The following is a 72,089-nucleotide window of genomic DNA, read 5'->3' on the forward strand; positions in this document are numbered from 1 at the left end:
AGGCATATCTCTGTGACCTATTTCTCCAACCATGATCCCAACTAACCTCACTTATCTCTTAGTTAGTAGTTCTTTCAAATAATTAATCCAACTAATGAATTAATCCTCTGATTATGTTATAGTTCTGATAATTTAAATATGAGCTTTTGGGGATACCTAATAACCAAACCATAACATTTCACCCCTGATCCTCAAAAGCTCTTGTTTTTCTCACAACTCAAAATGCATTTAGTTCATCCTCAGGAGTCTCCAGAGTCTTAACTGTTCTAGTTTTGTCCAAAAGTCCAAGTCCAAAGTCTCATTTGAGACTCAAGGAAAACTCCTGATTGTGAGCTCATGTAAACATCAAAAGCATGATACATATTTTCAACCTATAATAGCAGATGATAAACATTCCCATTCTAAAGGAGAAAAATTGGGAATACAAAAAAAAGGGATGGAACCAAAATAAGACCAAAATTCAGCTGGCAAACATATCATGTAGCTACGTTTCTGGCATCTGGGGCAATGGCAGTAAGATAAGATATGAGCTCCAAAGGGCTTGGGCAGCTCTGCCCCGATGGCCTTGCTGGTTGCAGCCATATGGTTTCTCTCTTAGGCTGTCTCTGTCCACATCCAGCAATTTTCCTTAGAGGATGTTCCATGCTACGTATGCATCTCTTAACCCTGGGCATCTACACTGCAGCTTTGGCTTCCTTCTCACAACTTCATGTATTGCTCTTTCAGAAATAACCCATAGGAATTCTGAGCCTATTACATTCTGTCTGGTACCCTAGTCTTTCTCTTGAAATATTAGTAGAAGCCCCTAGAACTCCCTAACTCTAGCATCCTGCATGCCTGAAGAACCAGTATGACATGGATGATGCCAAGGTCTGCCACCATCTTAAGCTGTAGTCAGGCCATCGTGACCATGGTTTCAGTGACTGCTGAGTACCTGAAAAGCTGACCAGGGTGTCCTCAAGGCATCTTTCCTATTGTCTCTGTGCAAAATACTTAGCTTCTCTTTAGTGACTGTAATCTCTTCAGCAACCACATCTTTCTTGGCCCAAGTTTTACATGTGCTTTTCTAGCCAAACTGCTACTTTTTCAGATCCTTCTCTTCTGCTTTCTTTTCTGATTCCCACAATAAATCTGGCTAAAAGTTTCCAGCAAAACCATTGCCACCACCTGAATTGTATGCTAAGTTGAAATTTACATCATTTGATTTATGAGTCCATCACCTTTAAATTAAGCCTCTCACAAAGTCTCAGGATATGGGCAAAATGTAGACAAGTTCTTTGCCTGGATGTGACATGAATCTATTCTTGTTCAATTCCCAAAAGAGTCTACAATTGCCTCTAAAGCTTTCTGAGCACTGTCCAATTTCTATTGATATTTTGGTCTTCTGAGCTCAAACCAGATCCACTCATTAAGCTCTGTTTACAGCATTGTAAGCCTTTTCTACTTTGCAGCTCAAAATTTTTACTAAACGCCTCCTGAAAACCAGTTCCAAAGGCTTCTGAACCACATGGTCAGAGTAGTGACAGCAAAGACCCACTTCTCAGTACTAATTTTGTGTCACTCTGACCAAAACACTGACAAGAACAACTTAGAAGAAGAAGAGTTTATTTGGGGGTGACAGGTTCAGAGTTTCAGTCCATGGTCAGCCAACCCCATTGCTCTGGGACTGAGGTAACGCATAATATCATGGGGGAAGGGTGTGGTGGAGGATAGATGCTCAGTTCATGGAAACTAGAAATTGGAGAACAGAGTGCCAAATCCCAAAGTCTTCCTCCACATCCCCTCTGACTACAGTTACCCCAGGTCTGTAGTTCTTTCAAATTACTAATCCACTAAATGAATTAATACAATGATTAAGTTATAGCTCTCATAATCTGATAGTGAACTTTACAGGGACACCTATATCCAAATCATAACCAGTGACTCTTAGGTTTTATTGTTTTCCTCTCAATAATGTTGTCTTTTTTGTTTTGTTTTGATTGATTGATTGATTGATTGATGTCAGAAAGCAACTTACTTGGTGACCAGCTTGATATTTTCAGGATTTGTTTTTAAATTTAATTAGAGTTTGTTTAGGAATTCTTTTATTCTCCAGGGTGGTTAGGCCCCTCCCCTAGTCATGGATTTTCTGTGATCTCTATTGAATACGCAGAGGATGCATAAAGGTCTCTACACTCTGGCTGGTTGTAATTAGAATCTGGCTCTAATGTTGCTGAATTGGTAGTTCCTTGTAGTTACCTTAAGCTTATGAAGTGCCATGAACAACTTTATTTCACCAAATACCCAAATATAGTCCTGTTTGGATTTTTGGAGGTTTGTGTATGTGTATTCCCTTTTCTCCCTTACCCAGTCCTGCTATTTCAAACACTTTAACTATCCCAAGCTCTGATTAGTGAGATTTCTGTGCTTTGCTTGGTTTCCTCCTCTTGCCTCTTCCTTTAACAGAAAGTTTTAGTAATCGTAGAGCTCATATTTTTGTTTTCCTTCCTTCAGAAATCAATACCCATGCTGAGTATTGTCTAGTGTCTGAAAATATTATATGTTTTGTCCAACTTTCTAGCTGTAAATGAGTGATGGCTAGTTCAGTATCAGTTGCTTTATATAAGAACAAAAATTAGGGGTTCATTTTCCCAAAATACAATTATTATAATAAAATTTTCTTAACTTGAAGAGATTTTATTTTGGGTAATATAATTTCTCTATCAATTTTTATGTGTAGCACATGTGCATTTTTCATTTTAAACAAACTTATTCTTTGGAATAAGTTATTTCCATGTAATTTTTGGAATTGATGACATGGTCCATTGATAAAATTAATGCATATTAAATTTAACTGGTCATAGCCTCTGCAATCTACCCTACTAATTTTCTCTGACAATGTTTACCAATGACATAATTATGGCTAAAGACAATGTTGTCATTCAGAACTCATCTTATTTAATTTTGAAATTGCTTTTTTTTACCATCCTTTCTGAATCATGACTCTCCCCTGATAGTCCTCCTATATAAAATTCTCCTTTGCTAATTTCTTTTCTTCAAATGACAATTTGAGTGTGTTCTCTAGGGCTCTAATATTGAGTCTTTTTCTCTTAACATGCTTTCTCTGAGCAAGTTCATTACTTTCTGGGTTTCCACAAGCACCTATGATGATGACTTCCAAACATGACAAACAAATCATTTCGTTCAGCTCAAGCCTCTCTTTTCTGGGCTTGAGACTTATATTTCTCTACTTCTATCAGTGCAATGTCTCAGACATTTTGCATGTCCAAAACTTACATTATCCTCCACAAGCATACCTTACCTTCTACATTGCTCATTTAAAAAATTATCAAGCTGTTCATGTGAAAAAGTCAGGAGTAACCCTAGACTTATATATTTATTTCAAATTGAATGTCTAATAGTAAGTAAGTCCTGTACATTATCTTCCTACATCTTGGGTTCAGGTTTGGTTGATGTTCTTCTTATCTTTTCATGGCAATGGTACTGTAATGCATACATGTCTATGGTGATATGCTTCACATTGCTGCCATTGTAAATATTTAAGGAAATCTGTTAACACATGATACCTTTTCAAATTGATCAATTTTCCTCTTTATCTCTAGGTAAGGAAAATCCATATTCCAAAGTTTAACAAAGCTGTCTGTATCCATCTCCCATCTATGTTAGTTGTGAACCTCTTCCTATATTGCAGAGAACCAAGGTAATCATCATAAATGGCAAATTGCTGAAATTTTCTTAACAACCTCTAGTTTTCTCCATCCTACTCATCTCCCATTCCCAATGACTATGCACAGAACCATGTCAAGTGAATAAATAAGTTTTAAAAAATGAATTTTCAGAATAGGCAGTGAAAGCTAAAACTTTTATATTTCATTATTTGTGAATATAATCATTCTAAGATTCTTATATTTTGTTTGGATTTTAATAGTGGTTCTAATTTCTTAGTCCTAATTTGGCCAATGAAAATGTTTTGGCAATTCAAACAAGCTGAGAAAGAATATGTCACTTGCCATGAACATTATGCTATAGTATTTAATTGGTCTTAGAATAAAGAACCCAATGGAATGAGACTTCTTTCTCATATATTGCTTCTTTTGCTCTTTATATTATATAAAGGCTCACACATGTCTATGTATATATGTATCATACAGATATAAATTAAATGTTTAGACCATATTTGGATAGATATAGAAATTATATATAGTTACAAATTATCACTTACAAATTTTTTTAGATATAAATTATCATTTACAATGATATTTCCTCATGACTAGTTTATTTACAGTTCTCAGAATCACTTTGGATACCTTAATTTATATTATTTTAGAATTAGAGAAAAGTAGAACTTGCACTGATTGAACAAGTACTTGGTTAGCAACCAAACTGGTCTTATATAACTTAATTCTAAACAGTTTGGCAAAGAATGTGATTAAAGGTTATAGAAGAACATGCGAAACAGATTTCCATTCTTTATTTCATCTTTCTTTTATATGTAGGCACACTTTTCCCTTGCTTAGAAATGCTTTTAGAATAAATATCTGGCACTATTCAATATGAAGTTCAAAACCTTCATTTCAGAAGCTGTAACATTAAGAAATTTCCTTTAGTAAAACAGTTATTTTTTAATTAGAAGTTTCCCTCCTACTGATCCACAGATTAAATGTACAGAAAATTCTAAAAGGAGAAAACATACCAAAATGTGTAGGAGACAGATAATACTAAGGAATATTAGTATTCATCATCAGAGGCAAATAAAAGGAAACTAATTACAAATAGACAGTTCAACTGCTTAATCAGTTCTTCCTGGGAGCATATTGGCTATTCTAAGATCAAATGTGAAAAGAAATCTACTCTCATGGGTCTGTTGAGCCATCTGGAGAATCACTGATATGCTCCCACCACACTGGTAAATTATAATTAAAACTGGTTCTATAAATATAATGAGAGACAGAAAATAAGGGGGAGAGAGAAAGAGAAACAGGAAAACACTCACCTCCCTTTAGTTATATAAGAAAGATCTTTGAGCATTTGGTTCTGGTCTGCAGTTGTGTGAAGGAAAGAAAAAGAAATTAAGAGATTCTGACATGGAGATCATTCCACCACATTAGCTTAACTGTACATTTAATGTGAAATGATGATTGTAGCTAAGCTATGACACTCATTAATATGGGCTGCAGGAAGGAACTGGTAAAATTGTTAGGGACTTTTAGGACACAGCCAGTGAACTTGGAAGGAAGGCGGGGAAAGAGAACAGAGTGTCATTCTCCTTCCCATTAAACCGTGTTGATTTTTTCAAAAGCACACATGCAATAACAGCACAGCACTTTCTGAAATGAATAAAAAGACACGATAGACTAGCTCAGTCCTTGATGAGCCATGAAATTCTTTATTAAAAATGAATTAAAGTCACGGTGGTAAATCAGATTCTCTATAGCAGTATTTTGTTTCACAGATAGGACTTCACATTCCCAATTACTAGATTCCTGCAGGTGGGATAGTGTTTTCAAAATACTCACTTCAAGAAAAAGAAAATGTGAAATTCAAAAGGGAGGTTATAACCTTGAAAAGAATCACTGTGATAAGCTTATGTATCCAACCAGCCACACGTGATCCTCCCCTGGCTTCATCTTTCAAAACAGACTTCCTGTTCAGATGTCTTGTTGGGATAGAACCTCTAGTATAGAGAATAAGTCATGCTACCTTATTAATCATGCGTCCAGTAAATTTTCATGATAAACACAGCAGTTGCAAATTCTTTGCTTTTAGAAGAAGATGAGGAAAGAAGAAAGATAAGAAGAAGACTACAAAACTAGTAGAATTTGGTATAATCCTCAAGCTATATAGATATTCATAACTGGTTTTTGGAGAGAACAAAGTCTATTATAATTTAGTACCAGGAATAATATTCATAAATTGACTCTATGTACTAAGCATCTGGGACTAAGTGCTTTGTTTATACTAGTTCCTTCATTTAGGTTAATATTGATGTATATGCTTTACATATGAGAGAACAGATATAGAAAAGAAATGTGGCCAATAAATTTTGTAAGTGGAATTCAAGTTCAGCTGTGCCCACCCTTGTATTCTTGTCTTTATATTGCATTGCCTCTCCTCTCAATCTTGCAGATTCTCTGTAATGAACAATAGTAGTATATTAAATAATCCTAAATGGGATTTTAAAGTCATAGATAAAATATTGAGTTCTAATAGCAAAATGAATACTTTATATTATATTAATATAGTATTTTATACTTCCTGAAACATTTTTCCCAAACTAACAATTTCTATAAAAATATAATTTCACAGTTTCTCAAAACATTTTTATAAACCTTAGATCATTTGATCTTTACAATATTTCAGTGTGTTGACGGCAGAACCATTATTTTCTCTGTTGCACAGATGAAATAACAGGAATTCAGAGACATCAAATAATAAATTTTACCTGTGCTTCCAAGACTTGGAAAGTAAGATCTGGGTGTAGGCCTTAAGATTCCCAGTTCCATATGAATTCTAGGGTTCTGAATTGTATAAAATAGGATATTGGTATAAATTCACTTAAAAATTTGAGTTTTACTATGAATTCCCTAGACTAGTATCTCTAAGGTATTCAGAGCCTACAAGGCCCATTTCTATGTCTAGGTAATGCTTTCCTTAAAGCTTAGCAAATCCAGTTTTCATTAAAGCCCAGATTTTAGCCTACGTGAGAAGTGTGTTAGTCAGCTTTTTGTCACTGTGACAAAAATACCTGACAAGGACAAACTTAGAGGAGAAAAAATTGTCTTAGCTCATGATTTCAGAGGATTTAGTCCATGGTCATCCAGCTCCAAGTCAAAAACATCAAAACATTGTGACAGAAGAACTTGGATAGCTACTCAACTCATAGCAGCTAGGCAAGCGAGAGACAGAGATTGAGATAGAGACAGAGACAGAGATAGAGATAGAGATAGATGAATAGAGAGAGAGGGAGAAAGAAAGAGAGAGACAGTAAGAGGCCAGGGAATGATATATTCCTTAAGGCCATACCCCAATAACCCATTTCCTCCTGCCATGCACACCTGCCTACAATTACTACCTCTCAATACTCCATTCAAACTATTATTCCTTTACATGAATTAATCTACTAATGAAGTCAGAGCTTTCAAGAGCTAATCATTTTACCTCTGAGCACTGATGCACTGTTTATCTCATGAGCTTTGGGGGACATTACAGGTCCAAATCTTAGGAATAAGTTGTAGTGATAGAAATATTACCAATAATTATTACTGATTGTGAGAACAAATTGGTATAGTCCTAGAAAGTGTCAGTAGAGAGATATGAATGCTTTATCTCCAACAAACCTATGGTCATTCATGGGCAAAATAACAATTACTTCAATATTTCTGAATGCCTTTTTCTATAGTTTGGTGCATCCTTAAAGGATGTTTCTCCAACGCGAGTGAATGATAGCACAAGAGAGTAGAGTAGACTCTACTTTAGTTATAGGTATGCACAATATCTTTATTTTATTTTTATGTGGTGCTGAGGATGGAACCCAGTGCCCCACACATGCTAGGCAAACGCTCTACATCTGAGCCACAACCCCAGCCCATAGACTCTACTTTAGAAGGTAAAATCAGCTGCTGAGTATATTGCAGGTACTCCATAGTAAAGAGATGTTGACTACAGTATGAATAGATGATACAATGTCTGATTCACTGACATCAATTCCTATACCATTGTTAGGATTTTTCTATTTCCTAATGAAAAATTTACTATATTTTAAGCTTATCACGAGTCAGTACATTTATAAAACTGTGTGCATGCATATGTGCAGAGTATGCCAGTGCATAAAAGAAAGATATAAATTGTTCATATTATTGTGAGAATATTAATTATATGTAAAATTTTGGGAGGCAAAAGTTGAAAATGAACTACCAAAACATATGACAACCTAATAACTTGAGAAAAGATTACCTGAAAATTTTTTTATTAAATAAATTAAAAGGGGAGACTGGATAATAAACAAGCATGAAATTTTATAAAGTGGTATCACAACAGTTTTCTCTTCTTCTAACCCAGCACTGCTAATTAATAAGACCTAGTCTCCCAGTAACATCAACTAACAAATATGAAGCGTGTTGATGATGGGATAGAACAGGTCACTCAGACAATTCTGTTGTATTTCTCCTTCTGGACTCTTCTTGCTGAGAATGACTTGTCTGTACGTCATGGTACTCAAAATTATAGATGCCTGCTGGGAAATTTTGCCTCATTAAGTTCTGGCCTGTGATAAGCTGCCATAATTTTATAAAAAATAAAGAAGTTAGTTATTTGGCATTTTGAAATACTTAAGTACTTCATGTGCATAAATTCCACTTGCATTTTTATTGAAATTGACACAAAGTGCATGCAGATTTAAAACTAATACGGAACTGAGTTTTCCAACTTTGAAGAAGTAACTGAACCTGTTTGATTCTCAGTGTCTAGTAAAATGGGATCGGTCCACAACTCAAATAGTTGTCAAGAACATTCAATGAAAGAGTTCTTGGTATGATAGCTGGCAAATAATGCTTGGGCAATAAAATGCTTAATAAAGCGTTTGTTCTTTCCCTCATCTTGGGTACCCACAATTACACTTAAGTAATGATTCACATGTATGATATATCAAGGTCACTGGACTGTCATGTGTAACTAATTAAAACAAACAAAAAAAGGAACATAAAAAAAAAAGTAATCTTTCCTAAGCTGATGGTCTCAGTTGTTATGTTTCTGCAGTTTGTTTTCCTTTAAACATTTGAACTGGGGCTGGGAATTCCACTAGGACCACAGCTCCAGTATGGCACTCTAGTGGAACAAGAGCCTACTAGGGAACATATATTCATTGGAGCTAGACATGGGATTACACACAGTCACTGTGAAGTTCACCATCAGACATTTCTTTCATATGTTCCTAAACGTTGCCTTTATTATTCTTACTCTTCTTACATACTCCATCTGACAATAAACATACTCTCAATCCAACACTTTTATCTGACATTAGATCTTGTTTGTGTGTTTGTGTGTGTGTATGATAAATAGGTTATTCTGAATATTTTAGTCTTAATCATTTGTTTCTGCATAAACACTTGGGATATGATGAGTACTTGTGAAAAACCAAATCAGCCCTTTCATCTGTGGGAAAGAACAATTTACTTCTTTCTAACCAAATCATTTATTAGAAGGAAATATATGTCAGGGTCACCTTTTTGAAATTTTGTTCAAAATATTTGTTATGACTCAAATATTATCAAATGGAATGTGTTCCTTGTTTCTTCCTTGGAACCCATGTCTACTATCCAATTTTCAGATAACAAATTGTGGAAACCACATCTATCATTTAGTTATCAAATAACAAATTATGGTGTAATTGTTTCTGTTGGATTTCTCTTTAACCCCAGAATTCAGCTTTTGTGCTTGATCATCCAACTTTTTATTCCTTCTGTCACTTGAAGTGGCTTGATCAATGGATGTCCAACTTAAAGCATGAAAACAAATACATGGATTCTAGTTCATCCTTTGATTTGGGGGGATATAAAGGAGTTCGAGTTGCTCTAAGTCTCATTTTTCCCTCCGGTATAATATGGGTAGTTATTCTCATATAACTTCCTTTATCTAAACTTCTTGCCTGAAAACTTCCATAAAATCCTGAACACAAGGGTCATTCTCACTGGGACTAAACGATTGTAGAGACTTTCGTAGGCGGGGATTTATGGTAATGGGCCTTTAGATATTGCCTGTGATGCTGTACACTTGACAGCCTTGGGGACATAATGGATTAGGTGGCTTCTCCAATCTGCTCCCATCATTCAAGAAGAGCACCACAGCCAACCTGAGGACCATTATGATAGCAGTAAGGATCTGTGGTTTCGACTGTTGGCTCTGAATCACTTCAAAAGATATACTAGAGATTGAGTTGTTTAGACTCAATTGAGATTTGATTTTCCCAACTACGGAAGAATAAATGAAATTCTCATTTCTAGAATTTTTATTATAAAAAATAACTACCTCAAGATTATTCTGGGCCCTAAACTAATTAAGGAAGCAACTTCTTACAAGCAATGTGTAAAAAAAAAGAACAACAACAACAAAAAAAAAAACACTGAACGTATGTATCAGAACCACACTTTGAATCTCTGTATCTCAAAATGACCTCTTTCTCAGGACTTTGATTTGAATCTTTCTCTTTTGTGAGGAAAAACAAAATCCTCATTTTCATTCTGCTTTGTAAGGACTTTCTTTCCCCTTTTCTATGCTTATCAGCATATCACTTTTAAAAATCAGCTTAGCAGATTGACTGTGACCTTTTCAATTGAAACCAAACATCTTCCTTTTTATCAAGAGCAGGTTGTGGTTTGGGCATGAAATTACTCACAGTGATTTATTAATCTTAGCATCTTACCACAGATTCACCCAGACCCACCTCACTGATGATTTTCCTGATAATAAAGAAAAAAGCCATCTCAGAATAGAAATAACAACTTCACATCTGAGCTGAATTTGCCTGTAGAATTTTGATTGGTTCATTCCAAATGACTCACTTTACAGTAAGTCCCAAGTTTGTGGTCAGAAATTTTAGGGTGTGAGTCAGACAGAAGAGAACCTTTATAAAACAGGAGCTAACTGCCTGGCATTCCACTCAGCAGTGCCATGAAAACCCAGGCAGGAATAAACTGGCTTCTGAATAGTCTTTCTGGGAATATCTGTATGTTGCAGAAGGCTCGTTCTTCCTGCGGAATCTTCTGTGCTTTCCTGTGAGAGGGCTGTGGAAGCAGGACTTGCTCTGTTCTTATACTTTAATCACTGTGTGACAACGCAGGATGATATTACTGTATCATCCAGCCAGCTGACAAGAAGAGATTAAACATTATTTCAACAGCACTACATTAAACCTCCAAATGAGCCCCAAGAACTGTGGTGACCTCCAATGAACCCTTGCTGTATGACTCAGAAGCAGGATGCAGCCAGGTTGTGGCCAAAATGGATTTTGAGAGGAGGCACATTCTGACTTTTCTGCTTCACTGAATTCACTCTGCTGCGGATCCAGAGCTCCCTGGCACAGAGAGAAAAAACTGGCAGAGTCTCAGGCAGCATATTACTAAAAGGATTCAAAGCAAATTTATTTTAAAAAGAAATAAATTGCTGTCCACAGTGATTTAAAATCTTCATGGTCACCAGGGGTACCTTTGGAACACCAAGTTTTTTGTTGAGCACCTACTGGGTACCTTTCTAACAGAATGGAACCCCACAATGAAAGGGCAACCTTGAAGTCTCTTTGGTCCCTTGTTCCTTCCACAAGGCAGATCATTTTTTTAGTTGGAGTTCAAGTCTGCCAATTTGCATTAGCATATCATCTGCCTAGTTACCAAGAAAATGTGCCTGAAGAAAAAAATAGGAGCATGTTCACGGTCATTAGGCTTGCATCATGAGCATGAATCAGCAGTTTGGAGATTGTTAAGGCTGGGGTTGAAGCAGGCTGGGGAGCCGGTAGAGCATGCAGGAAAAGTCCAGGCTGCCTGACTGTGCCTTACCACATCCTTTGCATAATATCCACCCTTGCTTAAGGAAGTGGCTGAGGAGGCCCATCACACAAGGACTTCCTATGCCTGTATATCTGCATTTCCTGACTCCTTGAACGAATACTAACCAACTGTGAAAGCAAAATGTGTACTTGACAGTAGTTATACATGAGTCTGTACTTGAAAGAAATGGAAATGAATGCAAAAAAATTAAAAATTAATTTATTCCGATTTACTTTGGATATTTTCTATCACTGTGTTTAAAAGCAGTGCTAATAGTGCGGCTGTTTTATGCCACGCACAATAAATGTATAACAGATGCAAAATAGTTTTGAACTCCTTTAATGCAAGCAGCAATACAGATAATTGACTGTTTCATTCACTCCTGTATTTCCCATGTGGAAGACAATGCCCACCTCACGCTAAGCACTCAGGACACGATTAACCAAAGGAGTTTGTCTGTCTTCCCTTCATCTTTGTCTTAGAACATTTCTCTATGTGTTGGTCCTACAAAATATGTAGGTGAAGTCATGACTGCATTGTTGAAACATAACATCTTGAAAGCACTTTTCAAACAAGCTCTCACAAAATATTCTTTAATACTTCATGTATCAGGTGGGGAAACTAAAGTCAAGTGACTTACCTGAGGTGAGGGGAGTTACTTGATGATAGAACCAGGCCTTGAACTCACATCTCCTTATTTTTCAGAGCTTCCTACTCTAGCACAGTTAACAAGGCTACTTACTAGTCCAAAGCTCTGCCACTTGGCATCCCTTTGGGCTAAGGCACTGGGCTGCAGTGTCACCTTTACAGGGAATCTGAGATGAGGGGCAAAATGATTAGTTGACCCCATTATCAGTCATAAACTTGCAGAAAGTTTTGTTTTATTGGATTGCTTTCTAAGTAGTCAAGAATTTTGGAAGCAGCACCTATAGGAAACAAGTAAAGCCAGAGCAGAGATGGAGTGGGAGTGAAGGGGTGGCACCAAACACATGGATATAGGACCCCTGGATGATCCCAGAGGGACAACTGGGGAAAGAGACAGGCAACACTGGAGGCAAATGACATTTTCTTCTTCCTTCTTCCCATGCCATCCTCTCCCTAATCTGTATGGATTGTCATGTTTTGTGGCTCTCCCACCTGATGGGATTATTTGGATGGGATTATTTGAGGAATGCTCCCCTGGATGATATACTTTTGACATTCTAAATGCATTGAATGTGGACTTCTTTTTGCACTGGGGTCCCCCGAAAGAATGGGAGTTTTCATCCTTTTCAAAGCAGGTGGTCCTATTTTGAGTGTCCTCTAAGATAAAAACAAACTTATCAATCTGTATGCTGAAATAAACCTTTATTTCTTTTTCCTTTTAGAAAAAAATATGAAAAGTTTTGTACACCTTAAGGGACTGGGGTTGTGGCTCAGAAGTAGAGCACACGCCTAGCATGGGTGAGGCACTGGGTTTAATCCTCCACACCACATGATAATAAAATAAAAATATTGTGTCTACCTATAACTAAAAAAATAAATTAAAAAAATTGTACACTTCAAAAGAAATTAGCAGAATATTTCCCAATATAGCACAGCCCAATTGGGAGACCAAACATCTTATGAGCAAAGAGAGAAATAAAACATTGTGAACCTAAACCACATATGCCTTTATCTTGGCTTTTAGCAGCCAACTTTATAAAATGTGATAAATCATTGAAATTTTTTTTAAAAGATGGGAAAATGTAAGTTAATGTCATTCAAAGGGGAGGGGGAACATTGTTATAATTTGTGTGCAATTTTTAAGTGATTCATGAATTAGACATTTAAACAGAAATATTTAAACCGAAATATTCATCTAGGTACTTTTTGGTTTTTGTCAAAAAGAATTTAATAGGACCTGTAACTGCTTTTGCTGAAATCCAGTTTAAATTTTTAGAAATAGGGTGCCACACTGCAGGATTTATCATCATAATTGGCAGATATTTGGGGACCAACTATTGTGGCATCATTTTATTGAAACCTCTTTGTAAGCACACATATGAGCCAGATGTGCTGGTTGGGGCAGAAGTATGGAACCAGATTGTGCCTTTGCTTCCATTAGAACTCCTCTTTCTCTCTAGCTGTGAAAGTATGGACATATCCACTACTTTCAATGGATCTCAAGCAAGAGCAAGGTCTACCTGAACATAGTTGTATGTCTCAAGCAATGACTAGGTTTCTGCTCTGGAAAGTTTGCTGTCCTCCTCTACAAAGTAAAACTATTAGTTTAAGCTGGTATTCTATGATTAGAGTGAGGTTAGAATGTCACCATGACTGTGAAAGCCCTTTATAAATGTAGAATTTTGTGCAAATTGCTGCTACTATTTCTAAGAGGTCATGGTGACATTGGTGGTTCAAATATGAAAGCATTCCCAGAATTAAAATGTATTTAAACATATTTAATAAGTGTATGTGATTTTTGCATTAGCACCTGTGTAACTATAACAAATTTTTTCATTTGTTTTGTGATAAATATAAAATTAGAAAATCTGGGCTATCGTCTATACTTTCTTTAACCAATTGGCTTTGTAAACCTATGTAAGTCATTAAACCTTTCCAAGACTTACTTTTTCCTTTATGAAACATAGAATTTGGATTGGGGCACATTTTAAAATCATGATACTAAAAGAAGTATAGTGGGATAGCCTTCTATAAAGGTTGCTGATGTCATAGTTTAAGATAGGGTAATAATCAGGAGAAAACAATTCAAGTTCTCAAAATCATAGTTTCTGCTACATTTGGATGTGGTTGTTCCCCAGGAGCCATCTATTTGAGACTTAGTCCTTACTGTGGCATCTTTAAGAGGTGGAGCTTAATGGGAGGTCCTCAGGTCGCTGTCAACACTGCTCTAAGAATGGAGTAAAGCAGTTCTCTGTGGGACCCTGGTTATTCTTATGAAAGCATTGTTATAAAAGCCTGAACTTGTCTCCACACAGCTTTTCTCTGACTTCCTGATTAGTGATATGATTTTTTTCTCCTACGTGAACTCCTACCATTGCAGCCATTGAGGGCAGGTGTCCATGCCAGAGTCTGCACCGTGCTGTTTGGACTTCTGGCCTCCAAAACTGAAAGCCATGTGAATTCCTTTTCTTTATTAAGTTAACCTGACTCAGACATTTGTTATAGCAACAGAAAAATAATGGACTTATACAATTTCCACATAAGAAATATGACTGTTCCTCCTGAAGGAACAGAAAAAGGAGAAGAGGGCCTTGGCACTCCGCTAAGCAATCCGTAAGAAGGACACATGTTTTGTGTGAGAAGACACGTGTATTTATGCAGAAAGCACTTTGCACACGTGAGCAATGATTCTCTTGGTGAAGGAGAGGTGATCTAGAAAGTATCTATGAGAAGCAAGTTAGCTTTTGAGAAGGGATGGAACCTTCAATCAGGAAACAGTGGATAGAATTTGTATGTTAAAACGGAAAGTTGTGTTCTAAGCACTAAGTATCAATAATGATATCAGCCTTTTTTCTTGAAACTTTGTTGACTGAATTTGGCATCTCCCCTTAGAGAAATATCTTATCTCCTGGTTCTCAGTTATAGCTGAACATGAGTGTGGAGTTAGAGGTGGAAACAGTAGGGAGACGATGAGTCAGCACACAGTGGCATGGAGACATAGGAAGAACACAGAACAATAATCCAGATTCAGATAGATATGGAGACTCTGCCTTCCAAACACAGTTGGAAGGATCTCCGATAGATTCATCCTGTATAACTAAGGAAGCTGTCCAAACAACTCCAGGCCCATCTTTATCTTCACTTCCAAAATAATTGAGAAAACACAAGATCTTATTCTGTGTTAGTGAAGTCTATGCTTTTGATTTTAGCTTTTCAATGGAGGGAGGAATAACAGCAGACAGGAAAAAAGAAAGTCCTAAATCATTTAGGAAGAGGGAAGCAGCACTAGAAATAGTCTTTGTGGAAAGAATATAATATTGAAAGTAAGCAAGAAGGTAAATTTTATTGCAAGAGTAATGAGGAACAAATCAATACAAGGTAAAGTAGGTGCCAAATCAGAGGAAAGAGTAGAGACAGAAACAGTTTTTGGACTTGTCAAAACAACTCATTATTGTACAGTCCAAGCCAAGATCTTCAGAATCAGTACACTTATTTGTACTTGTTCCTCAGACCACTGTAACTATTTAGTTTCGGCATCCACTTCTCCTGACAGACAGGCATTACTGACTTGATAGTCTGGATTCTGTGTCAGGCACTACACTTGGCCACTAAAATGTTTTACTTGGATCATGGCCCTGGCACAGGTTTATCTTCAAGTTCATACTAAAGCCCTATATTATAGTGGTTGGATTGTCATTTAGTGGATTTAAATCATCCTGAGAAATAACTTGCCTACTTGCCTTCTGTTGAGTGGCTTTAGAATCCATTTGCTCATGCCTCCAGTCATCAGGAGTGTCACCCAGACATTTCTGGAGAGGTGAATTGACAGCCAGCTACCTTTCTTACAGGATCACCTGTGATATGACACAAAACATAACCAGGACTTAGAAATTCTATCTTTTGCCAGGCATGGTGGTGCATGCCTATAATCCCAGCAGCTCAGGAGGCTGATGCGGGAGGATCATGAGTTCAAAACCAGTCTCAGCAACTTAGGGAGGCCCTAAGCATCTTGGGGAGACCCTGTCTCAAAAAAAATATTTAAAAACAGACTGGGGGGCTGGGATGTGGCTCAGTGGTAGAGAGCTTGCCTAGCATGCATGACACACTGGGTTTGATCCTCAGCACCACATAAATATAAAATAAAGATATTATATCCACCTAAAACTAAAAATTAATATTAAAAATAAAACAGACTGGGGATGTGGTTCAGTGGCTAAGTGCCCCTGGGTTTAATACCTGTTTTGTTTTGTTCTTGTTTGTTTGTTTTTAAGGAAAAAGAAAGAAAGAAAGAAAGAGAAATTTTATCTTTTGAATTTCTACCTCTGATTATTCCATGAAAAGAAAATGTCTAACAATATCTTGAGGACATGGAGGTTTAGAGCCAGACTGGGGCCCTTAAGAAATCATATAAAGTGATTCTTCTTCCATTTTGCAATTGAGAGAACCCTGGATAGAATAGTTGCTACTCATCCAAGGTCACACTTAAGCTATGAGGGGGGCAGAATAAAACTTGTGTCTTCTGATTTCCAGAATTGTCCTGTTTCTTTCTCTCAGTATTGCCTCATCTAAATATTAAAATACTATGGAATATACTGTGCAGATTCTATTATAATTGAGCATATTTTTCTATAAGTAACTTTTTGTTATGTTCTGCTCAAATTTGGTTAAAATTTACTTTCTAGCATTGACTTTGGAGATTTTTCCAAACACTCAGAGACACCATGTACAAAGACACAGCGTGCAGCATACTTAATGTCAAACGTACTTGCTGCCAGAATGATCAAGACAGAAAAGAGAATTTCACATAAAGGCAGACATAGGAACAAATCTCCAACTTGCTTTATTTGAGAAGTACACTGAAGATAAGTGGATGATGTTCCTCTGAACAAGTGTAAATGGATAAGGTACTCCATCATCAGACTGCCTTGTGATTTAGCAGGTCTGCATCCAAAGATATCTCTAAATGCACATAAATGACTCAGGCTCTGTAAGCCAGAGAGAATGACAGGATGGCAAGAGATCAGTCAATATCTCAGATAGTTGGTGCCAAGAGGATGGAAGTAAAAATTGAAAGATGCAATCTATAGCCAGATCTGGGTTTAGAACATCAGTAAGGAAATAAATACTGAAATTTCAGAGCACGTATATCCAAGAGGAAGTCATCTTGGTGGAAATGGTGTCATAAAGGATAAATGAGGAAAGTCACTTTTTAACAATTGTTATTGGTGTCACCAAAATTTCATTGCAGATTATCCTGAAGGTTTTAAATCATGCAACTAAATAAGTCCTTTTTTGCATAGACTGGAGTTACTTGTGCTTAATCAAAGGAATCTGCAGGAAACCAGGTCTTCTAAATATCCTCAGCTTACTAAAATACATTGGTATAAAAATAATAAATTTAGTCCTCAGAATTTCAAATTTGAGGGGCTGGGGTTGTGGCTCAGTAAGCACATAGCTTATGTGCCTCATAGCATGCATGAGGCACTAGGCTCAATCCCCAGCACCACATTAAAAAAATAAAAATAAACAAATATATAAAGGCATTGTGTCCATCTACAACTAAAAAATTTAAAAAATAACAATAATAAAAAATAAAAATAAATAATAAACTAAAGTTTAAAAAGATGGCTGCAAATTCTTTTAAAAAAGAATTTCAAACTTGAGAAAGAGGTTTATAATTTTATCCTATTTATGAGATAAATTTTATTTCCCCTTATGTTTTGAAGGGATTTCTAATCCTTAGGATCTAGGACGCAGGACCTTCCAAGAAAATAGTACAGTTTAAGAAACATTTTTAAAGATTTTGTCACCAGTCTATTCCCTACAGACATAGAAATATAGGTGGGTGAAGTTACTGTATTATAATAAGCAGTAAATGCTATATTTGTAACATAAGTGATTGGTTTCAGCTATATTTCAAGGTTTATCTCTAAGTAATATTTTCTCTAGGGAGGCTCAGCAGCTGAATATCCCAACACTATTGATGTTTTTCAGAAACTTAAACCTAAGTATTTTGTTACTCTCTAAATGATTGGGTTTATTGTTTGTTGACTGTCTAGTTACATGTAATAAAATCAGAATAGTTTTCCTTGGCCTCCAAAGAAAGGACATTCAGTATCTATAATTCCAGGGAAGACTACAGCAATGGGACATACCTCATGACTGTCTATTGCTCTTAGCACCACTGAGTTCTGCCAACAAAAATGTCACACATTTCTCTAGCCAGGTAAAAATGGACTCTGCTTTCTCAAGGACTTACAGATGTCCCCAAACTCCACTCTTCCTTCTCAAATGGAAGCATAAGAATCATCTTTGAAGAGGTGAGAAACTTTAATACTTCATTTCTCTCTTTGTCTAAGAATTCATTTCAGGAGGTGAAGAGGTAGTATTAATATTTGTGTTTTATTCATTCCTTTTGAGTCTGAGTCTCTGTGTGAAGGGCCAACTGTTGAGGGGATGAAATAATCTGTTCAAGCTTGATTTACTGAACTAGAATATGATTCCTGATACAAACCAAGATAGAAGGGAGCATTCCTGATTTCTACATGGAAAATAAATCTGCTTGAACAGAAATTTGAATACTCCATCTACTTTGATGGACCAAAGATGTTCAATTTCCCCTTTTACAATGTCATGGCCATTTGTCCTCCACTCAAAAGCATGTTGAATGAATGAGAGGTAGATGTTAAAAAACAAAACAAACACGTTTTTGCATCACCTTTATTGTCTGACTAAGGAAAGTTACCTCATGTTTGTCTGCATTCAGTTAATCTTTCAACATGGGATTTCATCCAAAAGAAGTTGTGATTTTAGCTAAGGTTATCAACAGAGCCTGGACTTTAGAAGATGTCACTTTGGTTTGTAAAACAAAAAGAAAATAACCTGTTTATGTGTTTAATTCCATTTTCACAATGTATATATTTTTAATGATTTTTAAGCAGAAATAGGAGACTCTGTAATGTAATGTTAAAAATGTATAACTATTCTTTGCCAAGGGAAATGAAATTGCAAGAGAAAGTAGACAGGGAATGTCATGGGGCAGAAAAGAAGGGTATAAAGGTGAACATACTTCAGGGTGGCATCTTTATATCTCCATAAGTGCTTCATTCACCAACCTACCTTAAATAACTACACATCTAAGGCAAATGTAAATTTAGTATGTAAATACAGCTTGAAAACAATCCCAACTTCTCTTTAAAGCATAGAGCTGCCCTTAAGCCCACACTGTGTAGAGATTCTGGAAGTTACCATCTTCCAATTCAATAGAGCTTAATAAGAATAGCAAAATCTCTAAAGAAATTTTATTCCTGCTCATAATAACTCAACTTCCTGATCATCTCTTTTCCTGTGTTGTTACTGCGTTTTGATAAATCTCGAATTCAAGGAAGTTGTACATGGGGAGTATTAGTAATGATCACATGCTGAATAACACTGGTTGTAATAATAACACTCACTTATTCACTTACCATATTAAGTGCATTTTTTAAGCACTCACTCTAGGCCAAACTCTGTTAAGTACTTTTTGTGCATTATCACACTTGTTTCTCACAGCAACAATTACTTTTCCCATCTTAATAATTGAGAAAATGGTATCTCAAAAAATACAAATAGACTTGGTGTAAGTTACACAGCAAGTGGCAGAGCTGAGAGGTTAGCTCAAGCTGTCTTATAGGAAAGTTCTAGCATGTAACTGCTAGACAGTAGTGACAAAATGGCAAACAGTATTTGAATGTTCAGAGTCTGTGCACACACATGGTTTGAGGACTGTTGGGAAAATAAATATGAAAATAGCTTGGTTTGTGCAGGGCAGAAACATGTTTATTATGTTTCCTGGGGTATAGGCTGTTGACAGAAAGTAGGCCCGAGAGAAGAGAGGCACTTGATTTCCAATAAACTATCTGCATTAAATATTCAGCTTTCCTGCTGCTTTGTGTGAGTTCACTACCAGAGGCATGGACAAACTGGCAATGGATCAGGTTAAGCATCAACAAATCTCAACATCTGCCCTACTGAAGGCTGGATACATTATCACCTGGGGAGAGCAAGAAACAGGACCTGGGCCGTACATTTTCTGGGGGGCTGTAACTATTACTACCATGTTTAGATTATGATGCCAATCAGACTTGAGTCTGTAACTGATAGGAATTGATGTGGGTTGGTTTCATAGAGCTGTTTTATTCTAGCCCCAGTCAAATTCCTGGAAAATGTGAGCTCCCAATATAAACTAAATGCAAAAATGGGTAGTTCAGTACTTCTGTTGTTGCTTATAGGATGGGTGTATATATTTCCCCTCTGATATCTAGGGAGCACCAAGGTCCAGGCCTCTGGCTAAGGAAGCAAAAGGAATCAAAGGGAAATTACTAAAGGCTGAGTCTGGCTGAAGGTTTCAGCCATCAGATGTAATACCAAATATAAAAAGAAGGGGCAAGAGCCAAATTCATTTTGCAACTGGAGTTCTCTGGGTGTTCAGCCTCTTTGTAATAAACCGTTAATGTGATTAAAATGGAGGCATTTAGAGTTAACTGGTTGTTAGAATAAATTAGGGACATGAAAATTGGCAGGGTTTAGGTTTTGAAGAACTACATTTTGTCAGCTCTCCTTGAAATTTAATCACTCCAATATTAAGCTATTTTTTTTCATGATGTGAAATTTGGCAGTGAACAAAATCAACAGGGCACAGCTATGCAGTAGAGAATTCTACTGCATTTTGGCAGAGTGATAGTGCTAAGAATGCTTCTTTTAAAAGATCTGAGAGAAAGTAACTATTAATCATTTAAGTCATTGCAGTGGGGGTCAAAAAGGTGTGCGCACGTGTGTGCATGTGCATGCAAACGTGTGTGCATGTGTGTTCATGCAAGCGTGTGTGCATTTGTGTGCATACACAAAAAAATAATTACACATACACAATTCTGAGAGCCAATTTGGTGCAACAGATTTTTGATGCAATATGTTCCCTTTAAGCACTTTTCCACTATCTCCAAAAATAAGAAGCAAAAAAATTTCAACTAGCAGAAAACACATTTTAAATGTTCATATGATATACATTTATCTCATACATATGTACGCAGAGTCACAGTTCATAGAGAAAAAGCATGTAAAGAGTGAGATTGTGAAAGAGGCATGTATATTTATTCCTATCATGCACATGGACACATTGACATTTTGGTTGCCCGAGTAGAAAGTAGACCTGGCTGCTCTGGGATCTGTCAGATCTCAGGCAGGATAACTGGGTAACTCAGAGTGAAATCTTTGTAGAAGGTCCATATGAATGTTTCTTTCCAGTAGTATTTTTACCTCAGACTTCTGGGTTTTTTTTTCTTTTTTCCCTTGGTTTGTCTTTATATTCTTAGACTCCTTAAGTCCCCAAAATGCTACCAAGTAAGGAACTGGTTTATTGGCCTATAAATTAATAAAAATTTCTGAATCAGCTATTTCCCCAAGAACAAATTTCTTCTCCTCAAAACATCCAGCCACGCACATAAATTCAGGGCAGCACACAGAATGATCAGTTCTTCTGTATCTGTATATGAGTGTCTATGAGATTGGAAACAGCATTCATGTTCAAGTTTTAAAAGATTTCCCTGCAGGTTAGCCAAACAGTAACTTTGGAAAAAAAAAATATATCAAAGGCCACAAACTGCCTTTTGAATGATGCCCTTGCTAGCCATGAAAATAAGCTCTTTCCCATGTGCCTGAGGGCAGAACTAAAAATGAATCAGGCACTGGCCTTAATGGAAATCCAGTTTGGGGACTAGGAGAAATTTAATATGCTATGTCTTTTCTCTGAAATCATGACTATCCTCATGAAGGTTACAGCAAAAAACTGTTTAGGGGTGGGAAGTACCATGTGTAAAATATCTGCTGGGAAGAGGTCTTTGATTTACAATATTCCTGAAAATGAAGATTTTATTTCCTATGATATATCAATCTTAGTTTTGTTTCATGATTAGGAAAAAAAAAAAAAAAGCAAAGTGACCTATGGGTCTGGGAACTAAGTTCTCTCTAGTTTAGGCCTTGATTCTGTCTTGTTTATGACCTTGGCCAGATCACGTCTCTGATGCAGAATTCTTATCTGTAAAATGAGGGTGAACATAACAGTTCTGTACCATTGTGGTTGAGAAGGACAAAGATATTTAGATGTGAAATTATTTCAAAATCAACACAGTGCTTCACAGATATGAGCTAAGATGTTGGGGATTAACCTAGAGGGAAACTTATGCATGCCAGTCGGACATGCAGAGCTTCTTCCTACCTAGGAAGAAGGAAGGCTCCGGGGAAGGCCAGGGGGAACAGCTGCTGCAGCCTAAGGCATGTGGGAGGAGAGAGCAGTAAGTGCCTTTTCCACCACGGTCTCCCAAGTGCCCACTTGGTTTGAGTACTACAAGGTCAATTTGAGTTTAATTTCCTGTCTACAATGTGGATGTCATTGATGCTGAGAACCTTGTAGATCATTTGGTATGCCAGTCTATAGGGTCTGAATTCTTGATCTTTTCACCCTTTTAGAGCTAATGTAATGAAAACAGAATGAGTCCATAATGATCCAAAACCCTAGCTGATTCTCCAGTTGATTGTAATTGTGGGTCTCTGACCTCTAAATCCATACCAAAATCTGCCACTGGTGGAACATTGTACCTAGAGCACAGGCTGGAATGACTAGTGGGAGAACTTCAAGTGAAGGAGATTTTAATTCAGATTAGAACTCAGTTCAGACTGGACCCCATTAAAGAAGGGAAAGATTGCTACTCTAGGCCTCAGATGCTAACTGGAACAAGATTACTTCCTGTGGGAATGAACTTCATTGCTTTTCCCCAACAAAATTACTGGGATTTCAAATTACTAGCTCAATCACTAACCCCAAAATAGAATTTTTATAAGTAGATCATCTTTCTATAAATAGATCCATTACATTCTTGTTTGTTCTGTTTATGTATTTCTGGGTTTCATTCTTGCCTAACTGGGGGTAGATTTCTAGGCTCAAATGTAACTTGATATTTTCATCCCTTGGCTTGGGGTGAGAGTGAAGAAGCAAAATGGTGATACCCTCCTTGTACCCATCAACATTAGACTCTATGTACTATCTTTCCCAATGTCCCCAAGGTCCCATGATAATTTTGTCAAAATGTCATTGAATGATTAAAACATTGAGCAATCTAGGTAAATTATAAAGCCTAAGCTAAATACCAATGTGTATATATGCATATATATATGTGTGTGTGTATATGTGCATGTAGATATGCACATGCATAAATGTGTGTATGTGTATGCATATAGGTACTTATATACTCTGTAGCCGACTATGTTGAAATTAAATAAAAGGTAAGAAGTCAATGAGTGCCATCTCGTGGAGAGACCTACCACTACATTTTCCAACTTATCTCCACTTAAAAAAAAATTTAATGCTAAACTGATATTCCTTGTAGTAAATATTTTCTTCCTGTCTTTTTGGTTTTCTCATATAAATGACAATAAACGTCCTCTAATTAAACACTGGCAAGGTCCAGTGTGCCAGGGTACACCTTAGGGGATCAGGTGAGTCAATAGAAAACACATTCTCTACTGACTCAGCTCAGGCAAAAGTTCAAAAATTGTGAGAGACATGACAATAGACTTAAGGCATCACGGTGTTTTAATGGGGGGCACATTGTCTTGTGACCAGTTGATGTTGCTGTAGTTACCATTTCCTGGAGTATAGGCCCATCATACTGTAAACTCTCTGTCAAGCACAAAAATTCCATTGATCCTAAGACATATAGTTTTACTTTTTCTCAGTAAACTAGCATCGCGATCAATGAGCCTATCCTCATGTTCAATCATAGTAGCAATAGTAATAAACTATTGGATCATTTGTATGAGACGCTAATGGGCAAAAGCCTGCTTATTATGAGAAAGTGAGCTTACTTATTCCTAGCGCCCCCATGATTGGAGTATAGGTTCACACATTATAGGTGAGAGGTGAAAGTCTAAGGGAAAAATAAGGTTCTGCTCAATATTTGTGAACCCAGTTAACAAATAAGAGTTCATCCCTCAGCATAGGGATATAAAGTATTTTTATAGTTGTCACACAAAGAGGAATGGAAAAAGATAGCTTTGCCAGAGTTTTTGATAATAAATAAAAAGGACATTACTGGTAGGAGGAGCTAACATGTATGCTTGCATCCATTCATTCAACAAATATGGAGAGCTAGCTCTGTGTATAGTCCTGGGACTAAGGATAATGGAAGAGAACAAACAAGTAAGAATGGACAGAGTTCCCCGATTTCAAAGGACTTGTATTCTACTTGTGAAATACAGAAATTTTAAAAAAAGTAAAATATATTGGTGGTTGTGGAATTATAAATACTAAGGAGAAAAATCAAGTAGAGAATGGGGAGAAGGCCCCATTGGAGGAGGATGGTGTTGAAATTATACATAAGGCAGCAAGGGAAGGCCTCATTGAGAACGAAGTTATGACGTGAAAGAGGTTAGGGAGGAAGTCTTGAAAATATGTTGGGCAGAATCATTCCAGGCAAAAGGAACAATAAAGAGAAAAGCCTGAGGCAATTCTGTGCCTGTCAAGTCAAGAAACAGATTTCCAGGCAACAGGCATTGGGATAAGTTCTTTTTTTATGTTTTTCTTATTTTATCTTATACCCTCTCTACAGCACATTGATGTGGAATTTGATATAAATTCCATTTTGCAGAGAAGAAAACCAGCCTACGAGGAGATTGCCCTCCGTGCCAGTGCTATAGTGTACTTGCTATGCAGCCTGGCCTTGGGCTTGATGTTTTACACACTAAGCCAACAGCTGAAGGGTTGATCAAAGGGATTTCTCTTGGAGGTTGGACAGCAAGAAGGGGCAGTGGACTCAGAAGGAAAGGGTCTGGTTGAGGAACAGCCTGGAAATATCTAAATATTCTCTTTTTAGAGATTGGTAAAAACATAACCAGTCCTTTCTTTGCAGACTCTTTCTTTCATAAATCCTGGTATAGAATTTCAATATCAAATCTCTTCTGATTTTCCATATTTTTGATATTTAAATTAGGCCTTCTAAGGTTTTTCCTTCCTATTTTCAAAAGATAAGGAAAAGTTGCAGGCTTTGAAGTTAATTCAAAACTACTTGAAAGCCATTAAGTTGTCCTAAGAATCTGGTTTTGCCTCAGAGCAAGGTCTGGAAACCAGATTTTATGCTCTGTTTAAAACAGTGGTAGATGTTAAATGTCTTCTTTCTTGACTGCTTTCTTATTATTTTTTAATTTTTAGTTCTCTTATCTCATTGGCTCCCTTTCATCTCTGATAGAGGAATCCCTCGGGATTTGGAGGATCACTACTTATTTAAGGGACTGCTCATGATGTAGCCTAGGAGATCTGCCATCAGCATTGTTAAGACAAATAATTTCTATTGGAGATGATGGCTGGAGGGCGTAATTTTGACAGGGCCAGGGTCAGGGGGAGAAGAAGGGGATCATGACTGGGCAACCAGGAAGCGGGGGTGGGGGGGGAGGAAGTGAACTGCCTGAGGTGGCACCTCCAGAAAGGCCATGGGGCCCAAGTGCCAAACCCAAGCTGCTGCTTTAGCTGGGCTCCTGGATGGCCTGCCCTTCTGGGATCTGCTTTCCTTGGATCTTTTCCTTAGGACCTGCTTTCCTTTCTTCCTCTCTCCAAATTTGTGGGTAGGAAGTCAAATCAATAGTAACTACTGTTACTTGTACTAATGTGTGATTGTTAAACACTTCGAGTTGTTTGTCCTTATAAAGATCAGCATTTATAGGGGCTGGGGCTGGGGCTCAGTGGTAGCGCACTTGCCTGGCATGTGTGAGGCACTGGGTTCGATTCTCAGCAGCACATATAAATAAATAAATAAATGTCTGTCTATCAACAGCTAAACTTATATTTTAAAAAAATATCAGCATTTACAAAAGCTACAGAGAGATCAATAAATTTGGCCAGTCCCAGTGGCTCAGGAAGCTGAGTTAGGAGGATAGCAAGTTCAAAGTCAGCCTCAGCAACTTAGTAAAACCCTGTCTCTGAAGCTTTTCTGTTATGTATTATGGGATCACTTTGTGCCTGGGTGATGAGGGGTCCTAAAATGATCTGCATTTGAATTTTGAGCACCATAAAAAAAAAAAGATGAAGAAATGGATTCCAACGTCGAGCTTCCAGACATTGGAAAGGATGGAGTAAAGCAGTGTTGAATTTGTCCCTGAAACAAGACAGCATATCATTTATGGAGCACATACATCTGCCAAGCTCCGTGTGAGGCTCTGGAAATGATTGGCGTAGGTTGTTACCATCCCTTTCCTTTGACAAATGACCCTCATTTTTGGAAGTTCAAGTTGTGAAACAATGTCCCCAGCACATAGTTTTGTTTTGTTTTGTTTTGTTTAATTTTCCTTTCTTCTTTATGTTTTTTATTAAGAATAAAAAATCCTTAACAGACTCATATGATATGTTATGATCATATACATACCCAGTAGGGACTGTGATTTTTGAAACTAGATTTGATCTGTTCATTTGGAAACATGTCTTAGAAAATAACATGGTTTTGGTATGTCTAGTGTATATTTTATACTAAAACACCAAGATTTATCACTAAATTAAACCCATAGAGAAATCCTGCAATGGGTCACACAAACAAGCATCATATCTTTATTTCTGCAAAATAAGACCATTGTCCATGAATAATGAATCAATTGCTTAAGGCAGTTTTCTTGTCTCTCCATTTAAAAAATATTTTTAATCCATATGAAACATGCTTAAATTCTTCATCTATTTCTTACTTAGGGCGATTTTTAGAATCTTCACCTTTTCTGTCTCTCCCGCAGGGTGGTTTGCTGGATATATGGTGTTTAGGATCAAAGGTGTCACCTCAGGGGTCATGAGATGAAAGTTCACATTGCTTTCTTTTTGTGAAAATCATTTCATTTTTTATGCTGGCTTAAATGGTGCCACTTGTTAATAATGCATCACAGAATTGTTTTATTTTGAGCTAACCCACTCAAGAATTTTTGCTCACAAATTCCAATTTTTAAAACCAATTCTTCTCCATCATTAAAATCTATTAAACTTAATTTAAAAGGCATAAATGTAAAAGTTATCCAAAGGAAACTATTCTATTTGTGCTGATGAAATGTTGTTAATATCAAATTATCTTCTCTGTGTTTCAAGTTATTTTTTAATCTTGTTAAAGTTGGAAGGAAGTGATGGTACTAATGAAATAGTAAGTCCTGTGATGAGAATGGTTGAAACTAAGATGATATCACATTGTCCTACTTTTTGTATATCCTTGAAAATTTCCAAAATAAAAACCAAAATAAAAAACTTAACTTCTTGCTTATACTTAGTTTTAGCCATCTCATTTAGAAAAAACACTATTTTAAACAAATTCTTGCTGTTAGTTGTCTTGTAAATTTATCAGAATTTCTGAAATTGAAGTCAACATTAAAATATTAAATGAAAAAGAAAAATTCAATGTTTTCACTATATACATTAACTTTGTTTGCCTATCTTGGGCATAACTTTCTTACATATTACGATATCGCCTTGAGTTTTATTCCTGCCGTAGCAACAAACACACACACACGCACACACCTATTTATTAGAAGAGTTGAATCAAAAGGTAAACATCCCTAGGTATCATTCTATGAAGGTAGCTAAATGTCACTGGCTGCAAAGACATTGATGGGACTATAATAAGCAGAAGAAATCACATTTACCAGACTTCCTCCAAGGAAAAGTGGTTAAAAGAATTACTTTGAAAACCCAGGGGATAAGAGTAGAGACGCCCCAAGATGGATGTTGAGGTTATAGGCAGGGAGGTCCTACCTGATTCTGAGGCTGTGGTCAGGTAAGGGCAGGCATGTGCTTGCAGTGTGTAGGGCTTCTCTCAATCTTGGACTGAACTTCTTAGAACAGTTTGGCAGAGCCTCTAGTCCCTCCCTCTGTGCCTGATCCTACAGAATGTATGACCCATCTCCTCAATACATGTTGAATAGATATTTTTAAAGGATTAGTTCAAAGAGGCAACACATTACTAATGTGCTTACTTATTGAGGTGAACCCTAGTCCTCAAGGCAATTTGAAAAACAAATCAAGATGAATTTTAATCTTAAAATGAATTAAAACTAGAATATTGGAAAGAAACAATTGCATTCAAAAGACTCTCTTAGCGGGCAAGGCAGTAGGAAAGATGGTGGAATGAGATGGACATCATTACCCTCCGTACATGTATGACTGCACATGTGGTGCAATGCTACATGGTGTACAACCATAGAAATGTAAAGTTGTGCTGCAATTGTGTACAATGAAAAAGTGCATTCTACTGTAATATATATACCTAATTAAAATTTTAAAAAGACTAACTCTCAAGATGTCCACCTCATTTTGGTTTACAAATTGTAATATTTCACATCCAGACACCACTTGTCTTAACCACTAAATGTTCAAAGGCTTCAAAAGAGAAAATGCCCAACTAAAAAGAGGTAAAATGCCAAGGACAAATGACCACGCCACAGCTCAGAAAGCCTACTGGACTCTCCTGCAGCACGTAAGACTCTCCCTTGGAGGATTTTACCCCTGGTGTGTTGCTTGAGTTACTAAAGGCCTGTTTCCAACATTTTCCATGAGCATTGTAGACACAGTTTGCAGATATAAAGAACATCAAATTCAGCCAAGCAGTTCCAGGTTAACAGAAGGATAAATATAGTTATGACAGTGCTGGTTTTTTTTTTTTTTAATCTTCCAGAAGGCAAAAATGTGAAAGACATGGCCTTGATAGACCGCCACATCTTTCTCATCAGACTGTGGAAAATTAGTCTCCTCTTGTTAAATAGAAAAGGTTAGGATTTAATAGTTAATGAAGCTAAGGGAATCTGAATAGATAAGAGCTGCCTCTGTACAGGCTGCACTTGGACAAGCCCAAATCCTCTTATCTCTTTTCAGAAAGTCAGCTGTTTGAGAGATATTGTTTTAAGCAGCCAGGTGACAGGAACAAGAGCATATACAAGGAGAACCAGTAGCTTTTTGGAAGATTGCAAAAGCAGGATACAGGAAGAGGTGCTGCTTCTCAGTTTTATTGGGTACTCTAACAACATACCGAATTTCCCCCCTGCATTCAAAACACTAATCCCCGGGTAGCTGAACTTTAAAATATTTACAGCATTATGGACATATTGTGAAATTCCTATTCTCTCTTGTTGCTTGCACTGTTCTTTGTTCTGTATTCTTTCACTCTCAAGTTGCTCAGGGTAGGAAATGTTCTGAGTTGAAGGAAACTCAGGAGGAATGAAGAGAGGGTCACAGAGGAGTTCAAATAGTATGCCTTTGAACTAAGGGTTATTTGGGGCCAATAAGATAAGTCTCTTGCCCCAATTAAATCTAGTTAGTTTTTATCCCTTTTGTACATACTTGTTTTCTCTGGAAAAAAAAATCTATCCCAACCTCCCTAATTCTCCAGAAAGCACCATGAGTATAGGTCATGATTAATAGGTCATGAGTACAGGTCATGGATTAAGCTTTATCCACGGCTTCCAAGCAAGACTCTTCCAATTCCCTGGTGACTGATGTGACAAATGCCTCCTAATGCTCCTACTTTTGTTAACTATACAAAACATAGCTCTTTCATTTTTCCCCATCCTTTCATTTTCAAATATTTCTTTGATTTTCTTCCTACCATCTAGACTTTCACCCCAAAATTCTGCCCTCTCCGTCATCTTTTCTTATCCTATGTCTATAATGCCTAGAGCCCTCAGTTGCTTCTCTGAACATCCATTTCACATTCTTGCCTCAGCTGATGCTGGACTCATTCTGAGGACATTGTTTCTACCAATTACAGGGAACCCAATCTCAGTAACATGGCCCAGCATTACTTCTCACTCTCAAAGCTATGTCCAGGCCATGAGTTCTCCCTTCTCATGTAAGACATCCTAACTCTTTTGGGATTTGGGATACCCCACTGAATTACCAGCTTTCCTTGTCACCAAATTCCTAGATCTCTCTCTTTCTCATGCTTTAAAAGCACCTGTCTTACAGCCTTATTCTCCTGCCAAGCCCCACCTCCACATGGTTCATTTTCCTGTTCACATGTATCCTTACAGCACCCTCTGAAAATTTTGGTTTTGCAGCTCCAATAATCTTCACCTTTCCTCACTTTAGCTCCTCGTCCATGTAATCTCATACTCAATGAGACCTTTCTCTGATCACAGTGCCCTGCATGCTCCTCATTCACATTCAGGTACATAGGTACATAGCTTGTCCTTTGGTTCCTGTGTTCATCAGCCTCTTCCACGGCCTCAGTCCCTCCACCAGGCCTCTGTCTTCCTGTCCATCAAGCACTCTTCATCCTTTCTCATGCAATTTGGAATCCTTGACATAGCACTATAGTCACATTCTTTTACTGTTCTTGCCTGTTTGGCCTCTCATTTCACTTGCCAGCTAAACCCTAACCTGAAGTCAACCTCGCTATAAGTCTTCTCCATCTTTACTTCTTACAACTGATGATTCTGATGAATATTATACAGCCAGGTATATTTGTGGCACTCAAATTTCTTCATCTCAGCCCCACTCTTGTCTTTTTAATGTTGGTCCTAGAGCCAGTTTGCTTTCCTCTGATTCTATGACAGGTGCCTCTGCTTCTAACAGAGACTTGTTTGGGTCTGATATGAGTTCCTGTCAAGTCAACGTATAGTCTCCAGAATCTGGGACTCACTCTAGATATTTAAAGTAAGTTTGACTTCTCTGTCATGGTCCATTATGGATTGATTTGTGGTTTTATACATTAGATTAATCAGCAATTCTATGTTTCTCATACTCAAGTTTACAATAAGCACTTCTCTGTGGTTCTCATCTATTGCCTGTTCCACTGGGTACTGGGAATTGTGCTAGCACTGAATACACACTGTGTTAAAATTTATTAGCATTACCTATCAGTAAACAGTTCTAAATCCCATCTGAGTCACTTCCATAGACTTCGATTCCCGCATGCTCACTGCTCTTTTCCCTGTCCTGGTTGGAGTTTCCTCTAGGTCCCTGCTCCATCCTCATGGATCCTTCTGACCCAGTCGACCCTAGCTGTATCCTAATGAAACAGGTGCTCAATTTTAATCCTTCTGTGATGTTCCATTCATGTAATATGAGAATCTTAGCAACTTCCTTCTCTGTTTTTTTGTCTAAATCAAAGTTAGATGCTCTAATTTCTTTGATGTAAAATGAAATAGTTGTCCTTGTAACCCAAAGTATTGATTAAAGACCTCTGACTCTAGAGTAAAATTGAACTTGAAAGCAATTTATGAATTTATTTTAGGCCAAATTATTCCTCTCCTGCATTTTATAAGGATATATCTTCATACGTACTTTGTGCATAATTTTATGTTCTTTTTATTTGAAACATAAATATTAAAATAGTATATCTTGCTGTTTAAGACTTCTGTGCTTCAATTCCATGTCTAGAGTTGAAGTTTTTCTCTTTTTCTGTTTATTGAACAAACTATACCCCATTCTCCTTTTGAATACCTGGAATAAAATATACATCATTGAATTATTACAGCTAACGATTATCTTTTCCATTATTCAGTAATTTAATGATCAACTTCTTCTCAAACTAATGGGCTTCAATTTGCTTGTAACAATTCTGAAATGATAATAATAGTTCTGTGCTAATCATATCTTGGTATAAGAAGTGGCATTTTAAAATGAGTAAAGTGAGAGAAAATGAGAGACCAAAGATCACAAAGCAATTTGTTTAAGATATAAAAACAAGACCATCAACGCCTACACACTAAGAATTCCCCACTCAGAAGACATCAGATTTAAAAACTCCAAATGGCCAGGCTCAGTGAAGCATACCTGAAATCCAGTGACTCTGGAGGCTGAGGCAGGAGAATGGCAAGTTCAAGGCTAGCCTTAGCAATTTAGCAAGGCCTTAATCAACTTAGTAAGACCCTACCTCAAAATAAAGAATAAAAAGGACTGGGAATGTGGCTCAGAGATAAAGCACCTCTAGTTTCAATCTCCATTACCAGAACAGCAACAACCACCAAACCAAAACAAACAAACTCCAAATGCAATTGCCAACATACTGACAAGAGAAGGACTGGCATTGTTCCCGTTCCTATTGAGCCCTACCCAGCCTTCAAGTCCCACTGAACCTACTGATCTCACCAGGTCATATAGATATTTCCCATTTGAATGAAAAAAACTTTTGTTGGGGGGGGGATGGGGTAAGTCATTATTTAGCAAAGAACAGATAGGGTCATGGGTGTCCTGTCAGTTGCATGAGGCACACCTACTGTAAATGGTGGGGAAATTCCCAGCTGGCTCCATCTCGTGAAAAGAATGATAAACAAATCAGATGGGATGATAAACCGGGAAGGCTGGGTCATTTTACCAGAAAAAAAGGAAGTTAGGTTGACCCCCATAAAGCACAAGACCATTGACTCAAAAGCATATTTTTGCTTAATAAAAAAGCTTGGGAAGAGAAATGCTGTCATATCACAGTTCTACAACACAGGAGAATATTACAATAAGCATGTACCAATTCAATCAAATAATTTTTGAGTGACCTAACAATGCAAGATTTGCACCAGAATGCAAGCAGACTGGCAGTGTTTCTCGTTTGAACTAAGTGTATCATCCTTATTTAAAGCAGCAGCTTCCCCCAAACCTTGGGAATCTCATATTAGAACTCACAGTCACTCATGGAAGGACTATAACAAACCATTATCTGCCTCTAAACTCACGTATGTCAAATCCCTCACCTGGTGTCAAAATCTTTTCCTACAACACAGTTCAATTTGAGTAACTTCCTTTCTCAAAAGTCTACAATGGCTTTGTCCTCATCAGGAGCAAGTTTCTAGCACAGAGTTCCAACTTCTCCATTCTGTAGCACCTTTCTGACCTTTCTGCTTCCTCACCCAGAGCTCCTTTGAATTACTCATGAATTTCCCTCCCTTTAGCTTTGCTCAGGCTGTTCCTACAGCTTGTTTCATTTTCTTTATCTCTCTGTGTCCTAAGATCCTTTAGTCCTTGTTCTAACATTCCCTCCATGAATCCTCTATTAATTCCCCAACTCAAAGTTCCCTGGAACTCCCAAGCTCCATCACACTCAAAGACGCTGCCTACTGCCTGGTGTGGGAGTTGCTTGAACTCCTGTCTGATCTCCATCCATCATTTCCTATGTTCTTGAGTCTCCTACAGGAGTGGTGCTCCAACTTAGCAAGCATCAGAGGGCTTGTTATAGCACAAATTTGTGGACTTCACCTCACAGCTTCTGATTCAGTAGTTTTAGGGTAGGGGTCAAGAATTTACATTTCTAGCAAGTTCCCAGGTGTTGCTATGCTGCTGGTCAGGAAACCCTTGTATTATGGGCCTGACAGAATGCTTTAGACATAGTAGGTTCAACAAACACTTACTGGATAATCGGGGAGCAGGCATGCTGTTAGCCATGCTTTTCAACTAAAAATAAGTCATTCCATTAAGACTTATAACAGAATGTCTAAGAATATAGATAAGATAGGTTTTATTTCAGATTATGAAGAGAAGCAGAGTTTAAATAAGGTGAAAATGTTGACAGATTCATGGTTAAGTCTCATTCAATCTATTCTGCTCTGTATTGGGACTCTTGAGAGTTGGGATGATAGGTGAATAAAGAAGGGAAAGGAAGGAAAGAAAGAAGGGAACTTGAAGGAATGAAAACTGCAAATTTCCTCAAATACTCATATGTCAGTTGGAGCTCAGAAAGGTTACATAGCATGCACAGCACAGAAATAGAGCTCCAGGTTTTCAGTTTGCCAGGTTTGATGCACATTCTGCTCTGCTTGTGGCTCTTCTACAGAGTCAGTAACATCTTATGTGGAACTGCATACCAGGCATTAAGAAAATATTAGGATTGAGCCCAGGAAAGCAACCAAAAACTTCCCTATTTATTTTGAGTGAGTCATAGTGAATAGATGGCAAATACATCATGTACACACTGTATGTCACTCACTATTCCCTAGGCACCATAATGATGTGCCTCCTAGGCTGACACATGAAACTCTGGCCTCTGCCTTCACCTGGTCAAGAATCAAGGCTCTGTGGTATTACCTGCCCTCCCCCCCTTTCAAAAATGCATGTGGCCCTTTACAGCTCTTTGGGAGAAATGGGAGAGATTAGAGCTGCTGCCGCCCAGAGGTAAGAATAAGTCCATGAAACTAATTATCAGGGAAGGTCTATATCTGGAAATAGGGAGAAAAGTTTTATGAATCTCTGTACATCATTTGTCTGCTTTTGGAAATAAAAAGACAAAACAGATCTAACCCTCTTCCATGCTGGCATAACCTAGAGTATGGGGTTGGTTAGGTTTTTTGTCTCATGAATACAAAAAATGAAATCCACAGACAAAAAAGCTTGTGGGAGCAAAGTAACAGGATTTATTAAAATAGTAGAAAGAATTAAATCAGAGCTCCTGAAAGGGGAAATGTCTCAAGAGACAGTTTCTAGTGAGTGGTGATTGTCTAGAGGTTTATATGAATCGACAGGGTTAAGGAAGTTAAGCTGTGACCCAAATCTGGGTAAGGCTCTCAGTGTCCACGAGCTCTTCACTCACCCTTTGGTCCAATCAGGTTACTGTGCCTTTTGGGAAAGAGGGTCTGGACCCGAGGCAATGGATGTCTCAATATCAGTTAGTTTTTCTGCTTACATAGGAGTTGGCCTGACCTTAGTGGGACCCACCTTGTATCTGTGGTCGCACACCCCTCTCAGTTTCTTCTCTGAGCATCCCAGCTCTTTCTTATGCTGTATTGGGCCCAGACAGCCCTCTTATGACAGGGACAGCTTAGGGAGGGTGTTGCCCAGAAGCAGTGGTTACTTGGCTGGAAACTTGGTGGAGATGCAAGGTCTTAGGTGCTATGTCCATGTACTGAACAAGAGACTTGGGGGGTGGGCAGGGGACCTAGTAATTTGTACTTTAACAAATGGCCCTCCAGGAAATTTTTTTTAAGATATAATTTAAGCTTTTATTATTCATTTGTGGAAACTGTTTTGTAATCAAACATACATGATACACCCCCACCAGAAATAGAGACTGAAATTACAGCAATTGTACATATGAGAATATAGACATATTCCTCCAGAGTTGAAACCAAGGGACATGGTTAAAGATGATGCACATTTAGGAAGAAATAATTATTAAATTTAATAAATAAATTATTAAATTTAATAAATAAATAAATTCTAGAAGCCAGAATTTGTTGTTGTTTTTGTTGTTATATTATATCCAGCTTGACAAATATAAAACACCATGTATATTTTATGTAGATGTCACATGAATATTGCATTTCATATGAAAGTATGTTTAAAAAAGAAATGTGCAGCATTTGAGAAAATAAAAATTCAGAAAAGCACATAAAAGACTCAAATATACAACATATTTACAGAGGACAAGACTACTATAAAGATGACCATTTTCCCCAAGTCAATTTATAATAATAACCGGTCAAAATTTCACCATGCTTTACTTTTTGTTAAAGAAGGGATCAAAGCAAAAACTTCTAAAATTCTTCTGGAAGATTATATAAAATTAGCCAAGAACTCTCTCATATGTAAGAGCAAATGTACCAGCTGTCATTACCTGACACTAATAACACGTTATTATATTACAATAGTGTAGAAATTTGAAGACCAAAAAATCACAATACAGAAAACTACATAGATAAATTCATATGATGCAGGCTAAAGTTTAAGAACAACAGCTAGCATTTTACTAATCAACAAATAGGCAATCGTCCACGCTTCAGTTCTCTTTTCAAGGCCTGCCACCAAATCATCAGCAATTAATGGTTCAAGCCAAAAATCTCTAAGTAGTCTAAAGTTTTCTGACATCAAAATATCTTTATTTTGGGGGTAGTTTTTAAAAAATGCAAAAGCTTTTTTTCCTCCTGATAGTTTTGTTATTTTTACAACTTTGTGTTGTATTGAATATATATTTGAAAATAAATATTTAAATCATGATATGAAAAAGACTGCAACATAAAATGTTGAAAGATCATTTAAATTATCATCATACCTAACACTTATTTTATAATAGAAAAAACAGGTTCAGAAGTGTTACATGACTCCCTGAGATCCTAGCACCCTGTTCATTCTCTTACCTCCATCTGTCTTCAAGAGACACTCTTTCATGAGGCACCTCGCTTTCACTGAGTTTGTGCATAAGAAAAAAAAAAGGCTAAATAATAATAAGTACAAAATAATAAATAGATAGTATCTTTAATTTATCTTGGCCATCATTTAACATACAATCCATATCTAGGTATAATATCTCTGCTAGTAATTAAGCATGTCGTTCTTTAGGTCATTTTAAGTGTTTAATTTTTTTTCAGTTTTATAAGTTGCTGAGGTTATGAACTATCTGTTGAGACTCTGAAAATATTTAAGACTCTTATTCCCCAAAGATTCTTATTGGATTTGGGCACACACACACACATGCCTGCACACACACCTTACGTGATCCTGCATCTAAATCCAGAATTTTCCCTTTGAACTCTGTCAGTGAACCCCCAGAGTTTCCACAGACTCCAGGTTAAGAACTTGTACTGTAAGAAGTCTCATTTAACATCAAGGGTGAGGAAGCATCCTCCCAGGGTTATCTTTTTCAGCTAAAGACCTGTTTGGGGGAACTCTTTTGCTCCTCCATGAATGCCATGTAAGTAACAGTTCCCCTTGTTTTCCTCACTTCAACACCTTGTTTCTGACTGACCCTGTATTTACTAATGTCCAACAGTAGTGTCTTGGGGCAGATCTTTCAGTTTTCTCTCTGTGGACATCCTATCTCCTTCTCCACATGAACTCCTGCCCTGTGAATATTATTGATGACATATCCAATTTTAATTTTAATATACATCACTGTACTAGAGATAAGCAAGACATACAACTCTCTGCTTGTGTGCTGGACATAACAGATGAAGCAGAAATTATATGCACATTTGAAAGTCATGTTAATTTTAGGATTTTGTTCATGAATGAGTTGCTGGAGCCTCTCTTTCTCACTTATTTTCTCCCTTGTGATTCTTTCTCTCAAAATCATATAATTCCCAATGAGCAGTCACAAAGAGCAGATTAGTCTAAAATGTGTTCTAGTAAAGAAGCTCATCCAGAGTTAATGCCAAGGGACATGTCACAGCAGATTTAGTTTGCACAATAAATAAAGAGCTTGAAGAAGCCCAAAGGCAGGGTTTTGAGGTGGGCATAGAGTATGCCCTGGGTGGTGAGAACGGTGAGAGCTACAAACCTTACAGACCAAGAAGACAGTGACAGTGTCTAAAATCCGTTATGTATACTGATGCTTTGATGCAGTCATCGTGTGTTAGGAGGTCCCAGGTGAAAGAAACTGCCGTGATGCTATCTAGTTGTAGTAGCTCTAGAAGCCATTAACATAGGTTGATTTGGTGGGTCACATAACAGAAAGCAAAATTCATAGTACCCATCATGGTATGTGAACGGGAGTGGGTTAAGCAGGTAAGTGGAGGGAGGCCAATCAACTGCTTGGCTCAGTGGGAAGCACACCAAGGGATCCACACTGGCAAATGTCATTAAATGGCAGCAACTGAAAGATTTAGGGAACTGATGAGTAGGTAGATCTCAGTAAATCAAGTTTATTTATTTTTTTTTCTCAATTTTCTGAAAATTATTTTAAGAAAAAAAAAGGACCATTACTATCTAGATTGGAAAAAAAAATCTATTCTTGCTTTGAAAGTATTTTGTAAAAGATCTGAAAGCCTCTGGCAAGTAATGAGGACTATGTAAAATAAGCTAAATAAAAATTATTTAAAAATCAATTTAAAGCTAGAAGATCATTTTTCAAAAGAGCCTCCTTTAAAAGTGAACCATCTTTGAAGCTCTAGGTTTCATAGTCAATAATCTTTATTATGTATGTTTTGAGTAACTAGATACAGCTAATGTATTCATTATTCATGACAATTGTACACTGCATCATTTTAATCTTCATAATCCTTTATAGACATTAGCTAATTTATCTGTAGTAGGGCCCCTGGAGAGTGCAGTATTATTTCTGTTACTGGGCAAGCAAAGGAATTAATGCAAGGTGAAGGGCTGTGATTCTCTAAGGCCTATTTCTAAGCACTGATTCAGCTGAAATATCGAAGACAAACTGTTGGCTGTGAGCAACAGAAAGATAAAATATTTGCCAGTTTGATTGGGAAGTGTTGCTGCTGTTTACTTACCCTAGAAAGCTTAAATGAAGCAGGGATCTGGAGGCAATTAAGAGCCCTGCATGCGTTTTCACTTTAACACTGTAATTATAAGGCCAGACTTTGCTACCTGCAGAGAGTCACAAGGAGTGTTGCAGGTCCTTCTCTCTAGGGGGATAGAGACAGTTTTGCTTTCCTTGGAGCTCCTTGTACCCGTTCTGCCTGAGTCATGATAGAACCTCCTCTGCACAATGAGGCTGCTCACAATGCTCTCTCTTCCTTTCCCTTATCATTTGTGAATTTCTTTTGATCAATTGTATTCATTGTGATGGAAAACAATTTTGCATGAGAACTTCCTAACATGTTGGAAGTCAGTACTCAAAGGTCTGTGTACATATGGGTTTTAAGGGCAGTAACTGTCTTCTTGGTATCTGTGAACTGTGGTGCCCCTGGATTCTCAGAACCCAGAGCATACTCTGAGCTTACCTCAAAGTGTTCCCTTCCCACTTCTTCCAAGAGCCAATGGAACTCTGTGACTCTCTCTTGCTGATCTTTTTATCATTTTTTTTTTGTTTTCCCTAGAAATTGTAATGATGAAACTGATTAGAAGTTGATTTTGGAGGAACTGGTAGGATATTAAAATTGTATATCTCTATATCCCCAACGAAGCCAAATCCTTCCTTTGGAGTTTTCCTGTATTGGCTAATCCAGCTTTAACACAGAGGGTGTTGAGTAGGTTGTATATGTTGGCAGTTTCACTTTATAATAATTATGTGAATTTGGGAACTCAGGCAAATTAAAACTAAAATTTTAGCTTTCTTATCTATAAAATCGGAGTGATCAAAGTATTGCCTAATTCATCTTAAGCATTACAAAATTGTGACTTTTCTCACTTCAGAGCAATTTTAATTTGACAATTAAATATATCTTAAATGTAGATCTTTTTAACAGACAGTTTTCCTTTGATTTGTTTTTTAAAGAAATATTTACTATTTTTTATTTCTTACTGTTGGAATGATATTAAAGAAAATATCACCCTTCATAAGAACAAAAACTGGCTTTTCTATAATTCCCTAAAATTTTGTTACCAACATCATACCGGAATCTCTGTAGCTTTATGCTACCTCTGTCTACTGTTACTTCCTTTTTGGAAATTCCCCTTCAAAAACATTTCAACATTTCCCAACATCTTCCTCTCAAACTTTCAAATCCATCCCTCTGGCTGAACTTAGACTTTCTTCCATTTCTTTAAAGTCCATATAGTTTCTGAAAGCTAGAGGTTAAAAAAAAGAGAGAGAGAGTGGTCTGTCCACAGAGATTATAACAATAAAGAGAAGAGGAGGGGCACTGAGGGGAGAGATAGTTCATCTTGATCCTGGTAGGAAAGAGAGGACTTTAAATACCAACACCTTAAATTTCTTTTATTTCCATTCTTGCTGGAGTTGCTTCTCTTGAGATGCTTCAGCAGAGAGGCACAGCAGTGGGGAACCCTGTGCATTAACCGTGGCACCAGCATGCTCACAGGGTAACAAACATTTACAAAGCTAGTAAATAGCCAGTGGTTGGAAAAAATAGAGGTAAGACGCAACAGGAGGGCAGAAGTGTCAGTAAGTACCCAGGGGCTCAAGGGGGATCACAGAGTCATCTTAAAATGGCATCTTTCAGGGCTGTGCAGACAGGAGCAGAGACCTTCATCCTTTTCACAAGTCAAGGTTGCTGTCCTGTGACAAGCTGAGAGTAGCCTCTTAAGTTTCAGAGCAGTGAAAGGTTGTGTGTGATAGGAACTGGATACAGGGTTGTCTGGTGCCCTGAGCTAAATATCACAGAAAGAAAAAGCTGGAGGGAGCAACTGCTTTGGGAAAGTTGGTTGTTTTGAGAACAGCTCAAATTTGGGGGAAAATATGGTAATATCACTTGAGTAAAATACTTGATATTAATACCCATAAACCTTTCTTAGATGAGAATACAAATGTTGAAACTTGCAGAGATGAGGTCTATTCTTTTTATGCTTTTCCCCCTGAAATATAGTCTTTGTGTTAAGGGAAAAAAATGCTAAAAAAAAAAACAACTCTATAAACTACTCTAAAAATTTTTATAAAATTAAAGCAACTATTGAAAATTCTCCTATCATTTTTAGTAGCTTTCTTGTCACTTATATTAAATTAGGTTTTGGTCTAGCTTGAGGATATTACTTTCTTTCTCTCTCTTCTTATAAGAACCTATCTTGATTCTTCCAAAGGCAGAAAATAATTCATTTCACTTAATACTGTTTCTCAAATATCTGTCTGTGTTTACTCCTCTATAAATAGCCTGCCATCCTTTGTTCCTTTTATGTATGTTAGAGGCATTTTCCCTACTATAGGAAGTAAAAACTCTATGAATATCCCCAAACCAGTCATTGTAAATCTGAACTCCAACAAAAACATGTGAGAAAGTTAATCTTTTTGTTCCTAAAAGGACAAATACAGAGAAGCTGAAATGAATGAGGGTGGGAACGTGAGGGCAGTACAATGCAATACAAATGTGTAGCATTTAATTATGAAATTGTGGTAAAGAGGTGAAGCCAACCTTTACTTTCCTTTGATACATCTAAAAACCACCCACCTGAGCTCCTTTATGTATGGAAGAGCTTGAGTACATCTTTGGGTTAGTGCAGAAAAGGAAATGTGATTCATCAGACTTAGAAGGTGGAGCCCAAAGTATCCATGAGAACATAATCCTGAAAGAAGCTACAGCAACCTTAAGAAAGGAAATGGATTTTCTCTGGATTATGATGTAGGATTTGGGGACAATCATACCATGGACTTAATGGGACAGCATAACCCCAAATGTAACTGATCAGGAGTCTAAGGCCCTGACTAGGTCTCATACCTAACTTGGCCACACACTAGCTGGTTAATAGCAGTAGATACAATTTAGAGCCCAAGGTTCCTCATTAATAAAATGGGAATAATATTTTTGTAACTCCCAGTCTAATAATCTATTCAGGGTCACTAATGGATACTGAAATATGTAAAATATTGTTGAAAAGAAGAGATAATCTCACGGTAGCAACACCATGTTACTTTTAGCTTATAAGAGAAAAATGCATCTTCATAATTGAGAAAATAGGCAGATAGTATCTTATCAAATGATCCAATTTAACATCACCAGCAATAATGGAACAGAGATCTTGTGGAAGAGCAACTTTGTTTTGGGGGAATGCATGTTGAAGTATTTATCAATGAAGTATTATGCTACCTATAACTTACTTTATACTATAAAGATAGAAAATAAATGGGGCCAAACATTAATGATCAATGGATAAGGGTGAAGAGTATATGGAAGTTTATTGTACTATGCTTTCAAATTTTCAAAATAAAATGTATAATGTCTGAATAATTATAAATAAAGCACTTGGCAGTGTATCAAGCACCGTGTCTATGCTTTCTTAGTTCATGTTAGTTAACCTTTTCCTCTGCTAAGTTTGCTCACTTCTCCCTAGTCATGATAAGCACCCACAATGTTTTTTTTTTTTTAATATTCTTAGGTCTAGTTACATTGACCTAAACAAAAATAGTTTCTGAAAAAGCATAAAGCAGAAAAAGGGCAGAGTACTATAGAAATGCCAGGAATGGCAATAACTGGCAGCTCTATAAGGTTGCTCTGTTTCCTAAAAGGGCCATCTTAAAATGGTGAGTATTAAGTATTTTGCAAAATTAAGAGGAAAAAATCAGTAGTTTAGAAAAAAACAATAGCCAGAATATTACCATTTCTCAAATAAGAAAATAGAGCATTTATCTCATAGTAATGCAAAATCACGATTTTTTTTTCTTAGAACCCTCACCCTAGGGTGATTGCTGTATATATTATAAACTTTTGCCCAAAGGTAAATTGTCATTATTATTTTATTCAGATGAATAAATTATTTTTTATCCATATGATCTTATTAATATAATTATTTTAAAATTCATATTATTAACATGAATATATCTTATTCATATGAATAGAATAATACTATTAAAAGTTATTATCAGAATCACCATCCTCTATGTTCATGACTGTGAAGTTCTAAGGAATTGAGAAGGAAAAGGAAAACAATTTATCATTTGAAAAAACTAATTACTTAATAGGCAGATCTTGAGTAAAAACCATCATGCTGAATATTTCTGAAACATGGTTTGGACAAAGAGCAGGGCAAATGTGTTCAAATGGATAATGTAGCATGTGTGGTAAGGTAGGGGAGAGAGGATGGCTAAACTCTGATTGCAATAGAACAGTAAATTAACATTTAAAAGATCTTATGCAATATGATATTCAGAGTGGAATAAGTATAAATAAAATGTGGGAACATGGGAAATCCAGTAGCTGGAAGGCATTAAAGCCTTGGTCTTAGATTTTGGTCTTGGATTTTCTTTGGATTTAGGAAGAAATTGAGAGTAGAATTTTATAAGAATTCTAAGAAAGGAAATACAGTGACAAAGTGATACTTGGAAAGAAAAGTTTTTCAAATGTTTTAAATAGATCATGGATAGAGCAGATTCAAGTAAATAAAGATCTTGTTTGGAAAGCAATGTTAAGACAGACAATGGATGTTTGGAGAGCACAGAAGGATGGCTTTGCTGGATTTTAAGTGTGTGGGAACCAGAGAAGGCTGAAATGATCTGAAGAATGTTGAGATTCCCACAAAGTACAGGAAGGAAAGATGGTCCTATGTGAGCCTGGAGTGGGTTTTCTGAGGCTAGAAACCAAGCTAGTATTACACCCATTGCTTTTATTCTCCTGTCCCTCTCAGTCATCATTGCAAAACAGCCAGTCCTTGTCTTCAATTCTGGTCCTCCTTCTTCCCAAACCTGCTGTGAAAGGCTCTTCTCAATCTCTGAGCTGCAGGGGCTCCAGGTGCCTGCTTGCAGCCTCCCAGGACTGGCTGGGGCAGGGTCAGTGCCTGGGTGATTAGTAGCTTGCTGAGGTATGCACTTTAGCCACGGCTGCTCCTGTTTTTTTGTTGTTGTTTGATTTTGGAGGATTTCAAATGATAATTGATTTTTAAAATGTCTATTGCTCTCTCTTGCCCTTTCCTCACAAAGAAAAAAATGAGTCCCCTGAAAATGTTTGCTCTCAGTCCAGATGTGTGGCACAGAATAGATGACTGGGTTGCTGTACTCTCCTGGAACTGCTGACCCTCTGTGGGGTCACACTCTCCACTCTCTGCTGCTCAGAGTCTTGGGTAGAAAAGATGTTAGTCCTTTTTGTGATCGTCACTCAAACTAGCAGGGTACTCACACAACTCTGTATGATATCAGATCATCTATTTATCATGAACATGGTGGTTTTTCACATTAGGCCTTGAGGAGCTAGGCTGGCAGAGAAATCTGTGTGACACACAGTATACATTGAACTTATAGGGAATCTTTGGAAGTAAAATATGTCCAGAGCTTTACCCCATAACTCATAACTTACCCATTCTATGTGGACATATTTAGGATCACTGGCCTCTTGTGAATACAAAGAACACTGAAGACATAAGGAGCATGAATACATGATCATGTCCTATAGGGTCTTTTCGTCATATTGTCCCTGCCTTATTTTGCCATTGCATGTCAGTATTCAAATTTCAAAGGTAACTGGTATAAATAACTTAGTTAGGTTCTCTTACCTCTTCTGGGCAGAGGTTGTCATGCCAGAACACCATAGTCATAACTGGTTGGGTTGTTTTTGTATCATCCTTTTCCCTGGTTCCCAACCAATGGGGTAGGGAACAGCTGGGCTGGGGTTTCTCTCCCTAGCAGAAGGTTGTGGGATGAACATTTTTAGCAAGAGGAGGCCTCTGAATATGGCATGCCCAATAACCTGCATATCCCCAACACCTGTCTCCCAGCCAGTGTGTGGGCTGCTACACTCCAAACCCATTTTGTACTTTGCTACTGTTTTTATCTGTTGGTTTATGTGTTTTTTGCCATTGTTGATGTTTCTCCCTTCACTTCAATTGCCAAAATTCTACCTACCCTTAAAATACAATTAAAACTGCCCAAGAAGTGTTCCATGCTTATCTCGGGGGCGGGGGGACTAAATTTTATCATTGTTTTAATCAATTAATGTAGCTATCTGAAACAGGAAATGTTAAGACAATTCAATAGAGCAAAGTGGATTACTCTGTTAGGTTAATTACCATGACATTTTATGTGGCATTTATTTAGCATCATTATGTACTACTTTTTATCACCTATTCTCATGTCCATTTCTCATCTCCCCAACTGTTATATGTTATTTGAGGTTACATAATAGGTGCTTAATAAAAGACAAAAGTCCCTTCTGTCATCTTGGAGAACTCTCACATGTCTGGTTGTCTCTTATAAATCAATGTCCTACAGAGCTTCCCCAACTCCTTGGGGGTACTAGTGGACCAGAAGTGTACTAAGGATCCACTCACTAGAGCTCTATTTTGTCAGTGAGGGGAAGGAAGATAGCATATTCCATAACAGAGAGAAATATCAGGAGAACGATGGACAAGGAAATACAATGACCTTGATGACCAAATTTTAAGGCAGCAAGTATTTCAAACTCTCAGAATTTTACCCATTCCAAGTAAAGTCCCAAAGGCAGTTAGGTGGGTTATCAGAATTCTTTCCCACTAAGGTACACCACTGCATAACAGCATACTTTGCTACTGCTTTTATCTTTTAGTTTATGTGTTTTCTGCCATTGTTAGTGTTTCTCCCTTCACTTCAATTGCCAAAATTCTACCTACCCTTAAAATACAATTGAAACTGCCCAAGAAGTGTTCCACGCTTATCTGTGTAAGACAAGAGACTCACAAACAGGAATATTAATTTAGAATCTAGTGGGAAACCAAAGGCTGTGATAGTTTGACCTTTAGCACAGTCTATTTCAGACTAAATGTTATTAGGGAAGTAAATTACACAAGGTTTGTAGTGAGAACGAGAATCTAATCTACAGCTGATGGCAGTTCCTCAGTAGAACCACAGTTTAAGTGAGAACCTAGTTTGGTGGGAAGCTGAAAGAAAAAAGGACTGGAATTGTAAGCGGACCAGGGTAACTCAGGAGAGCTGGAAGGACACACAGCAGTTATATGAATTAGATCAGCAACCATCAAAAGGTTTAAACAACTCATGTATTCACAACTAAATAAATCCTGGTTTTGAAGCCTGCCAACAAGAAATCAAGTTGAGAAGTAGTTAAAATCTACTAAGTTAGAGAAAATACAAGAGAAAGAAATGGTATAAGAAGTGAAAGTTTTAAAATAAAAGAAATTACCTTAAAATATTCTACTCTTTCTCTGAAGAGCCCATCTACAGAAACAATTTTTAGAATGACGAAGCATGTCTAAAAAAATCCCATGGTTCAGCATTACATTTTATTTGAAAAGGGAATTTAAGTCTTTTAACCATTGTACAAAGAGTAAGATAGAAAAGTATAAAAAAGATGAAATGACTTTCTCATCATTAGACAATGAGTCAGCATGGGCTCAAATTTTGAAATATAGATTGCTTGGCACCAACTCTGGGAAAATGCTTTTGAACTCTAAAAATCCTATAAAAATGGAAAGAATAATTGCCCATAAAGTCTTAGTACCTTTCATATAGTAAGCATTTTACTCATTGTGTTGAATTCACTATATACAGAAAATTGCTTTTGTTCTTTCCTTCTTTTTCTCTTGAATTATTTTATAAAGTATCTTTTTTTGAGTCTTGATATTACCTGAGCTTGATATAAATTATTTTTCCATTTTTATTCTTATATTTTATTGCTTTATCCCTCCTAACTGTTATGTATTTTATTGTAACTAATTATTATAAATGAAGGATATATGTTTCATAACCCTGGTTCATATTTAGTTTTTTTTCCATTTTTTTAATATATTACCAACAGTGCTTCAAAGACATTTTTTTGTGTATATTGATAGAACCTCTTTCTAAAGATGGATCTTGCTGGACCAATTGGTAGGATGCATCTGTACTTTTGTAGATATGCCCACATGATGTTCCACAAACTTTATTCCCATCAACAATGCATGAGAATGCCTGTTTTCCCAAGCCCTGGTCAATGTGAGCATGTTAACTATTTTATGAATGACAATTTTATTCATGCAAAATGTTATGTTATTTTAATGTCTTATTTTTTCTTAATGTAGTGAGCATATTGTTAATATTTTAAAGTAATTTATTCATTTTCTTGAATAAGAAGAATCAGTTTCAAAAATTTATTGTCTTTTAATTGAATTATTAATTAAGTGAATTACAATTTTTAAAAGTTAACAACACTTTTAGAAAAGTATTCGTGATTTATATTATAATGACTGATGTCACCCTCACACTTGACCTATAGTTTTTGGTGAGCCTCTTCATTTTTCTCATGCAAAAGCAGAGATGTGTGTGTGGGGGGGGGAGGGGGTGAAAGAGAAGGAGAGAGAAAGTAGTGCTTTATCACCAAGGTGGCTTTTATTCAGGATTTCTTCACCAAGCTTATATATCTGTCCCTTCATTATCTGTCTTATGATGTTAAAATATTCATGAGTACAGTCTATCTGGATACGTGATGAGATTGGTATCAATGAGGGAAAATGTCAGAATAAGGTGACGGTTATTCTCCCCGCCCCCTTGGAATGGATTATTAAAGGATTATTCAAAATTTTCCTTTATGATGAACATCTTTTGTAAGTTCTTTCTGTGACTTCAGTTCACCATTAAAGCTAACATCCCTAATTCGTCTTAGAGATTCTTCTTTATTCTCAAGAATGGAAGATAGATACACTATCTGAATCTTTTAGGGGGTTGTCAGGTTAGTAAAGGAAATTCCATGACAAAGGAAATAAATGACTTTTACTGGAAAAAAGTAAAAGTTTTTACTGGTTTTATTTTTTATCACGCAAATCAAGTCTACATTATCAAAGGAAAGGTTCTTTGTGAGATCTTTTGGCAAATGATTGATGCCATCCCTGTGGCTGCTGAAAACTTCCCTGCGTTTGCACAGGCCACATTTCTCTAATCTTATTTCCATGAAAACTCCAGTGGAGAGTGACAGCCCATGTGGCAACACTTGACTGTGTCACATGACAACAGGGCAGATCAGAGTCTGACAAAGGAACCACACTGGTCTCTGTTGTCAATCTTATTGACAGAAAAATGAATCATTAGAAAAGGGCATGTGAAATTATAGATCTAATTTAGTTCCTGTGTATTAACTAGCAATTCGATAAGGCCGGAGAGCAGCCTTCATGCACTGGTTTAAAAATCTATTTAGTCCCTAGAAAAGACAGAGACCTGCTGATCTCTCTCCCCTTCTCCAAAACCTGTTTTCTGCAGACTTAGAGAATATTCAGTCTTATAAAAGATTTTAAAATGTTTCTCACATTTTTATTTTAGATGTAATTCAGGGAGAACAAATCATTTGTTTCCTGATTTGAAGATTTGGTTTTATACTTTGAAATGTTTCATTAAAATCTTTGTGATTCTTTTTAACTTTGGCACTACTGTTTAAAAAGATTTGCTTATAAGAGTCACCCATTTGACTCTAATTTTATCTCTCTATTGCTGTCACAAATACCATTGTTAAAAATTGCTATTGAATGCGGAAATAATTAGGGGAAATTTGACAAGCAGAGAGATTTATTACAAACCTAAATGCCTATAAATTCGAAAAGTAACTATAGTGATTAGTTCATCCTTCATAACTTGTTTTTTAAGACACATCTTAGTGATATTTTTAGGTCTAATGGAAAACCAAATAGAGAAAACAAGGAGAATATCCTGTGATTCTAACTTTCAACAATATGCACTTTATAAAAATATATTTTTTTTTAAAATAAGGAGCCACTCAATTAATGAGGAGTTATCAGTTGAGCTTATACTGCATATTCCCAAGATAGTAAGAGGATAGTATTTCCTCTATACTAATTTTACAGACAGAACATGGCAACAAAGATAGACCAAATTTTATGTTTTGGTGGCTGGTTGAAAATAAAATATTTATACTTTTTTAACATTAATAACCAGTTGTACTAACCATATAGAAATACAATAGGTAAAGAATACCATTAAAAATAACAACAAATAGAGAAAATCTCTAGGTATTACATTAAAAGAAGTGTCTCTTTATGTGGACAAAACTAAACTTCACTTGGTTAAACACATGGATGACTTGAGTAAATGTCTTCCAAATTGGAAAACAAAATATTGTGTGAATGCCAACACTTTCCCAAATGATGTTTACATTTGATGCAATCCTCTTCAAACATTTGAATTCTTGAGAATATTTTCTGAAGTTTACTTGAAAGTGAAACCATTCAGAATTGCCATTTTGGAAAAAGAATTATAAGACGGAACTTGCTAAAGACTTGAACACATTAAAAAACTAAAAACATGAAATATCATAGTATGTGTCATGATAGATATGCAGATCAACAAAACAGGGTAGATACAATAGAAGAAAAACACCCAGATTAAAGTTTTTAATATATGATTTAGTACATGATTAAAATGACATTTTCAATGACTTTCCAATGAGTAGAGAAAAGAATGAAATTGTTCAATAACTTGAATGGTTGAATATGTTTTCAAAGGTCACATTTTTATTTTGCTTGTATCAGAAGTGCCACAACATAGTGTGCTATACTGGGCCTGGATCCAGATGAGCTGGGATGAGATGCTCTCAGTTACCAGAGTGGCTGGTAAACTCCACTGTAAGCACCCCAGAATACCATGAAAAATAGCAATTTCTGATGCAAAACATGCTAGAAAGCAATGGGTTCCAAAATTAAATGTAAATGAAACTGTTAAAGAACTACCAGAAAATATGATCAAATTACTTGGGTCCAGGAAGTCCTCTGGAAAATTAAAACAGAAGTTGTGAAGGAAAATGAGAAGATTTGATGAGATAAAATGAAAATTTCTGAACCTCAATAATAATAGAGTTAAAGGGCAAGTTGCCACAGTCTGGCTGCAGCAAAATAACCGGGGGATGACGAGCAACTTGTGTACATAGATACAGCAAGAGTGGGAGCCATTTATTGTAGGACAGGAGGGGTATATATACATTCCACACAGCTTATCTTAATTAACATAAACTAGATACAGCAGTCAACCAATAATGAATCTCCACACTTAATGGCTCGCTGGTGTTACTTCTCAAACCACTCCCTCTGGCAAAATGCCAGGCGCCAGCCATCTTGACTTGTTTACGGACCCTAACAGCAAGTGACAAAATGTGGAAAATATCTAGCAAAGTGGAAATAATTGAAACATCCTACAAATCTATAAGGGAAATACAGAAGGCTCCATATTTTTAGAAAGTGAAAAGTATGGAAGAAATTTATACCAATGGTTTTTAAAAACCATCAGTCTTGGGAAAATGTTAAAGATCATTTACATCAAATAAATGCAAATTAAAAGAACAGTGATATTTTTTCAATTATCAAATGGGTAGAGATAAAAAGATTCCTAATTCCCAGGGTTGACTAGCACATGGAACATTGAGCACTTTCATATATTACTGAGGAGTAAGTGATCTGAGATAAACTGTTAAAGAAATATTTGAAAATCAATTTTCTAAGCCTTTAAATTTTTTATACAGTAGGGACTGGGGTAGTGGCTCAGTGGTAGAGCACTTTCCTGGCACATATAGGGCACTGGGTTCAATTTTCAGCATAAATAAATAAATAAACAAATAAAATAAAGGTATTGTGTCCACCTATAACTAGAAAAATTTTTTTAAGTCCACACACTGTAACTTATAACTCTTAGGATCTATTCTAAGTAAATAATTAGAGATGGGGCCAAAGTTCACTATTAAATGTTCATATCAGCATAATCTATAAAAGGAACAACTTAAAGAAATTTAAAAGTTCTTTAAGTGGAATATCATGAAAGTTTGTTATGTTTTTACTATGGCATTCTGTTTAGTCATTGAAAATGTTACAGAAAATGCTTATCGACTGATAAGAGAAGATATTCACACTATAAGGCCAGGCAATAAAATGCAAGTTTTAAAGAGTATGATACCATTTCTGTAAGTCAATCAATACACAAGCAAACAAGAACATAGTTAGGCAGACAGCAAAATGTAAATGATTATCTCATATGTCTAAAGCATAGATAACGTTTACCTCTTCTAGATTTTTTTTTCATTTTTTAAGTTAACTACACTAAACATATTCTTTTCTACCTATTTGTTTTAGTCAGCTTTTTTGTTGCTGTGACCCAGAGACCCAACAACAACAATTAGAGAATGAAAAGTTTATTTGGGGGCTTACAATGTCAGAGATCTCAGTCCATAAAGGCCAACTCCATTCTTTGGGAGCTGAGGTGAAGCAGAACATCATGGCGGAAGGGTGTGGTGGAGGAAAGCAGCTGGGAATCTAGCACCAGGAAGCAGAGAGAGACTAAGCCCAGCTCACAACATATATACCTAAAGGTATGCCCCCTGCAGCTGCACTGACCACCTCCTGCAGCCACACTCTACCTGCCTACAGTTACCTCTCAGTTAATCCCTACCAGTGATTAATGCACTGATTGGTTAAAGCTCTCATAACCCAATTGTTTCTCCACTGAACTTTCTTGCACCATCTCATGCCGCAGTCTGGCTGGGCACAATTCAGGAGCCACTAGTCAAAAGAAACGAACTTTATTTTTAGAACACACACACCACACCACACAGCTCCTCAGGAAAAACCCTCAGAGCCCAACTGCCACCACCGGCTTCCCACAAGCCTCTCCACCTCCCCCACTCCTCCTGCTCTTGAGGCCCATTGGCTGGGTCCGTGTGGGCGGAGTCAAAAAAAGTCCCCCAATGAGCAGCTCTGTGGTCTGAAAGGGTGGGGGAAAAGCCCAATGAACATCACTGCAGAGGAGCCAATCAGTTGGCAGCTAGAAGTTTGCTGGGGCCTCTGTGAGCCAATCATCAGCTGGCAGCTGGAAGTTTGCTGGCAGCTGGAAATTTGCTGGCAGCTGGAAGTTTGCTGGGGCCCCTTCGGCTGTGGCTCTCAACAGTCTCACACATGAGCTTTTTTTGGGAAAAGCTCATATCTATACCTTAACACTATTTTAAAAAGATAGGTTTTATGAAAATACAAAAAAATTAAAACTATGGTTCATTCCATTTTAACTATGCTCATATATGCATGATTTGAGTTGCTGATGAAAACTGTGGCCACATATCAGGACTAACATCAGAGAACTGGTATTCTATTATTGATTCCCTGCAATCATAGAAGATAGGTATGATTTCGAAGATGGCATGACAAAACAGGATCAAAATATTCAGTCGGATTCATGCACTAGCCAAGACTCCACAATTCTAGCCTTGCCATTCCACAGAGATAGCATTGCTTGAATAAATACTTTTTCAACATCTAATATATATATATGGTAATTTTTATAAATTTTGAAAATTCCTACTCTTACTTAAATTGCAGAGCTGTCCATCATTTTTCTGATGAAAATTATACTAAAATTCACTATTATTTTATATTTGTTATGATCAATTTATTTAGTACTTTATTTCAATCTTATATATTAGTTAAGAAGTAGTTTTACACTTAGAACTGTAAATAAAAAGAGAATGCTTGATCTAACCTGTCTTGGTGGCACATACTAAGTGAGATATGGCCTCTGTGTTCATGGGTTTGAGAAGTTAAAAAATTAATGACATACTGTGATTTTTCAGATGCAAAATATTGAAATCTAATATTTCCATAAAAATTATTATGTTGAAAATGTATTCTTTTAAAATTTATTAATATAAGAATTAAAAGTCAATTTTATTATACATAGTTGAAATTTACAAAATGATGTTTGAGAGACATAAAATAATTTTCAGGATGAATACCTTTTACCCCTTGATTAAATGTGTTTCTAGAAAAAAAATGTAATGCTACTATAAATGAAATTGTTTTCTGTTTTCTTTTCAGCTATTTTTATATTTGTATAAATGCAATTAATTTTTACATGTTTATCTAATATCTTGCAAATTTACTGAATTTCTTTATTAGTTCTATCAACTATTTTGTGGCTATTTGGGATTTTCTACATACTGGGTCATGTAACTGGCAAATAGACATAATGCTAGCTTCTCCTTTTTGGGGGAGTGCCTTTTATTTCTTTTATTAACCTGATTGATCTCATTGCACTTCCAGGACTATGATGAATAGAAATAAGGAAAATGGGCATCCCTGACTTGTATTCAATCTTAGTGGAAAGCTTTCATGTTTTTCCCCGCTGATGATGATGTTAGTTGTGGGTTTTTCATAAAAGCCCTTTATTATGCTGAAGAACTTTTCTTCCAAAACTGTTAAGTTTTTATTAAGAAAGAAAACTGAACTTGTCAATTTCTTTTATCTTTCATTCAGTTTACATATATTTCACATAACCTGACTTGTATTTATAAAACTAGTTCTGCAGACCAGGCCACAAGGTCAGGATATATAATTGTGTGTGTTTGTGTGTGTGTGTGTGTGTGTGTGTGTGTATGTGTGTTGCTGGAGGTGAAACTCAGGGCTTCATGCATGCTAAGCAAGGTCTCTACCACTGAGCCACATCCCCAGCCCCATTATGTATAATTTTTTGATGTGTTGGATTTCAATTGCTAATATTTTATTGATTTTTGTATCAATTTTCATCAGAAATAACCATTTTCCATGGTTTTCTTATTTGTTCACTTTTGTTGTTTTTTGTTTGTTTGTTTCTTGTGATGTTTTTGTCTGGCTTAGGATCAAGGTGATCCTGGCCTTGTAAAATGGGTTGGAAAATATTTACTCTAGCTTTAAGTTTTGGAAGAATTTAAGAAGTATTGGTAATAATTATTTGACTGTTTGGCAGAATTCAGCCAATCTAGTTCTGAAATTGTCTTTGTTGGAAGGATTCTAATTACGTCTTCAATTTGTTTACTGATTATTGGACTGTATAAGCTTTCTTACTGATTTGATTTTGGTAGATTATAGTTTTTAGGAATATTATCCTTGCTTATCTAGTTTGTTGGCATTATAACAGTCCCACCTTTTTTAATTTCAAAGGTATCTGTTGTAATAATGTCTCCACTCTCATTTCTGTTTTTATTTATTTGAGTCTTCTCTTTTTTTCCTCTTTAGTCTGCAAGGACTTTGTTGATTTTATTTATTCTTTCAAAGAATTAACTCTTGGTTTTTATTAATTTTTCTGTATTTCTGTTTTGATATTTATTATTTCCTTCCTTCCTTTCTTGGATTTATTTTACTTTTATTTATTTGGGGTTTTTCTTCTGTTTTAATGTAGCCATTTAATGCTATAAATTTCCTTTTTATAACTGCTTTTGCTGTATCTCATAGGGTTTGATAAGTTTTTTCCACTGTTGTTTATCTCAATGCAATTTTAAGTTTGTTTCCCTTTTAATTTTCTTTTACCCATTCAGGTGCATGTTGTCAATTTTATATAGTGTAAATTTTTCTAGATTCTTCCTGTTACTGACTTCTTATGTCATACTGTAGTGCTTGGAAATAATACTAGATAAGACTTTTAATCCTCTTGAATTTGTTAAGACTTTTTTATACCTAAGATATTGTCTATCCTAGAGAATGTACTATAAACAATTGAAAAGAATGTGCATTCACTTTCTGTTTAATGGAATGTTCTGTATTTATCAGTTATGTCCATTTGATCTGAAATTCAATTCAAGTCCAATACTTGTAAAATTTCTGTCTGATTTACCTATCCACTCATTGTTTGAGTAGTTAAGTCTCCTACTATTATTGTATTTCTATTTCATGTCTATTAATATTCAGCCATATTATATGGATGAGAATTATGATACTAGGTGCATATATACATATGCACATATAGATACACGCACACACATACTTATAAATGTGTCTTCTTGATTAATTGATCCCTTTATTTTAAATAATGTCCAATTTTGGCTCTTGGAACAATTTTTAACTGTTACAGAAAATAGAAGTCTATTTTATCTCTTATAAACTAGCAACTTTGTCTGTCTTTTGATTACTATTTCATTGGAACAAACCATCCCTTTACTTTCCACCTATGTGTGTCCATAATGTTATAATAGACCTCCTGTGGTTGTATCTTGCATATTGCATATAGTTGTATCTTGGTTTTTTTTTAATCCATTCAGCTATTCTATGTCTTTTAATTGGAGCATTTAATCTATTATACCCAAGTTTATTATTGATAGGTAAGGACTTACTCTTGCCATTTTGTTAATTGTTTTCTGGTTGTTTTATACATTATTTGTTCCTCTCTTCCCTTCTTGTTGTCTAATTTTGTGGTTTGGTGATTTTCAGTGTTAAGCTTTTATTTTTCTCTCATTCTCATCTGTGCATTGGTTGAAATTTTTTGTCTTTGTGGTTATCACGGGGCTTTAAAAAACCATAGTTATAATGGGTTAGTTTAAGCTAACAAAAACTTAGTTTTGGTTACATACAAATATTCTAGGATTTAATGCTTCTATACAAATTACATTTTTGTTACCACAATTTATATATTTTTATATTGCATATTCCTCAACAGTTGATTACAGCCACAGTAATTTTTGACCATTTTGTTTGTTGCCATGGTAATGAAAAATAAGATGTCAGGATTCTTAGTAGCTCAGACTTTATAGTTTTTCCTATTCTCACTTTTTCCATAGTCAAAAGATTTAAATGCTGGGATTCTTCTTGATACTGGGTCTGACATGGGCCCCAGGTGCCACATGGTGCTGTTTCCCAGAGCACAGGTGCTCAACACTACAGTGGAGCTGGAGGTCTGGGTTCAATGTCTTGTTGAACTGTTGTGAAATCTATGACTTAGATGCAGGTTCACTCTCTTAGGCACAATTGGATACAACTGTTCCACCAAACCAAGGATTGTAACTCTGAGTCCCTTACAAGTAACTCAGGCTCAGGAGGTACAGATATATTGCTGACTCTCTCCAAGGGGTCAGAGTGATCAGAGGTCAACACTGGCACAGTTCCAGAGAAGATGCGGTATTCCAGAGGCTCAGGGCCAGCAGGCAGGGCATAGCTACAATTCAGGTTCCAGAGCCAACAGGGTACAGTGGCAGCTTGGGCACTGGGACTAAGACTAATGTATAGTGGTGACTTTGAACCTTGGAGTGGTGAGACACAGTGGTGGTCCAGGTTTTGTGTGGCCAGGCACAGTGACATCAATATCTCAGGAATGGTGTGGTGAAGAGATGGCTGTGGTTCTGGAGATTGGGAAGCAGGGCAATGTTGGCTTCACTCCCCAGAGAAGTGGGTCAGCTTAGCAGCTCAGACTCGGGAAAACTGGTCAACATAATTGGAAGAAGGTCACTGCACTCTTCATGAGAGTACGGGGAGTTATAGACCAGCCAAGTTTATGTTTCCGTAGGGATCCAGGTGACATGTGGCTAAAGCACCAGAGTCATGACTGTTTCCTTCGGTCAAAGCTCTAAATACCTAAGGCTGAGGTACTGGTTTAATTCAGGTACCAAAGGAATGCATCTGCTTTACTAGCTCAGGTGTGGCTTCCCCTCTGGGCTGGAGCATCTGGTCCCCAAGGGGCAGAATGCCAGTTAAAGTATCTGCTCCCCTGGACCAAAGCTCTAATTTTCTGGAGGCAGAGCACTGGATTGGTTCAGGCACATAGGGCCATGAATGCTCTGCCAGCTTGGTGCAGCTTCTCCTGATCCCAGAGAGGCAGGGCACCAGGTGAGCTTGGGTGCTGCAGCCACAGCTGTTCTGTTGGGCCTTTGCACCAAGTAACCATGAATGTGGTATAGTTCCTGGAATGGGGAGGTCCTGGAATGGAGAAGCTAGAGTGCCTCCTAGGTGTCTTGTTCCCAGGGGATCAAGAGCTATAGCCACTCAAATGGAGAAAGGTGCACTGCCATGTGGGTGGGCGTGGTGCGATGATGTCAGACCTTAGGGATGGAAAGATATACTGGCTAACAGCCTCTGGAACAGTAGGCAGTCAACAGGTCCTATTGTGCAGTAGCAGCTTGAGTCAGTGAGGGTCACGGTACAAAGTAGGCTCCATCTCTGGAGTCCTGCAGCTGGGTACATTCCAAATAGCTCCCTCAAGTTGAGTTCAGGATTTGTGAGGACTGTAGAATTCTCTAGTATCAAAGGCAACATCTGTCTGCCATGGTATTGGGGGTTGCTGGGGGACTCTTGGCTTCCTTTTCCCCAAGGGAGATGTCCTTCCTGGTTGTGAGCTGCCCTTGACTCCAGAGGTGGGGTGGCAGAAAGAACATGCTTTGTACCTTTCTCTAAATGGCCATCCTGAGTTTCTATGCTCCACACATCTCTACTGGTCCATTCCTGTACTCCAACACTCACCTTTAGTCATTGTAATTGAAATTTAGTTGTTTGTTCATTGTGTAGGTCCATTGTTATGGGAGGGATGAGCATTAGGAGCTTCTAATTCACCACCTTAATGACATGTGACAATGCATATTCTTGTATGAAGTTTAAAAAATTGAAGTCAAATAATGGGGTTTAAAGAAGAGAGTTCATGTCCATGAGCAAGTACATTCAGCAAAATGTCTTAAGCATTTTGGAATCTTTAAATACGCTTTTTATTTCAAGGGATTTGTTTGAATAAAATTGGTCAAGGATGATTGTGTAATTTGTGATATCATGTTGGTGATTCTAGTTACTTAGGCTACTTTTACTTCAGGTAGCTCTCCAGTGAACTTGGGGCTGAACTTGTATCTGGAATGCACACGTGAAAGGCCCTCCTGAAAGAAGTCCAAGGCTCATCTTAATGGATCATGGGTAGTGCTCCACAGCATGAGTCACTGGTGTTTTGAAGCAGCAATTCGGCCATAATGTGTTTCCATGGTTTCCACACTTATCATTGTCTCCCTTGGTAATGAGCACCAATAAAATATGACCTGACTGAATTATAGCAAGAGAAGAATCTGAAGAACACTCTTTTTATAGTTTCTTTTCTTATAAAACACTTGGCTGACTCCTTTTGCTAAGGCTATCCTAAAATTTACTGTTCAATGCAGTATGAGGTAATTGGCTTTTAGTATTTCAGGATGATTCTGTGCTGCAATCAGATCAATATTGTGTGCCTTGTCTGTGTTATTAGAAGAAAAGGAAATCTGCCTAGAACTGCTGGAGAGTGGCACAAGTAGGAAAAAGCTCAGTGCTGCCAGTGTCCCTAACATGCTTGAAATGTGCAAAACTCCACAGGTCACTGCATGCAGCAGTAACCGATGGAACTGTCAGGTAGTAGTGAATTAAAAATCAATTGTAATAGAAGTGACCTTCCTTGGAGCTGCTTTGAGACACACAGTATTCAACCTTCAGCTGGCCATGGTGGGTGATGGTAGCGATAGAAACAGTTTTTCATGCTGTGTGGTTTAAGGGTCACAGTTATATTGACATTGTTTGGAGGATTCAACAACTCATTATGTTTTCTGTGCTGGACTCTCTTTTTGTTTCATAAAAATTGCACCATTATTAGGACAAAGGGCCTGCTTTCTGCCACCCTTAAACCCAAGTCCCCCTCCCCTCCACTGCAGTCCATTCTCCCTCTCCTCTTGGTTTTCCTGCACCTGGCTTGACAAGCCTTTTGGCTTCCCTTGTTGGGTGTGGAGGTGAGGGCTGTACCAGGGGACTCTTTGGAGCCTGTCTTAGAAGGAGATATGACATGATTTTGTTGTCATGAAGGACCTTTCATCTCAAGCTTTTGGCAGATTAGTACAGCAAGCCAGGGCCGCTCTTCCTGGGGCAGTGCAACCTGACAGCAGGCATCCTGGCTGCTTGGGCTTTCACTGTTGATGAAGCCTGAGTCATGCAGAGAAAATCCCTGGCAACAAGCTATAGGGGCCTATTTTTTTTTTTTTTTCCTGAGCACTGGGAAAGCCCTGTGGATTTAGAAAACTCTGGTCACAGCCAGATTATTCTATCATTTGCTAGTTGTGTAAGTTTAATCAACTTAATTGCCATCTCTTATGTTCAGGGCCCTCATTCACAAAAAGGGCAAAAACAGTGATTTCTATAACACAGTAATGGTGAATTTTAAGTGAGATAATGCATCTAATGATGGGGCATATGATAAAACTCGATAAATGTCATATAATTGTATCATGGTGTTTGAGAAACAACATTTTGTTTAATCATTGCACATTCCTAGCCATTTGAGGCAGTAGACTACTTTTATTCAGGATAATATGTATCTATATCTATCTATCTATAGATATAGATATATTTTGAAAGATATATATATATATATCCTTCAAGAAGTATTTTTATCTTTCCAGAGGCTATTAAAATTCTATTATACTAATAAACATTAATAATGTATATGCTGAATGTCTGTTAAAATGTCTTATTATAAATACTTTTGCTTTCAGCTCTACAGACATGCTCAGAAATGGTATAGATTCTGGGGCAGATGACTCTATGAATTTCATGGTGTAAGGAAGTAATGACTCCCACTTTAGGCAAGTCTGAAAATACACCCTTCCTAGTCTAAACTAAGTGGCAAGTCCAAATCAGGAAACAACCAAGAAATGATTTCTGTACTCTTGGGTCTGTTTTCATTAAGTCTTTATCAATTATGTATTGAGTAGCTATTGAGTTCTATATGTGAAGTGTTATGTGCTATGTGTTTTGGGACTATATAAAACAAATAAAACACAGCCTGATGATCCCCCAGAGCATCCTATAGTAAGAATATATTACATGCAAAAAAAAAGTTGGTGTGAAAAATTAAGAGTTATATAAATACAGGAGTTCAGAACATTCCCTTTTACACACACACAAAGGCACGCACACACACACACACACACACACACACACAAAAGTTCAGATTTTGCCTATGTCTGTTGAAGAGGCACTTAATGCCTAGGATAAGAGTAGACTAGGACCTTCAATCACTTGAAGGCTCCCTCCCTGGGCCCTCTTTAGAGATAGTGCATCCATTTACACAAGAGTAAAGCTATGCTGGATATTTTTCTTAAAAAAGAATTGTAGGAATTCAAAACTTAATTGAGGGAGGATGCATAAAATAGAGATGTGATCTCTTTTAAACCACAAGCTGAAAAAATGACTATCCTGGCTATACATAAATTTTATTAATGTAATTAATTTGTAGACATTTCCTGCTCTGATATTTTCTAATTCAATATTTTAAAGTGTTCATAGACTTTATTTTATTTATTTTTATTATTTGGGGGGTACTGGGGATTGAATTCAGAGGCACTCAAACACTGAGCCACATCCCCAACCCTATTTTCTATTTGTATGTAGGTACAGGGTCTCACTGAGTTGCTAAGCCCCTCGAAGTTGCTGAGGCTGGCTTTGAGCTCCATGATCCTCCTGACTCAGGCTCCTGAGCCGCTGGGGTTACAGATGTGCACCACCATGCCTGGCCTGTTCATAGATTTTATATGTCATAGTGGATATTGTGTTGAAACAGGCAGGCATAAAAAGAATACCTTTGGGGAAGTGAGAGGAGAAAATTTTCTGAAACTCCAGGGAGCCACCTCTAAAGAGGAACTTCTCTAACTCCTCTTCCCTAAGTATTGGCATTTATTTTTCAAACAAAAATGATAGCAGAAAGGACCACTTTGTGACTTGAGCATTATTTAGGGAAAACAGGTCTCCCTATGACCCAGGAGATAAGAGGTATCTTATGCTGATAGTTCCCAAACTTCACAAGACAACCTTTTGGGTGGTTCAGTTTGAATGTTCACAGAAATTTCTGTGTAATGCACTTCCACAAGTGGGAAGTGGGAAGAGAAATGTTATAAGGTAATTAAGGCCACTGAGGAAATGTAATAAAAGTGCTATTATTTCTGAAAATATGTTATATAAATATGCATTTGCTTTTTACACTACTTGAGTTAGGCCCCATGAAAATGACTTAGGATATAGCTGGTCTTTTTTTGTGGCCTGTTTATGGGCCCAAAGAATGTGCATCTTCTCTGACCTCACCTGCTAAGTTGCTAATTGACTATTCCAGTACGAGAAGTTCTAACTGTATGTAGAATAGTCATTGTGACTTAGAGATAGATAAACAAGTTGATTTTCTCCATTGCTATGCTGAGCCTCATTTCAGTACTTTTTAAAGGTACTGCTTATATCAGGTAATTGGAGAAGTTTCTGATAGTTTTGCTACATTCTCCCTTACAGAATTACTTTTATGGTGATGATATTTTCTTATAAGTTAGAGTCACTCAATGGGCTGAATGAATGTGTAGAAATAAATAAAATTCCATTTGTAAAAATGAACTTGCAAATGTGGAATTTATAACTCATGCAACTAAACAAAAATACCCTGCAAAGCCACTAAAGTTTTGGGCTTCTTATTGAATAGATCCATTTTGCTTCAACTGCCCTTTTCATTCTGAAGGCTGTTAGCATCATTTCTAGCACATTACAGTAGTGCCCTGTACACATATGACAATGTGATCCCTCCTTTTGTTATGTTGCAAACTATTTCACTTTCTGTTGCCCAGCCAAGAATACTTATGAATCTCCACCTACAATTCTGTGCTGTCATTTATTTAACATATAAATTCATATTCAGAAGACTTAATAACATATGCTCTGACTTTTAGAACACCTAATGACTGCTTTTTAGAGCACCTAATGACTGCTAGAACCTAAATAGGTTCCAAACCCTGCTCTGTTGCAGAGTGTAGGATTTGGAGTCAGAGAAAGTCTCAGGTTTCCCCTGCCCCATATATTAACTGTTGCATGTCAAGTTAGCAATTCTGAAGGTCCCTGGTCAGTTTCAGAACTATATCACTGAAGATGAAACCAAGAAATACACCACCAGTTCTCAAAGTTTCCTTTGTGCACTTATACAGCATCCTTCAGATGGGAAACAGACCCACTGCCTCTTCTTAGGAACTTCTGCTGTTGTCAGAGGGGATTCTATGCATGTTTACAGGGAAGAGCTCAGGGACCCGGTACTTCATTCTCTACAGCATAACCTTGCTCTAATGCTCCTTGTCACAGCTGCATACACTCCAAAGGAAGAGGCCAAGGGCTTTGGAGAGGTAGAAAGCCAAGCACAGAGTCACTGCACAGTCCTGGACTGGCGCCAACCACTCCACCCCCAAGTACACGTGGGATAATGTGTTCTGCTCTTCAAAGCAGGTCAAAGCAGGTCATGGAAATTATTTTATGAAAAGTACCTGGGATGTTGCCAAGCTCTATTTTGGTTCTTTATACCATCTATTATTAACACATGGTTTCATAATGATCACATGGTCTGAATTCTTTCCTTCCATGCATATCATGGTGGTTTCCCCCTATTTCTAGTGTGTGCTGACAGTGGAGGTAATCCATGGTGCACACTGAATTTTTAAATTTGATCATCAGAACACTGGCAGAAATTCTTTCTGATAAAGGCAGGTCTTCTGAGCAATTATTGATGGACTTTGGCATTAGGCTCACCTTTCAGAAGATGAAACAAAGAAACACAAATTATCTTTGTGGATGTGCATCTGAGCACTGGAAAGAAATGCAAGGTGAAGTGAAATGGTTAAGAACCTTGGGAGAAAATAATCATGTCCTTATTAAGTGGGGTTGAAAATACAGAGACTAACAAAATATTCCAATTTTTAAATTAGTGTGGGAAATGTACAACTCATGACTAGAGATTTTGAAAAGTAAAAGCAGCTCAAAAGGTATGAGATTTGAAATACATTCTAATGCATAATTCTGGAAGACTTTGTTAAAAAGGCAATTTAAGAAACTAGTATATCAGGCAAGGCCTTCCTATATATTTTTAGAAGGATTTTGGTCCCCAAAGGAAGGGTTAGTATATACAGATGAAACAGTTTTACATACCCATGATGTGTAGTGTTTTCCAAAAAGATTGAAGTTTGGCACTATTTATTCACCTTTGTAACTAACTCCAGCATCTCTAGGGTCACCAGGTTCCTGTCATGGGTTCTAGAGTTGGGAGGACTTTTGTCACTGTTCAAATAGGAAGTTATTTCTTGTGTTGCTGGTATATGTGATGAAACAGAAAAAAATACAGAGGGATCCAAATACACAAAAATATGGTGGCAGAGACACCTAGTTGCCTTACCCCTTAGTGACTCTCCTTTTCTTCATTATTACAGAACTCTGACTTTATTTGGCAAGGATAGACAATTTAATTCAAAGAAAAGTATACATTTTGCAACCTCCCTTACACCTTGATATGACCTTGTCACTATATTCTGGGCAATAAAATACTACAACAGGTGTTAATGTGACTTTTGGGTTGAAATTATTTAGCTAAGAAAAGGGGTCTTTGCATGTCTTTGCTCTTCTGGCTACTGTAGTCTTGCAATGCAGTTGTGGTCCAGCCTAAACCGTCTACCTCTGACTTCTTTTACATTAGAGAAAAAAAAATGTATTTTGATTAAATTATGTTATTTTGAGGAATGTTATATGTTATATGCAGCTGAACTTAATCAATTAGGATTATAAGTAGATTTTAAGAGCAGGATGTATATGTGGGTATAAATCCAAGGTGGGGGGAACTTTAAAGGAATTCTATCTTCTAGAATGTACTTACAGATAGAAATGGTGATTTAAAGGAGAAAAGACACATTCCATAGGAATTATTATTGCCAAGTCACCCTCATTTTGGGGGACCTTGTTATTAGATTACCAGCTTTCACTTAGTAACTAACATTATTAGAGGATTTCTAGATACTGTTGTAAGTATTTTTTATGAATTATGTTCCACAGCCATTGCATCAGGTTCTATTAAACTCTCTATATTGGAAATGATGAAATGGAGGCAAAAATATCTGAATAATGGACTTGATCTAATGAAACATAATTATTTAGCAATGAAGAAAGAATAGAAACTCATGTGAGTTCAGAGCTCACTATCTTTCCTAGTATTCTTCACTGTCTTTTAATGTAGTTGTAAAGATAAGGTTGTAGTATACAATTTTAGGCCAGTAGGGTGGAGGAATGTGAGATATGCATTTAGATAAATTCAAGATGCTCAGTTAACACCAATTGGGAGGGAAGTCTGCTGGTACTTGCCAAAGTTTCTTACTTGATTTGTTTTTGCTTAAAATTTTTATTAATGACTGTGAATATAGAAGATATATTTATTGAGCTTGAAAGGAAGGATAAGTTTAGCATGGAAAAGAGAAGGCTCATGAAAATGCAGTAGTCTCATTAAACACTTATTCTATAACTGATATATCATCAGTTCATTTCCTGAAAGAATGGTGAGAATGCTAAGTAGCACAAGACTAATAGAGACAATACTTTGCAATATCACAATAATCGACGGTTGTTTTTGAAAACTTACATATGAATTTACAATTTGATTCAGAAATTTCACTTCTAAGACATTACAAAAATTCACTAATGAAAATTTTTTAAAAAGCAGAAGATTGAACAAATGAATGCCAATTGACAAAACTTTCCATTGCACAATAATTTGTAAAAGTAAAAGACTGAAAACAACCCCCAAATTAATCAATAAGGCACTTATTGAATAAACTCTGGTATACTCACTCCACTGCATTATAAAATGGAATGAGAAATTTTTTATATACTCTACTGAAAGATCTCTGTGATATAAGGTGAATAAAGCAGTGTGCAGACAACTTTACATAGCATGCTACCTTTTACTTAGGAAAGGTTTATTGGATGGGGATGAGGAGAGAGATGAATATATTCATTTATTAAAAATTAGAAAGAAAACCCATAAATTATGTTAAATGCTGTATAAAGAGGGAAGGAACTTACAAGGATAGATGTTAGAGTTTTCTGAATATAGTTTGATTACACATGTACCTTTCTAATCATATAAATATTTTATATAAATATGAAATACAGTGATATTTAAAAGTATAATCTCATTTATAACTGAAAGGAAAATGTAACAAATGATATTAACTATGCATCTAGCTGAAGGTGTTACTACACAGGAAGAAAATAATTCACATGACTCTAGAAAACATTGATGTCTGTTCTTCCTTAAGGAATAACAACAAAATCTTAAACTGTTTTTAGTATTTATTATAGAAGCTAGAGTAGGCATAGTTAATGTGAGACTGTAGGGTTCTTATAAAATAAAAGTAGGATAGTGCTAATAATGGATTCTTCAGTTTTACAGAAGGATATACACATAAGAAACACATATGCACATACATAAAGGTATGAATGCGTGTGTGCATATATGTTTCTAAGTAAATCCAGCTTTGTAGTCTGGATTTAAGGAGAATCAGTGTGAACTCATGATGTATTTTCATCTTTAAAGACCTACAAACAATGACTAATTCCAGAGCAGCCAGCACCTTCAGAATCCAGACTATGGTCTCTAAAACTTATTTTTCTACTAAAATAAAACTGACCTCCTTAGAAAGGAATGTTTGGTTCCCCATATGGGATTAGGAAATGTATAACAACAACCTGGAATTTTGGCATACCAGAGAGGAAGGAAACTATCAAAGATTACTTGAGTTACATGAAAAGAACTGAAGAGGCCGTTCAAATAGAAACAGACTAGTGAAAGGTGGAACAAGCTGAGGATTATGGAGGATAATAATTACAATGAAATAAAAAACATCAAATTTGCCTGTATTCATCAGTTCATCATAATATTTTAAAACCTCTTATCATATTTCTTGATGAGGATATTAGGGAACTAGTAATTTTGACATCTGGTAAATAAAGGTAAAGAAGCATCTACCTGCTTTACCTATATAAATTGCATTTCAGAATAAGCAAATAATTGACCAAAAAAAATAAAAATAAAGAGGAATGATACAATTCAAATGTGCCACTTTGTTGTATTAGTAAATTTAAGTAAAAGTCATCAATGGCTTGAAAATTACAAAAAGAGAGGTATCCAGATAGGATTTTCCTCCTGGTAGAAGCACACAACGTCTCTTGGGACCTATTCTGAATTAATCCTGAGCTGGAATCTCTTCAGATTTCTAGATACAACAATTTTGCCTCTGCCAGGTGACAAAGGAAATACTAACAATATGATGGTGATGTAGAACACACCAGGCACTAAAAAAGACCCTCCAGGATAAATAATCTCGTTTATTCAACAAATAAAATTTTAGTGAAAAACTAAAAATGAGATAGATAGGGCACTTTCAGATTAAAAGAGACTTAAGTTACATATTAAGAAAGTGTAGCAGTACGATCACCTTTGAATCCTGATTCAAAGGATCAAAGGGAGGAAAAATGTGAACACTAGAAAATTTAAGATACTTAGGAATTAGCTTTATTTGGCAGGGGGCATGACAATGGTATTGTGGTTTTTAAAAAGTCAGAGTCCTTATGCTTTAGAGAAATAGTGAATCATATGGGTGACATTGTACAGTCATCCAAATAGGATTTGCTTCAAAGCAATCCAGGGAGGGAAAACTGGGGTGAAGATAAAGATGAAAGAAGATTGCCCACAAGTGGATCTGTTCACAGCTGGGCAGTAGGTACAGGCAGGGCATTCATTATTGTATTATATCTACTTTTGTGTATGTTTCAAATTTTCTGTAATAAAATGTAAAAATTAAAATTTATCTCTTAATTTAAAATATTTCTGTTTACAAAAACAATCTGCTAGAAATCTACAGATGTAGAGGTTTAAAAAGAAAGTTATAAGGACAGAAAAAAGAAAATGAAACCTGAAGGAAAAGGCTAACAGAGTTTGAGCACAGGTCACACATTTGATTTGCAGTGGAGTGGAGAAGGAACAAATTGGATGTCCAGAAAGTAACTCCAGTGCTCTTTCTATTCATGGCTGACTCTTAGTCAAAGGCATGGATGCCAAAGGGAGCCCAGTGTTTTCTGGGTCAATAAAGGGAACCAATCAGTCAAAGTTATACAAAAGCATACTTGATCTGAAAAGAAAAATTTTTCCTAAAATGGAGACTATCAAGCAGCACATGGGCTTTTCTCTAGATTTCAGGCAGCTCAGGTCTGGATGAACACAGGTAGATGCTGGATGGCCACCTTAGAGGGATCTTGTAGGACGAATTCCCCTATCAGCTTTGGAGGCTGGACCAAGGGAGCTTGAAGTTCCCTTCTTACTTGCTGATATCACCATTCTATAATGAGATGATGCTTCTGGTTAACTCCTGCTGGAGACTGGCATGTGCCAGAAGCAGCACAAGAATCTGACCTGGAAAGGATTTTAAAAACACTTGATTTTCAAATACAAACTATGTAGTCCCTCACAAACTCAAACTTAAATTCTCATATTGGTGATATTAAATAAGTACAGTTTTGCCAAATTGGACTTTACTGAATTCCTAGAAAGTAAAAAGTGCACAGATGGGTTTGGTGCCTCAAGCTCTTGCTTTCTCTTTGCTGTGAGTAGCCTGTGGCATGTACACTTGAGCTCATTTTTCTGCAGGAAACCAGCTCCTAGACAAGGTTCCATTGCCCACCTTGTAGAGCCATTTTTGATCTTTCAGCAACGTGTCTCCATTCCCATATATTTTTCTTTCAACTTTATTTCTAACTGAAATGTGAAGACTTATTCTTCTTAAAAAATAAATTCCTACGATCAATAAACAATTGGGATGTGCTGAGGGGGGCATTTTGCAATGACCCATATAACCGATTGAGCTATTCTACTGATTCCAAAGAGAAACTGACCACATAGTCTACATCAGAGTGGGTCAGGGCCCTTACTGCCTCAGTGACCAGCATTCAGAACCTCAAAGTTTGTTTTGTAATTGATGAATTCAGAAGGATACAGTGTGGGCCTTCCAAAATTCTATAAGGGAGTCCATTCCATCTCTTTCCTCTACTTTCTTTCTCTTAATTGTCAGTGACATGAATCTCTGCCATTCTACATGGAATATTTCTGATCTAATTCTAATAGCTCCTACATTTCAAGAGATGGATATAAACACCAGATGGATATTACAAGAAAATTGGATTGCTCTGCAGTGAGTGATATATGGAAAGGCCATTTCCCAACCAAGCAAAATTGTAACAGTAAGATGTGTTTAAAATAAAATGCTTCATAGATCAAAGGTGATGCTGTCTTTGGTAAAGTGTGAAATTGTTCCTTCTGTTGGGCAGAATGTGGATCAAACATACACAAAAATTGGAACATGAGCAGTTTGCTAATTATTTATTAATTATGTTATTGTCTACCTCAACTATCTTTCTGTAATACAGCAGTAAGAGTCTTTAGAAGTCTATATATTAATATGTTTTCATGCTCAGTCCAGAGCAAATCTGGATTTTTCCTGCAGAAAAATCAACCCAGCCTCTATAGTTCTAAAGAGCTGACTTTAAACAACTCTTCAGATTTTGCTGGATTTCCAACATGATAGATAAAAATGTTCTGCATCCATTACTCGATTCTATTTCCTCTTTTATGTTTCAGTCCATACATTAGTGCACCCTCTACTATCTTCCACTCATTCTTCCACCTTCCTTAATCATTTCAGCACCCGGTTCACAAGTTTGCTTCCCATGCTACTTCTGCCAACATCCTAGGTGACCTGGTCAAGTTTTGGCCAGTTCTAGAACCCTAGCATTTAACGCTGAACAATCTGTGTTGAAGCTTCTGTAAATACATTTTTCTTCCCCTATACGTTGTAAATCTATTGAAACTGGCATTTCCCATGCAGAAGCCATAATGATGCACCACAGATAATATGAGCTTTTTGGATATTTGCTATGACTCAATATGTTGGAGGATGATTTTCATCTAGGGTTTACTTTCCTTACCATCCCCCTTCACCTTTAATCCTTCCACATCTAGCAGCTATGAAGCCTACAGCAGTAGAAAAGAATGTTTAAAATGTAATCAAGCTAAGAATGGGATATACTGTTTTCTTAAAGGAAAACCCAGGAGGAGCCAACAGGAAGCTGATCCCAGTGCAGTGTTTCTGCTCCTCTCTTTGTCTACCCTTCAGAGGCCAGATCTCTATGAGAGCCCCAATCTTCTTGCCAGCCTTGGAACTTTTCAAGACCCCTTTCCTATGATGAATCAAATGGACGGCAATTCACCCCAGGGGCATATCTAAGTGGAGAGGGCAATGATTATTATTTACTTATTTTTGATCAGTAGTGAGATCTGAAGGGGTACAAAGGGGTTTTGTTTGTAAGTTTTTGTTAAGTTCTTGCCCCAACCTTGGCCTTTCCTTGCCCCTGCCTCTGTAACCAAACATCCCTGGGAAATCCTGGAGATAGGAGCAAAGGAAAGGACAAGACAAGCGTGAAACTAACATTTCCTAAACATCCTTAAAATTTTGTAAATTGGGCATTTGGCAAATTTGTTTTTTCAGTAAATTGGTGGTTCTGTAAATTGACTTGGATACTTGGCAAATTGTTTTTCAGTAAATTGGTGGCTTGGTAAATTGACTTGCCTCTCTAAAGCACAGTTATCTCCTAATTGTCTCTTTCTTAGCACAAGGTCATACTGCTGCTTTCATACTCAGTCGAAATAAGGAGGGACAACACATGCAAGGACACTCTTGCACATTTGCACATGACAAGATGACATATGCGTACCTGTACATGGAATCCACTTCCTGAATTTGAGTCATAAGGTGCAGAGCAACTTCTCAACTTCATCCCCTTTTTTCACATTATAGTTTTGACTCGAGTTAGGCCATCTTGAAAGCAAACATCCCCAGAGTTCATGCATTTAGACTTATTGAGCATTAATCATCACAGTTGAGTGATCATATTTAAGAATAATATCACCTTAAATTGCCATGACAGTTCCATTTGGATGGCTATATCAAAATACCATAGACTGGGTGGCTTATATAAACAACAGAAACTTATTTCTCACAGATCTGGAGGCCGGGAAGTCCAAAATCAAGGCACAGAAAGATCTGGTTTCTGGTGCAGACCCACTTCCTGGATCATAGATGGTTGTCTTCTCACTATGTCCTCACAAAGTACCAGGCAAGGGAGCTTTCTGGGGCCTCTTTGACAAGGCCCTCATCCCATCCAGGGTGCTTTACTCTGATTATCTCCCAAAAGGTTTCACTTCTTAATACCTTCACATTTAGAGTTATATTTTAACATATAAATTGGGAGCGGGGGACAGAAACATTCCATCCAGTACAGGTCTAGTGTGGCTATACAACATGTTTATGCAAGTGATACTGTCTCAGTAAATCTCAGATGTCTTAAATGCCACATTTCCCTTTTTGCTTACAATGGAATCTAAACCCTTTAGAAAGATCCAAAGATCCTTAAGAATCTGAGAAATTCAAGAGGAAAAAAAAAACACAGGAATGCAAATGAGAACAACAATGACATACATTTGTAACCTACAAAATTGACAAAGCCCAAGAAAAGGACCTTTACTGGTATTGGCTCCTACTGTTAGTGAAAATACAGACTGACACAGTGCTTTTGGAAGAGCAATGCAGACACACACTGAGTATCTCCAAGTAACCACTGATCTTTATTTATTTTCTAGGGATATTTCCTAAGGAATTAAAATATAAATATATGAAAAAATTACTAACCCAGTGATGTTTGCAAAAGTTTGTAAATGGAATATATTATGTTACATTTACATGACATGAAAAGGAATACTATGCAAATATTAGGAATTATTAAGATATTTTAAGGGAACAATAGATATATAAGATAAACAACAGATTTTTAATCACTATGTGTAATATAACACTTTCAAGCATAGCATATATAATGTCAGGAAAAATATCATCAACAAATGTAATATAAAATTAAGTGATAACCATTATCTTGAAGTTAAGGAGTTGTAAGAGCATTTTGTGTTGTTGTTTATTTTTTTTTCTAGATGTGTGTTTTCAAAAATTTCTACAGTTATGTCTTCAATGATATAAGCCCGGTTTTGACCTTTCAAATTTCTTTTAGAAAATTTAATGATTTTGTTTATAAGAAAGAGAGAAAAGGGATTAAACAGCAGCCCTATTTCCCTACCAGAAAGAATGCCATGCCTCTAATCTCCCTCTTTAATTCTTCTCTAGAACAGTTTTTAAAAAGATCACTGATACATTTGAAGGGAATTAACAAAACAAAGGCTTAAACAATAAAATGAAGAAAATATGAAGCTCATTTAGGAAAATCAGGCAATTTTCATACTCCTGCTCATTCTCTAAACACAAGCTGGCTTTTCTCTGTCTCTGTCTCTCTTAGGTGGAATACATTTCTCTTTCTTCCTCCTTTTCCTTTCTAAAAACAAGCTGTACTTAGCGCAGCAGGGAGCCTGATGTGAGGAGCCTGATGTAGGACCCCCTGACTGCAGGTGGGAGGATAAAAAATGGCAGAAAAAAAGATACATCATGCCCGTCCAGCCCCTAGCACCCTGGAGGCATTCAGAGGCGGTTCGGGAAAGGGTGCCTATAGTAACCGTTATTATTTAATCATAAAAAAAAAAAAAAATCAGGGCAGCCCCTTTCAGAAAACAAACAGGAGCCCTGAGCAAGTGTCACCCAGCTCACAAGCAGCTGAGAGCTGTATGCAGCAGCAAATCAACCAGAAAAGCAACTAAGCGGTTTCCAGGGTTTCATGGGAAGGAAGAAGATTGCTGAGAGTCCGTTCTCTCCTCTGGGGAAATGGGTCCCAGACATGCCTGTCTTTTCCCGACCAGGCCTGCGTGGTCAGCATCCCGCCTGCGCCCTCATCATTGCATAATCTGCTGGCGCGCCTGTCCGCCGGCACGCTTGACATCGGCGCCCCCTGCCGGAGAAGCACGAAAATGGCATTTGGGCTACTCCTTTTCCCAAGTTTTCTCCCTTTCCAGGACACACTTTTCTCATGGCGCCACCACAGGAAGGGAATTTTCTGCAGAGAAAGAGAAGAAAGGAACCTTAACGTGCATCACGAAGCACACCGTGGAGCATCCGCCCGTAGTGGTTTGGGAGGAGGGAAGGCTGGTTCTCAGCATTTTTCCCACTCAAGCTTAGGTCCTTTCCCAGCACCTGCAGGAGGTGGGGGCCAGGCCTCAAATGGACAGAGCCGACCAAGGGCCAGAACGGATTTCTTAGTGCCCAGGATAACGTGAAAGGGCTGTTTTTAAAGACTTCTCATGCTTTTAACTCTGCATCTTATCAAAGAATCAGACTCTCAGCCTGAAATATGTCCTAAACCTCATCCTTTCCTTCCTTCATTCCTTAAAAAAATCACAACAAACTGCCTGTCATTTCCATAGAACTACAGTGTTATCTCTCTTGCCATAAAATTTTTAGAAATATTTAAAATATAAATGTCTTTCAAAACCTATGACCCCAATATAGTTTGTCCCTGAGGGTTCACATGTTGAAGGCTTGGTCCCCACTGGAGTGATATGAGACATTTAAAAGGTGGAGCTTAGTGGGGACTATTTAGGTCATGGGAGGCGCTGTCCTCAGAAGGAAGTAGCTCTTAGGGAACCTGCTTAGTGCTTTAGAGAGGGTGGTTATAAAAGATCAAGACTGGCCCCTTGAGACTCTCTGGCTTCCTATCTGTCCATGTGATCTCTTGTGGTCACTTCCTTTTACCAAAGGTCTGCTTAATCTTGGGCTTTCAGACTCTAAAACTGTGAACTAAATAAATCTCCTTCTACATTTCTCAGCATCAGATATTTTGTTATAGCAGTGAAAAAACGGGCTAAGATAACCCCTGAACCTGGGAAGGGTGCAGCCACACACTTCCCAAGCCACTGTGCACTTACATCACAGAAAGGTTATTTTGCTGAGAAAAAGTGACAGTGACACATTTTCTTTGCTCAGTTTGAATCAGATATGACACATGTCTCACCTGAGCTGTAGCTAAATTGTGGTCAGGTTGAGATGATGACACTGAGCAGAGATGGAGGGGCAGGCAGTGCCATGCAGGCCAAGAAATGG

Source organism: Urocitellus parryii, chromosome 8, assembly GCF_045843805.1.
Source record: "Urocitellus parryii isolate mUroPar1 chromosome 8, mUroPar1.hap1, whole genome shotgun sequence".
NCBI lineage: Eukaryota > Metazoa > Chordata > Mammalia > Rodentia > Sciuridae > Urocitellus > Urocitellus parryii.